At 36.2% G+C, this 72,089-nt stretch overlaps 1 protein-coding gene, 1 long non-coding RNA gene and 1 pseudogene across 2 annotated transcripts; 1 reads left to right on the top strand and 2 right to left on the bottom strand.

The window, feature by feature from the left end:
* The first annotated feature begins 5,342 nt into the window (after positions 1 to 5,342).
* Positions 5,343 to 10,838, top strand: LOC148872155 (uncharacterized). Its single transcript, XR_016108039.1, has 4 exons — positions 5,343 to 5,872; positions 7,103 to 7,239; positions 7,355 to 7,520; positions 10,654 to 10,838. It is a non-coding gene; the product is annotated as an uncharacterized LOC148872155 (long non-coding RNA).
* An 8,350-nt stretch (positions 10,839 to 19,188) lies between these two features.
* Positions 19,189 to 42,415, bottom strand: LOC148872154 (wall-associated receptor kinase-like 22; annotated as a pseudogene).
* Positions 42,416 to 55,599: 13,184 nt separating this feature from the next.
* LOC148872153 (wall-associated receptor kinase 5-like) lies at positions 55,600 to 68,346 on the bottom strand. The gene is made up of 4 exons (XM_088970087.1): positions 68,063 to 68,346; positions 63,749 to 64,749; positions 63,431 to 63,616; positions 55,600 to 56,801 (listed from the first exon to the last, which is right to left on the bottom strand). The coding sequence occupies exons 1-4, from the start codon at positions 68,344 to 68,346 to the stop codon at positions 55,600 to 55,602; spliced, it is 2,673 nt and encodes an 890-aa protein (XP_088826213.1).
* Between the last annotated feature and the right edge of the window lie 3,743 nt (positions 68,347 to 72,089).

Below are 72,089 nucleotides of genomic sequence, written 5' to 3'. Positions count from 1 at the left end.
GAAATGTAGGTAGTAATATGCTAAAGCTGCTTCTTATTCCAGAGGCTCTGAAGATGCACAGATCTGCATATACCATATTGTCCTTTTAATAGAACTTTTATATATTTTCACTATGTTTGCATAGTGCGTGCATGTAATTGAGATTTGAAAAATTAGTACATATGATGGTGGATCCTATTGGTGTTTCTTGCTTTGACATGATTTTGGATGGCATGTGTATGATGTGAATCATAAGTTTATTTTTCTGGGTCTCATAAATATGCTTTATTCATATTATTTAAGTTCTTTTGTTAATGATACACTAAACTACATAAAACCCTTGGGATTTCAGGAGGGAAGAATGAGGGGTCAAGCTTTTGTGACATTTCCATCAGTTGATCTTACTAATCGTGCACTGGTGTGTACCTTATTGAATATGATGTAATGTTCTAACAAATACCTGGAGTAATTCTAGGTTGCAATATTTGCTATTGTTTAAATATAGTTCTCTTCCTCTCTGAAAGTAGGCAAGTAATTAATGGATAGATAAAAAAAAAAAAAAAAAAAGAGTTAAAATACATTTTCTAACAACAGGAGGGATTTAAAAAAGCATCAACTTTAGACCTTCCAGGGACAGAGCAAAGGAGGCAAGGGACATTTTCCCCTAGCAATTTATGAAAAAAATGCAAGTTCTTTAATAACTCAAACTTAAAAAGAAATATTTAATATGTCACCCACAATTTAAGAGAGGTATTAAAAGGTTCCACAGTTGGGATAAAGGCATGGATGATGATATGCAGCTATTAATCCATTGTGCTAGTTAACCTTGAAGAGCAGCTGTAACCTTGAAGAGCAGAGTCACTGGGAATTTTCATTTTTCTGTTGTAAGGGGTAGCCAAGGCTACTCAATGTTGTAACACCTTTCTATTATTAATAATACTGCTCTTTTTTACTGATGAAAAAAAACATAAGACAAACAACTTGCCTTGTTTCAATAGTCATGTGTTTCTTTCTTTCTCACAAAAATCAGTTACTAATAAAAATTTTGCATTTAGGTACTTTCTTTTATGGTATAGTAGAGCTACATAAAAATGAAGAAATTTCTAGTTTAGAGGTTCCAATAAGTACAAAAACTACCAGTCTTTCCATAACCGCAGTCCCACTCTCAGTTGTTAGGGTTGTGTATGTGTGTGTGGCAGTTGATCATGTTCTTCGAACAATAGGCTGTGTAGTAGTAGCTCTTGGCAACAGTGAGGAATGTTTTCTTGATTGCAGGATCAATACCATCAGAGGGCAGGAGCACACATTGGACCAGCTCTTGCATTTCTGATTCTATCTCAAAGGTGGTGATAGTGCTCATATTTGGAATATTGCTGTCCTGTCCCTTCACCTGATCACCAAAATTATCTCTTAATTTATTTGTTGCAAAATGATATGGTTTCATTATATGCATGGTTTTGTTTTCTTTCTCTTTTTATTTTTACTTTCGTTTTTCACAGATAGCTCAAATTCCGCTGCCTAAATTAAGTATGTCATTTACTTTTTTTAATAAATTTATAAGGAAATAGACTGAAGGCATTTAAAGATTTCTTGAAAGTAAATTTTTTTCTGAACAACCTCAACCTCAACCTCCTGTGAATCCATCCTAATGAAATTAAACTTGAAATGATGAAGGTTTTTTAAACTAAAATAAAATTATTCCATTAAAGTATACACATGCGCAAATGAGTCTAACATGACCTTATCCCAACCTGAGCCCAGCCTCACCTAAGCCCAGTAACCTGGCCAAAATGACCTAGCAATAGCCAAGGTATTGACCCAAGGTGACACCCTCTCAGCCAAGGTTCTCCATAGTAGCCAAGGTACCAACTCAAGGTGACACTCTCAACCAAGGACTCAGCCAAGGTTTTGATATCTTTGCTACCACAGTTCTTGGTTGGATTTCCAGTGGACTAGGTATAGTGTAGGGGTGAATCATGCAAATTTCCAGTGGACTAGGTCCGAAAAACTGAAATGCCCTCTTTTTTATTTTTTAATATTACAGTCTCTACAAAGTAGCAAAACTGAAAAAGTAGATTTGCTATTTTCAGATATCAGATCCGTAAAAAGAGCTTTTCTGCTTTATCAAACACCACCTTAAGTACTATTCACTGAATATTGAAATCTAATTGCTTGGTATTAGCATTTTTTCCTTATATCCAGTTCCAAGTTTGAATATTTATGAATTTGTCAGCTCATGTTCTATATATGAAGTTTTTCTTTTTATCCTCAAAAGGAATACAACATCAGCTGTAACCATTGTTGCTATTGTTGTCCCAATTGCCATTGCAGTGTTACTTTTATCAACTCTCTGCTATTGTTGGCTGATTAGAAAGAAGAAAAAGGAAAGAGTAAATGGTAAGAAGTTTTGGTCTTTTACCATCAACTCTGGATCTGTTACAAACAAGACATGTACAATGAGCTATGTAACCAATCATGAGTATACATCTCAATTGCTGTTGCTGATAACAGTTCGGATTGATGCTGTTGTTTCTTTTTTTTCGGAGAATTTCCTAATCCATTTATATAATTTCCATGCTCAGGTTACATTTAGCAGAGTTAAAGCAAAGCTGAAATTAGGAAGTATTGGAAGGCATATACCACAACTTACACAGGCATGCCTGCATATATTGCTTGGAAACCTCAGAATGCATGTCTTGCATTGTAACTAATACTTTATTGTTTTAGGTTGGTCCCATGTTAGTCACTCACTGGGGGCTTAGTGGACCAGTGATTCTCAGGTTATCTGCATGGGGAGCACGTGATCTCTTCAGTTCAGGTTACAAGGGTAAGTATGTTTTTGTACGTTACTTGTCTGTTTTGTTTTATTCTATCCTTAAATAATGTTGTTTCCCATTAACAGTTTAACCCGATAATTTTGGGTCCAAATGCAGGACTCCTACTCGTTGACTTCTTACCTGATTGTCATGTAGATGAAGTGAAGTCTAATCTTATTCAACACAAGGATCAGTTTGCAGTTTAGTCATTCTCTCATGGCCTACATTAGCTGCAAATGCTTTCTGTGAAGTCTTCTAAATTTGATGGGATGGTTTCTTCTGTTGTTCTCTTTCTTATTTTTCCTCTATTTTTTAACCTTTCTCCTGTCTAACAGCAATTTATGGAAGAACAAAGCTCTTAGGTTGGAAACACGAGGTTGCTGCCACAAGAGCTCCGTGAGCAAGTTAGCCAGTACGATCAGAACAAGTGGTTGGAAACACGAGGGGTGGAAGAAGAGAGCTTGGTTCAGACCCTATTGAATTCCTGTACAAACAAGAATTTATCAATTTTTTTATCAGTAGATATGTATTTTATTAAAATTCAGATTATAAGTAAACAAGAATTTATCAAATTGAAATTAAGATGTATTTGTAATTCAAATATTTTGAATGGAGAATAGTTTTTTAAAATTTATTGTAATTGATGTTTTTTTTATTTTATATTTTATTTCAGTTTAAATGAATATAGAGAAAACAAGTAATTTGATGAAAATTAGAAAAAAAAAAAGGTTTTAAGAAAAAAAAGCATACTTTTAGCCACAGTTGCGACTGCTGCTAAAGAAGTCCACAGCTGCCGCTAAAAAACACGCACCAAACTTATAGTGGCAGCTGACTTAGTATTAGCAGCAGTGGCGATTGCCGCTAAAAGTTGTTTTAGTGGCAGCCAAATTGGTATTAGCGGCAGTTGTTTTTCTATTAGTTCTCCCTTTTACCACAATTAAGGCTAAGGGAACAACCTTCTTTAAAAGGGTCCCCCATTTATGGACATTTAAAATTTAAAATCCAAATTTTAAATTTAAAATTCAAATTTCAAAATTGAGAGGTAAATATGGAGGGAGGTAGCTAGGGTTTTAAATTTAGGGTTTTGGGGAGGGTTTGCCATCGGTTGGGTAGATCTTAGGATGGAAAAAGAGTGTGGCTCAAATCTAGGGCTAGGATTGATTATAGGTTTAAATGGAGGCTTTAGGTGATTTCTAAAGATGTGTCAGGACCTAAATGAAAATGTGCAAGGGGTTTTTGCAATGAGAGGGCAAGTCTAAGGGGTGTAATGTGTAGAATTCAAGTGATAGGACTAAACCTCAAGATGTCTGGATTTATCTCAACTAACAAGTCTATTCGAATCAAAATTTTCATAGGAGGGATAAAATGGAAAATTTTGTAATAAAAATTTCCATGGGGTTCTAGGGTGCTTGAAAAATTTCCATAGGAGGGATAAAAGGGTATTTATCTCAACTACAACAATATTGTAGTGTAGCGGCATATTTCATTCCGACGGAAATAAATCTGCCTTATACACCTCCCTTCCAATGGCATTTACCAAAAAGTGCCACTATTGGTCGGAATTTATCATCTGCCTTATACACCTCTCCTTTTTGGCTTTCCCTCGTCCCACCATTGTTGAGAGCAGCCATAAATGTCGTTCTTTGATTTTCTATTTTGGCCTTGTTTGAGAACACTTTTAATAAGTACTTTTAAGAAATATTTTTTTTAAGACATGGGATCACACGTTAAGTGGTTTTTAAGTACTAATGGGTGTTTGGTAAAAAAGTGAGAAAAAAGTACTTTTTTTAAAGAAGTACTTTGAAAAAGTGACTTCAAGTTGTCTTTTTTTTTTAAGTACTTCTTGAATAAGTATTTCTCCAAAATATTAGGACGAAACCAGTCCCTAACAAATTTGTATAATGACTAAAATACCTCTCCCTTCTCCACTCATTCGATCCTCAAACCCAAGCAATAGTGGCGCACCAGTTGTTGGTCCACCGGCAACGATCGGCGGTGAGGAATCACGGCCGGTGGACCTACCGTTTGGCCTCTTTCTTCTATGCTTTAAAGTCAGATCTCTGAAACATAGCTCGTAGCTCGATCTCAGATCTCTAAAGCAGAGCTCGTAACTCGATCTCAGATCTTTGAAATAGAGCTCGATCTAGTAACTACCGCTGCTAGTTGTCTTTTGGAGAGGAAGATGAAGAGTGTCTTGTTCGTGGTTCAATGGTTATAGAAGAACAAAAACAAAGGAGAAGAAGAAGAAAAGGAGAGAGAGAGAGAGAGAGAGAGACTAAGGAGAGGTTGTCACGCTCTTCATCGTATTATTATTATTATTGTTAACATTAGTTATTATTATTATTATTGAAAAGTATTGTATATAGTATAAGAGAAGTAAAAGCTAAAATTGTTAATTGAATAAATATAAACACTTATGAAGAAAGTAGCTTACTAAATATTTCCACCCCAATAAGTACTTATAAATATAATAAATGATTTGAAAAAATGAATTACCAAACAGGCCTTTGTGTTCTTTCTTTTCTTATTGTTCTTCTAATCTTCTCCACTCTTGAATCATTAGACATTTCATTTTCGTTTTCTTACCAACAGGTTTAACCGGAGGCCCCCAAAATTCCAATGACAGCCATTAGTGCTACGTACCCATTGTTGTCAATCTCTCTCTATCTCTAGTGGACTGGCAGGATGATGAATATACTGGAGTAAGCGCTCACTCTTTTCATCATCGAGAGCTTCTTGATTCTCTGCATCTCAATGGCGATTCACAGAATCCTAAAATGTAAACAGAAACCTAGATGTCAAATCCTCTTGCTGGTCATCTCCATGACCGTCAGCCATTGCCTTTCTTTAGCTATTTTTCTGTTTCAATTCTACGTTAGGGTTCTCTTTTCCTTTGCAATAACCCTAGTTAATGTGAGGGGACTGAAGAAAGACAGAAATTATGGGTTGGAGAAGTATTCGTATGGGGGAATAGATATGATTAATTGCCCAGGAAAACATTGTGGTTCCTGCAAGGATTTGGGTCATCAAGAGTTGAGCCTAAGGGGTACTCTTGAAGAAGGCTTGTTCCTTTAGAGGTAATTTCTTTTCAACATCTAAGGTTTTGTTTATATTTCGCTCCTACCCCTTTTTTGTGTCCTTTTCCTACTTCAAAAAATTGATATTTTTATCATCTTATTTGGGCTAGACTTAAGTCATTGATATATTTTTTGACTTAACATTTTTTGTAGGTCTTCCTTATTTTGATATCTCTAATGTATTTAATTAACACGCTTGTAGTTCTAGATACAGTGGCCATTATTTAAGAGAGTTCAAGATCTACAGTTCTACATTATGGGTTGGAACTTTACAGGTTCCTTTTTTCTTTCATTGCTTTCCCATTTTGTGGTATTTGCTGATTACTCTTTCAGTTTGACCTGAAAGACACTTGCTAATCCCCTTGGCCTTAGCTAACAATTTTGGCCGATTTGCTTATTACATGGAGCTGAGAACTAATATTTCAGTTGTTTAGGTTGGAGAAATTTCAATGGCCCCCCTCCCCCCAAATTTGAAGTCCTGATTTTGTTAGTTGAATCACTTCAAAATTATAATGCAGTTAACAATGACTTTTATAATGCCTTCAAGGATGTGTAGTAATCCAATACATAATAAGAAAGGGATCCTCCATCAGTCCAAAAATGCGAATTTAGAGGAAGAGTGAGTTTCCCTCCTTGTCATTTAAAAAGAAAGAAGCTTTTTCTTGCCATGAAATATTTCGTTTCTCCATTTCAGGCTTCGACAAAAATTTAGGAGGGCTCCTTTTTTTTTTCTCTATTTTTTTACAGTAAACAACTGCTTCCTTCATCTCCCTCCCCCTGCAATTGTAATTTTTTACAACTATATATTTCTCCTAATTTTGCAAGCAAATACGTAGAAATTTATTTTTGTCCACAATCTGAAGATGTCTGATCTCATCTCGTAGGTGGGCAGCAAGCTCTTGTTCCATGGACTCTTTGTATGATTTGCACCTCATCTCTGATACCGTGCCTGTAATCCTTGTATGATCGGCACATGTCGATCTAAATTAAAGTTCTAAATCTCTATACAATTGAAATATGAAGCCAACTTAATTATTATCCTAGCAGCCAGATGTTCAAACTTTGTTTGTTGTGTGACAATACTATTTGACTTGAGTTAGATGACTGATGTGGGGTGTATCTAACACTATACAGTATCCGGGTACTATAGGTTTTATTTCAATATTCCTTTTCTTGTTTAATGTTTTATAGTATTTGAGTTTGATTTTCTTTTTGTTTGTGGAAAATTAGTTGATGCCATTTTGAATATCAAAGAAACATATGGTGTGAAGAGAAACTGGCAAGGAGATGCATGCCTCCCAGAGTTACACTTGGGATGGTTTGCAATGCAGTTATGATAACTACAATTCCCCCAGCATCATACTACTGTAAGTGTTGTACAAACTTTAGGACTAATTAATTCCATTTTTATGATGTGTATATTACAAAATCATTATAAATTAGTTCCATTTATTAATGGATTTATTTATGTATTATAAGCAGGGACCTATCCTCAAGTGGATTGATTGGGAAAATAGCCCCTTTTTTGTAGACAATACTTGAAGGATGGAGTCTGCCTAGGCATGAATCTTAATTCGGTCATAGAAAGGACCCCACCTATGGGTTTGGGTGCTAGTACAGCCTTCCATTTCTGGTTTGGGATAATACAGTAAGCATCATATCTCTTTGAACTAGTTGCCTTGAGTGTTTTGTCTAGCTGTAACTATCATCTTCACTAGCATCCTGTGATTAATTTTGTGCTACAGAAGTAACAAGTATCCTCTTTCACATGAAAGTAGATGTGTTAGGCTAGGTAATTAGACCTTCCTATTGGGACGTTTGAATGGTGATCCTAGGCTGGACTATGTGGCAAAACCTCATGGAGATTGCAGTCTTTAAAAATTTAGCTTCCATTTAAGAGAATTCCCACACCGAGATAGGTTGTCAAATAATTTAGGATTAGAGGCCATTCAACATGTGACCATAGAGATTGAAGGTCAGTGGGTAGGTGGATAGCAAGTTGACCCTCATGATTTAAGCATCACCATCTTTTATGAAAATGCAAGTCTGATGGTGTATACCCTGGATCAGTTGTACAGGTATAGTTCTCCTAGTCTCTCTTGGACGAAATGCAAACCTCCAGGCTGAAGTAACTGCAGATCCAGTTGAAGTACTCTAGACTAAAAGAAAGAAAGAAAAATAATAAGAACACAAATGAAGTGTTAGCCCTCAGGATGTTTCCCCTGCTTGTGATGTTTGGAGATAATTTAGGTAAGTTCAAAATTCACTTGAACCTTGATAAATAACCTTTTGTTGTTTTACTCTTGTAGGTTCCCAAATCACTAACCTCTTCATGTTAGTTTTAGTTTTTCCTCTTTCTTAACTTAATTAGTTTTGGAACCTTCTTGCTGAGTTTTGCTAGTGGATGACTAGTCTTTACTCTCCTGTGTAATTAACTTTGTGACAGCTTCAGCCCTCAGTGTGTTTAGTTCACCTTGTGAATAAGCCACCTGGGTTGGGTTAGAACCTAATTGCCTCTTTTAGTGGTACATGGCTACATGCTATTAATCAAATAGTCCAAATGTCTTCTTTTAGGAACATGTGCATCACAAAGGTTGAAGCTTGCACTTGGAAATAGGTGCCTATCGTTGGCTGAATTAACAAAATTCAATATTGATGGCTAATTTAAACAAATCCCGAGACCGCTCCTTCAGACTTTAAGGACCTGATCTAGGTGTAACCCCCTAGGATTACTTTTTCGGTTTTAAGGGCCTGACCTAGTACAGCTTCTGGAACCTTTCAGGAAAGTCTCCCTTGAACTCTGGATTGGCCTTCTTGATTTATAAGCCTAAGGTAAACCATGGTAGGATTTTCTTTTAGAATCAAGGACCAGATGGTATGAAACATGAGGATCTAGGTGTGCTTGAAGTTGAACAAGGCATCTTAATTCAGTTGGTATGCCATCCCAAGCTTGCCTGGAACAGGGCCCACCCAACTCAAATTCATCAGAAGAAGGCCAGACTACTGATAAAGGTACATTAATTTCGTTCAGGCTTGAAGGGTATGAATAACAAGAAAAGCTTCACATATTTTCCATACCACAATATCCCTTGGACATATTTGTTGAACCAGACTAAATGAAGAGAAGGATCCCGCCTACTCATTTTGTACAAGCACATAAGATAACAACTGTTACCTATCTTTAGTGCTTGAAGATGAGTATGGTGTATGGCTTAGCCAAAAGATTATGTAGTTTTTCTCACCCCCATATGATATCTCGTTGATACTAAATTTATCATTCATCAAATGTAAAACTGAATATCAAATAATGAGTATGATAATGTCAATCCCTATATGGATGTAGGAATGATTTTACACGTTATGCAGATGTGTACTTTAGAGAGTTAAATGATAGATTGTCTCATTGAACCTACTTTGAATGATCCCAATGTCTTTGCCTCCGAAGGTTACGACAGTGTAGTGTTTCCACCTGGGCGTTGTTCACCTTTTTGGATTAAATGCACAATTGGAAATTAACTACAAAGCCATAAATTGTTACACATAATATCTTGCTTGCACATGCATCATCTGCCGGAGGACTTAAGGATCCTTTATTTTTTGGAGACTACCCTGCAGCTGTGAGGAAGATTGATTGCTTAAGGATCCCTTCTTTCGCCCTAAATCAATTTAAACAAATTAAGGGCTCATATGACTTCATTGAGCTCAATCACAACAAGTCAACAACACTCAGAGAGCTTCAATGTTGATCAAAGAGATTTTATAAAATACATGATTGTGATGCTTAAAGGTAAGCTGACTTAACTCAGATGAACATAGTGCAAATTAAATATATGTCAGAGTCAATGCAAACTCATAAACTTAAACTCCAATGTGCAATTCAGACGCAAAACTTGACTTTTTATTGAAACTTGATTAAGACAGATTGATAGCTTTGACTATCATCCTTCTATTGGCTATCCTTTGGTGTAGTAGTTACTTGACGATTCAAACTTTGGTATTTCTCTAGTAGGTTCTAATTGAAACCATGGAACTTACTTTAAACTTGCATATTCTGCAGCTTACTATATATGATGGAGTGCACCAACCAATTAACTCTCACCTTGTTATCTGATATTGGTAAGCTCAGTTCCCCATTGAAGCATCTAGTCTACAAGGTGTGTTGGAGTATTCCAAACAAGTTTATGACAACCGTCCTATATACATCCATGAAAATGGTACATGATATCTTCCTCCCCTATTTATTCAACTATTAGAGAAGGCTATATTGGAACTTCCATTAACTGAAAATTAAAACAATTGCAAGCTCTAAGCTTACTTCTGGAAATTACAAACCATATTAGCCTTTCCTCTTGCTTTTTTCAGAGCCATTTGTTTATACCAAGCCACTACTTACTGGTGCAGTTATAGGTCCTTTTTTGCACCCTTGAGATAAAGTATACCTCAAATCAATAAATCCCACAAAGCAAATTGAGAAATTTATAAGAAATTTTGTTTAAAATCAAAAAGATTTTCTTATGAAAAATCTAAAAATAATAGACTCATGGCCAAATTAAATCTATGAATTCGTGCACAATTCAATCCGTCACCCACTTCCATATCTAAGTGTTTTCACTTTGGATTATCGTAAAGTAGAATTCTTAGGTTCTTTTTATGTCTTTAACTAGTCTTTAAACATATGAACCTTAGATATTTGTAAAATGTTTGAATTCGGGATTACTTATTTCATTTTGATATATATAACAAACAATCTAATTTTTCTATTTGTTTTCTTTGTTTTTCAGGTTGAATCAATACAAGAATTATATAAAAAGGCATTGCTGAAGATATTGGTGATCAATATTTTACATTTTTGTTGTTTAATATTTTATTTAAAAATAATTTGGTATTTTTCTATGAATTAATGTATGAAACTAATATTTTGATGTACCTTTATCATTAAATAAAATATTCACTTTGTTATATTTTTATTTGCAATTTTTGCGAGATGTCAAAATTGAGCAGATTTCTTGTATAATTACTACTATACGGGTTGAATAAATAAAGTGGCTCAAATAATATATAGTAGTGGCGGATATATTCACTACTATATATTAAGTCATAGATCTATAGGGGCGGATATATTTGCCAATTTATATTAAAACATGAATTTATAATGGCGGATATATCTACCGTTTTGTATTAGTATGTAGATTTATAGTGGCAGATATAACTGCCGCTATATTATAAAGGTAGATGTTTGTGGCGGAAATATCCGTCGCTACATATAAAAATTACATACTTATAGCAGCAGATATAAGTATTTGTGACAATTGGACAACCATTTAGCGATGGATGTATGTGCCGCAATAATAAATTTATCTGCCATTGTTGATTATTTGTAGTGGCAGTTTTAATATCTGCCACTAGAACCTATCTTGATGTGACATACAGCGGCGAAAGACAATCCGTTGGGGATCCGCCACTATAACTCTATAGCAACAGATTTTTTTACTTATTGCAGCGGATATGTCCGCCACTAAAAGCCTTTTTTTGTTGTAGTGAGTGATGGGGTTTGATGGTTAGGCAGTGCCAATGCGAGGAATTGTGATTTAGAATGTATCGAGCAATAAGGATCGTCAAATTGGGATATTTCTTGATGGAGTGAAATGGTCATTTTGGGTATAGGAAATGAAAGATGGTCAATCAGGACCTCCAAGAAGGTGATGGCATGGTGTATGTGTATCAGAGGGCATATTGTGATGCAAATCTGTAATTTGGATAATTATGTCTGATGAGAACTCTCGATTTGGAGTCTTTTCAAATGAGGGATAAAATGGTCATTTTAGGGTTTAAAGCTTGTTGGGTTATTGACTGGGAGGTTTTGATAGGTTTTGAGGTTGGATGGTGCATGATAACGAATATCTTGAATTTGGAGAGTATTGAGCCATGAGGGTGGTTCATTTGGAATCATTTTAAACGAAGGGTAAAATGGTCATTTTAGAGTCTAAAATGCAATAGATCATCAATTGGGTGATTTTGATGGGTTGGAGGTGTCAGATGATGCATGACGATGGATAACTTGAATATGAGGCGTATCAAGCGATATGGTGATTTATTTGGAATCTTTTTAAGTGAAGGGTAAAATGGTCATTTTAAGGTTTAGAATTTGATGGATCATCAATCAAGAGGTTTTGATGGGGTTTATAGGTGTTGGATGATGCATGACAATAGATTTCTTGAATTTGGAATGTATCGAGTAATGAAGGTGGTCCATTTGGAATCCTTTTAAGTAGAGGCAAAATGGGCATTTTAGGGTCTAAAATTGGATGGGTGGTTGATCAGGAGGCTGATGAAGGTTTTGGTAAAGTTTAGATGTTGTAAACTGTGTACAAAATGAAGATCTTAAAATCGGAGAATGACGACCAATAAGGATGGTTGATTCAAAATCTTTTTAGATTAGGGGTAAAATAGGTATTTTGATGTAAAAAATTGGGTGGATGGTCGATCAGAAGGTTGATGGAGGTATTGGTAAAATTTGGAGGTCTTGGATATTGTGCTGCGATGAAGATCTTGAAATAGGTGAGTAGTAGCCAATGAGGATGATTAATTCATAATCTTTTTGGATGAAGGGAAAAATGGATATTTTGAGGTCAGAAATTTGGTGAATGGTCGATAGGAGGTCTGTTGGAGGTTTTAGGAAGGCTTGAGTGTCTTAGGGGAGGTGTCGTAATGGAGATCTTAGATTTGGAGATTGGCGGCCAATAAGGATTATTAGTTTGAAATCTTTTTGGATGAAGGGCAAAATGGGTATTTTGAGATATGAAATTGGATGGATGGTTGATCGGAAAGTTGATAGAGGTTTTAATATGGTTTGGGGCCTTGGATGGACTATCTTGATAAAGATCTTGGATTTGGAGAGTAGTAACCAATGAGGATAATTGGTTTGAAATCTTTTTAGATAAGGGGCAAGATGGTCATTTTGAGGTTTAGAATTTAGTGGGGGGTTTTAGGAAGGTTTGAGTGTCTCGGGGTAGGTGTTGTCATAGAGATCTATGATTTTGAAACTAATGTGTAGCGAGATTGGTCGATTTGGAATGTTTGCGTATATAGGGAAAAATGGGGATTTCAAGGTTTGGAATTTGGTGGATGGGTATCTTAGTGTCCTTGGAGTCTAATTAGAGTGTTTGATGATTTTAGAGGTGTTGGAATCAAGAGAATCTGAGTCGTGGGTGTTTTGGCCAATGAGGGGGCTTAAGATACGATCTTGATTTGATGGATGGGTAAATGAGGGGATTTTAGTTTGAAACTTGGTATACTAGCATGAATTTAAATTACATGGCTGGGAGGGTTTGATCATTTTAGGGATGTGTGGATCGTATGTTCTAGGCTCGAAAATTATCATAGTGTCAGATGCATTGAAATAGAATCTCTTATGGATGAATAGCGAAATTAAGGAATTTAGGGTTGAAATGTGGTGTGATTAGTTGTTCAAGGATTTTGTTTCATACGATGGACTCTAATCATATGGCGAGTGTGGTGATGTTGCATAATCATTGCTATTAAAAGGGAATTTTGTAGATTTAATGGTAGATTTGAGGGTATTTGAGTTTTAGATTTGGTTTGCTAGGGTTTTGGCATGTTCTAAAATGATTGGTAAGGTTTGATCCAACACCCAAAGTGTGAGAAGTGGATAAGAGAAGTATCAAGTATTTTTGGAATCAGAGAATTACAAATCCTACACATCAAGAGGTTTTGATGGGGTTTAGAGGTGTCAGATGATGTATGACGATGGATTTCTTGAATTTGGAGAGTATCAAGTGATGGGAGTGGTCAATTTGGAATCCTATTAAGTAGAGGGTAAAATGGCCATTTTAGGGTCTAAAATTGGATGGGTGATTGATTAGGAGGCTGGTGAAGGTGTTGGAAAAGTTTGGGTGTCGTAAAATGTGCACAAAATGATGATTTTGAAATAAGAGAGTGATGGCCAATAAGTATGGTTGATTTAGAATCTTTTCAGATTAGGGGTAAAATAGGTATTTTTTATGTTAAAATTGGGTCGATGGTCAATCAGAAGGTTGATGGAGGTATTGGTAAAATTTGGAGGTCTCAGATAGTGTGCCATGATTAAGATCTTGAAATAGGTGAGTAGCGGCCAATGAGGATAATCAATTCAGAATCTTTTTGGATAAAGGGAAAAATGGGTATTTTGATGTCTAAAATTTTGTGGATGGTAGATAGGGGTCTGATGGAGGTTTTAGGAAGGTTTAAGTGTCTCGGGGGAGGTGTTGTGATAGAGATCTTGGATTTTGAAACTAATGAGCAATGAGATTGGTCGATTTTGAATGTTTGGTATAGAGGGAAAAATGGGGATTTTAAGGTCTAGAATTTGGTGGATGGGTATCTTAATGTCCTTGGAGTCTAATTGGAGTGTCTGATGATTTTAGAGGTGTTGGAATCAAGGAAATCTGAATTGTGGGTGTTTTGGCCAATGAGGTGGCTCAAGATGGAATCTTGATTTGATGGATGGGCAAATACGAAAATTTTAGATTGAAACTTGGTATACTAGCATTGATTTAAATTACATGACTATTGGGAGGGTTTAATCGTGCTAGGGTTTTGATTCATATGGTGGAGTCTGACCGTGTTACGAGTGTGGTGATGTAGCACAACGTTACTATCAAAAGGGAATCATGTAGATTTAACAGTGGATTTGAGGGTATTTGTGTTTTGGATTTGGTTTTTTAGGATTTTGACATGCTCTAAAGACATTGGTAGGGTTTGATCTGGCACCCAAAATGTGAGAAGTGGGTTAAAGAGGGGACCGGGCAAAAATTGGATGCTTACACCTTGGTATTTACTATCAAAAATGGCAACATTATCTTTTGGGCCACCATTTCATTGTGAAAATGGACAAGAGAAGTATCATGTATTTGTGGAATCAGAAAATCACAAATCCTACACATCAAATATGGCTCTATAAGCTCATGGGCTTGATTTTCCTATTGAATATAAAAAGATGCAAAAAATACAGTAGCTAACTTATTATCATGACACAATTAAAAGAAGAATTCAATTGATACAATGGTGGGTTAACTCATGGCACTTTCAGAGCCTATTCCTAATTGGTTAGAAGCTATTAAAAGAGAGTAGGTGAACAACCCCACCATCTAAAGGCTCAAAAATTTGCAAGAGATAAGGGAGTCAATGTAACATTAAGGCTGGGACTATCGAGTTGGGTTGTTTTACTACAAGGACCAAATATATTTGGAAGAACAATCTGAACCGATCCTAGATATAATGCCACTCATGAAGGCTACTTGAAGACAATACATCGACTACATAGCACCTTCTATTGGAGGGATACAAAGTGCCATGTGAGTGAATTTATTAAAGCTTGCTACACTTTCCAGCGAGTGAATGGAGGGCAAGTACATCCAGTTGGGTTTTTACACCCCTTATCAGTTCCATCCATATCTCCATGGGTTTCGTTGAAGGACTTCCCATTTACCCTGGGAAATCTGTCATTCTTGTAGTAGTTGACAATCTTAGCAACTTTGCACACTTCATCGCTCTTACAATACATCCATACATAGCTTAAAGGGTTGCTCAGATCTTCTTTTCGATAACATCTTCAAACTATATGGCATTCCTAGCTAGATCCATATTTAGTGTTTGGGACCTGATGTTCACTAGCATCTTCTGGCAAGAAATATTTCAAATACAAGGCAGTCCCTTCAACCTCACTTCGTCTTACCATCCCCAGATGGATGGACAAATAGAAGCCACTAATTGCACCTTGGGAATGTATTTATGGTGCTTTGTGGGCTCTTGGTCTAGGACTTGGTGCAAATGGTTGTCATGAGCCTAGTTTTGCTACAACACCAACTAGCATTCATCCATTAGAAAAGACCCCCTATGTGGTGGTGTATGGATGAGCTCTACCTTCCCTCATAGCTTATGTACTAGGTACAACCAAGTCAAAAGTTGTACAAGGCACTCTCTATGGATGACCACGTCCACCTTCACCATATGCACCAAGGGACTCTCCACAACTTTTGACTTGGTTGTACCATGTGCATGGGCCATTTAAGCCCACTTGGACGTGGTCAAATAGTTCTCTCGACAAATTTCAGGATTCTTAGGACTCTTTTATTTTTTTACTTGTTTGGCCATTATTCCCTACTTTTAGGGGTGAGCAAAAAAATTGAAAAACCGAACCGATCGAAACCAAACCAAAAAATTGGTTAACCAAATTGGTCGGTTCAGTTTGATATTCTTAAAAAATCGATAGTTTTGGTTTGGTTTCGGTTAACCATTTAAAAAAAAACCGATGGTTAACTGAACCGACCGATATATATACAATAATATATATAATATTATATTATATTTTATTTTTGAAAATCGAATAAAAGAGTTCGGTAGTCTGAGACTTTCAGCCTTTCTCTTTGAAATTTGAACCTTTCAATTGAAAGTTGTTCGATAGCCTTTCTCTTAGTCTTTTCCCTTTTCTCTCTCTCAGTCTCTCAGTTTTCCCTTTTGTCTCTCTCACTCTCTCAATTCTTCAACTCTTCTCTTCTAATCTTCTTCTTCTTCTTCGACTCTTCTCTTACTCTTCTTCTTTGACTCTTTGTATTCCCCACTCCAGACGGCCGCACGGCCTGTGCCAACCACCAACATGGCAGCACCAAGTAGCAACACTGGTCGCTGCCTTGCTGGCAAGCAAGCACCAACGGTCCAACGCCATCTCTGACTGATTTCTGTATCTCTCTTCTCTCTCTTTCACCTATCCTCTCTACGTCTCCACCGGGCGCCACCTCTCAAACTCTCACTTCAGGCACCGACAACAACCACCGGCACCAACCAGTCTGGCACCGACAACAACCACCAACAGTTTTAGTTTTTTATATTTTTTTTAAATGCATAAAAAAAACCAAAAAACTGAATCACGGTTAATCGGTCCACCGATTTCATCGGTTTGGTTTCAGTTTGGATATTTAAAAAACCGTTCAGGTTGATTCAGTTTGAAAAAATACCTCACAGTTCAGTTAACCGTACCGTGAGCAACCCTACCTAGTTTACACTCCCAATAGTTCCATCTCTTAGTTGTAACATTCTATATATAGTCTTACTATTATCAATGGAGTTTATCATTGGGTTTTATTTCTTAAACAAAACTATTGTTGGAACCCAGATTTCCTACTCACTCTTTACCTGTCGTGAATTGCACACATCTCTTTAGATGTGTGGCTGCAAGTCACCGCGGGTAGAGAGTGGGTAGGAATAGTGTGTAGGAAATCCCGTTTGCTAATGTTGAGGCCTGGGTTTCCTCGAACTAACAACGTATCTTTTGTTTTTAGTCAAGATAGGGATAAAACTAACTTTTGGCCCCCCCTATCCATGTTTATTACATTTTGGCCCCCTCAAAAGAAAATCCTAATTCCGCCCCTAGGGAAGATGTTTCCCTCTTCACCACCGGCACTCAATTCCAGCCAAGCTTCTTTGCTCCGACGCCCTGTTACGAGATCCCACTCATATATATAGCCTCAAGAGTGCAACATGGCAAGTGACAAAACTTACATGCATGAAGACCAGAAACGTCCAAATGCTTATCTTCTCTATACTAATGGGTCATAGGATCCAACAACAAACCAAGAGGCACAAGTAGTATTACTAAGGACTAATATGGCTGCCTTTCAAGCACTTGCAAGTGGACAATGTACAGCCCCAAGATGTTGAACAATGGCGAGCCATTAGTGGTTTAAGAGCAATTTTACGTAGAAATTGTACTCCAACCACCGAGTGCTAGTTTTATCTATTATAACTTGCAACTGAATTAGTGTACAAACAGGAGAAGAGATTTTCAACTAGCTCGTGGTAGAAGGATAAAAGAAGTGAAGCTACGCATGGATGCAAAACGGATAGTGCAGCACGTGAATAGCTAAGAACAACAGAAATTTTAGATTTAAGTTCAATTATTATTTTGTTTAGTAAATAAACTTCCTAAACATTTTGTAGGGCATGTAAGTAGATCCTCGAACAATCAGGCCCACGTATTAGCTTTTAGGGCATGTAAATATGGGGAGGAAGTAGAATATAACTTGAAAGAAGTCAAGTATTCATGTTGTGGAAATAAATGAAGCTTAAGACTTCCTAAAAAAGAATATAACATATTAAGCTTAAGACTCTAATTGTAAGGATAGCAATGTAATTTGAAGCACTTTTGTGCTCATTGAAATCCTTTTCATTAAGTCCTTTATTTAAGGTATTAATTCCCATTAACATTTACTGAATCTTATTCTTGACAAAATACCCCTATTTTTGAATTTGGTCCCTCTCTAATTGTGAGGACACAAAATATAATTTAAGCTACTACATTTCTCATCATTCAGTTCCTGCTCATTAAGTTTTATATTTAGAGTATTAACTCCGATTCTTTTGTATAATCCTATATTGATTAATTATATTAAAGAAAAATAAATATAACAAAGAATTATTGTTTTTATTGATGATAGAAATAAAATACAAATTTAAAACCAACCCAAAAATGAAATTTGTTTTCAAAATGCATCAACCTTATATGTCATAATTAATAATAATAAAAATTTAAAAAGAGAAAAGCACACAAAAGTATAAAAATACAAAAAAGAAATTGTAGAAAACATTTGATCACATATGTAATATTGCATATTCATCACATTAAACAAAAATAAGTGTAACACATAAGAATGATTTTTATAAACATAGAAATATAAAAAAAATATAGAAAATTTTGAAACATACTATTTACTATCATCGTCATCATCAAAGATTGCGTGTGCAAAGTATGTACACACTTACTAGTAATTAGAAAAGAAAAGCTATTGTAAGTGTTTTTCCTTGTATAGGATCAAAATTAGTGTTGAGCTGGGTATGTAAACTAATAGCCAAGATATTATCTTTTTCTCTTGAATTATGCTAAAATATTGTCCTTTCAAGATACCATTTATACCCTAATTTATTAGTGTCAAATATGGATTATATAGCTAACTCGTATGCCTAAAACACAACTGTAGTGAAGCAACAAGGGCATGTATACACATAAGCATAAGAAAGTTTGAGTAAACATAAGCATGGGAGAGTCTACATGATGCATATCTAAAACATTATGTCCATACAATATAAATACACAACATGTTACATTTTAACAACTACACAAGTTCAATATTTCTAGTATATATCTTTATCCTAGTTAAGAAAGATGACTAAAAGGTTGGATCATGCAGTAGTTGTTGTACATCAAGTTGTGATATGGCATTATTCTCCAAACTTTTACATCCTGTTGAAGTTGAACCTGTATCCTATAGACCTAGTGGCTTATCCATGATGCACTCGACCTCTTGAATTTTATGTTGAACTTGAGAATATCCTTCAATCCTCTTCAATCCCTCAAGCTCCAATACAACTTCTTTCATTGTCGGCCTTTCATTTCCATTTAAATTCAAACATTTTTTGCTATGTTGGCAACCACTTGGATTTCATGTTCTCTACCACCTTTTAGGACTTGAGCATCAACAATATCAAAAAGATGGCTCTCCATTATTGAAGAAATGAAATATGTCACTAAGTTTTTCCCTTCTGCTGGCCTAGTAGAAGAAATTGGCTTCTCCCCTGTTAAGAGCTCTACAAGAACAACTCCAAAGCTATAAACATCACTCTTCTTTGTGAATTGATTTGACTGAAAATATTCAGGGTCTATGTATCCAAAGGTCCCTTTTACCATAGTTGTTAAATGAGTTTTATCAATTGCAATTGACCTTGAAATCCCAAAGTCAGACACCTTAGCCCTACCTTTGTCATCTAAGAGGATATTTGAAGACTTTATGTCTCTGTGGTAAATTGGTGTAGAAGTTGCTGAATGTAAGTAGGCAATTGCTCCTGCAACTTCTGTTGCAATTCTTAGGCGGTTGTCCCATGAGAATGGGATATCCTTACTTGTAGAAAAGTGTTCCAGCAGAGATGAACTCATAAACTAGTAATGAAATTTCTGTCTCTAAACAACAACCTAACAATTTAACCACATTCCTATGGTTGATTTGATAAAGTATGACAACCTCATTTATGAATTGCCCAAGTTGACTTTCATCAACTATCTTGGATTTCTTAATTGCCACAATTCTACCATCTGACAACATGCCTTTATAAGCCCTGCCTTTGTCCCCCTTGACCAAGAACTCGATTTTCATTATATTGACCAGTTGCCTTTGCTAATTCTTCTACTGTAAATACTTTTATTTTCTCAACATTGCCTTCTCTTCACAAAACTTGTTGTTCTAACAACAAGCCACCATTTCTTTTATAAAATTTTTCTTTACGTTTCTTTATTTGTCTTTTCTTCAAAACCTGGTATAGAAAATAATTAGAGAGAAGTAACATTATACCTAGTCCAGCGCCTGCAAAATCCAAGGAAATTGAGGAGTCAAGAATAACTAGAAACAGAAAATTGTAGAAGTTATATGTATATATGTATATATGATAAAATTCCAATTAGATAGAAATGTATTACAAATTGAAAATAGTGTATTTTATGTTATATATATTATACACGTACAAACATGTAGAATCTATTATGTATAAATTTAAATATTTTTATATTATAAAAACCTATAATATATTTAATACTATAAAATGAATTTCAAACAAAGCTTCCTATATTTTAACATTATAATTTAATTATTTTCTAAATCTTCCTATCATTAGTTCAGTCCAAAAGTGGAATTACATTTTATAAGATGGCATTCTTTTGTAGATTTAAAGTTGAGTGTTTTGACGTGGAGTTAGAGGAAAATTAACGTAAAGAGTATTTTCTCTTCTTTTCCCTAGGCAAGACTTGTGAAGTATTTACTTTTCTACCGCTTGCTACTCCTTTGCATTTGAAGTATATTTATTTGGGTTCAACTATGATATGGAAAAGATATCATATCTAAAAAACTTCTGACCAGTTAACTGGAATCATAAACCTAGTAGCCAATCAGGTGTTATTTATCAAAATTCATGGGTGAGTTTTGATTGATCAGAACTCTTCCCATACCATATCTTTTCCACATCATAGATTTTCCCTATTTGGGTATTAAAAGGAAAGCAAATATTAGAGTGAAAAAATAAAAAAGAAATCGCATACATATATTGTAGAGCTTTGTATTTGTCGCCCCCATGTTTTGATAATTAATTCTTACTTTATTTTCTTAGAAAAAACACCTAATCTAATATATGTGTACATATTAAAGTCTTCAAACTATAGTATCTAAGAAGTGGATACTTTCTTCTCTCGAATAGAAGTTTTCTTCCTCACACATGTTTGTTTACTCTCAGAAAATGTGAGATATGGGTCCAAATTAGATATATGGCTGTCTAAAAAATTCCACTCTAAAGTATATGGGGCTATATTAATCTTTGTAATTCAATTTCCTAATTCAAATGAAAGTTATTATGAAAACGTTAAAATTACAAATTAAATTTGACTTAATTTTTTAAATTAGATATGATTATAGAGTAAAATAATAAATATTGAATCTCAAATAAAAATAATATTATCTATATGTATGTATATATAATATTGGATAGTCCATGTTAGCATGTCTCTCATTTGAAAGAAACTATTTATCTGTTTTCTCTATCTTTTGTATTTTGAGTATTTTGTTTTGTTTTAAAAATATAAAAAGTAATCATTGTCTGTTTTGATTAAATCAATAAATCTGTACACTATTAGAGAGAGAGAGAGACCTTTGGGGTTTCCATTGCCTCTTATTTTAATGCATGCTATTATTATATTTAGAAAAAGACATTTAAGTGAGAGAGAGAGAGAGAGAGAGAGAGAGAGGAAGTGTGTGAATAATAATGCAACATAAATAGGTTGAGGTTAAACAATCAAACATAAGACAAAAAAAATCCACTAAATTTCCACTTAAAACTAATAAATATTAAAAATATTTCAATTCCACCTAAAAATCAAACTTAATAAACACTAATAAAACTAAAAAATTTAAATACAAAAAATATTGATTGATAGTTTTAATAATATTATGATTTAAGCATGGATTCAATATATTGCAAATAGAACCTGTGTTTTAAGGTTGTACTTTGTACTTTGTATTAATGTATTTTTAATTAATTAATTTTTATGAGTTGAGACTTTACTGTGTATAGTGCCCATACTACACAAGAGACTTATATAAAATAGAGGATCCATTAAAAATGATAAACAAATTAATGAAAATTTAAAATATAGATCGAACTTGTTTTATCACTCATCTAGAAACCCATAACATGTGATACACAATACAAGATATTTTTAATACATACAATTATAACAATAATAATAATAATAAAAATAAATATATAAATAATACTAATATATAATTATAACAGTAATGATAATAGTAATCTATATATAATTTGAAACCTAATAATTAATTACTATAATTAATAAAAATTAATTAGTAGTTCAAAAATTAAAAAACTAAAATAGAATTTAATCTTATTTAAATATAATTAATATTTATAAGATAATTAAAATTAATAATAAAAAGTAAGCAATAATGAAAAATAAAAAAATAAACTATTTACATTCCATATTTTCTTAGGGATGACCATTTATATCTTAGCCCAACCTTGGACTCAAGCAAATATTTTCTTTTGATCTAGGTCTAGCTTAGATCTACACCAAGCCCACAAATAATGCAAGTAGTAAGGCTGTAGAATTAATAAAACAAATTTCTAAAGTTAATAAATAATATTAAATTTTAGCAGATTTTATTTAGCAACTATTAAAAATTAAAAAATTAATACAAATTAGTATTTATAAGATAATTAAAATTAATAATAAAAAGTAACAAATTATTTATAGCTTAACATAACCCGATTAGATCTATAAGTTTTCTGGCTCAAGCAACTATTTTCTTTTGAGTTAAGTCTAGCTCAGATATGCACCAAGGTCGCACATAATGTGGGTAGTAGGGCTGTAAACGGATTGGATTCAAATCAAATCCAGCTGCATCCACATCAACATCCGATTATGAAATCTAGACCTACATCCACACTTGATTATTATTAGGTTGGATTTTGAATTTTAAAGTATAAGTGTGCATATATATAATTACACATAATATCTATGTCTATACATAATTATACTACATATCTACAAAATAATAAATTTTTATTAGATGTGAATTTTAATCAAATTGGATGGGATCAAATCCACATCCTGTCGAATTATTAACCAGATGCAAGTTCTAAGTTCTAGCATCCAAATCTAGGATAATCGAATTCGAAGCCTAATTGGATATTGAACTTTTGAAATCCAATGACGACCCTAGCGGATAGGGCTCAAGCTAAGCAATCCCTAATAAACTCAACTTGTAAGATATATGTATATATGCTAAACATTATTATATATTATTTAGATAAGAAATTTTATATTAATATATATAGAAATGTTATATGTTTTTTATAATAGAATAGAATTAAATAAAAAATATAATTTGTAAGAAAATCATGGTTTTATAATTAACATGGGCAAGTCTGTAGGCCCAAACAAATATTGTTACACTTAAGGTGTGGACTGGGCTAGGCCAGTTAACCTTAAAAACTGGTAATACATTATCAAAATTACACTAAATGGGGGTAGCCCATCCCTCATACCTCCTTTCGCTTCAATACTATTTAAAAAAGTTAAAAGAAAACCCAAAGTAATGCATGCATGGGTTGCACTCGGTTTGGTCTAGTCCAATTATGAATATTACGATGCGTGCAACTTGGGTAGGTTGGGTCAAGATGAGGATTGATCGAAGCCTAATCCAAAGTCTTAAACCTTGAGTTTCAGCTTAGATTAATTTAATTATGACAACATGCGAGAAGGTCTCCTCATAATCGACTCTTTCTTTCTGAGTGTACCCTTTTGCTACAAGTTGAGCTTTATAGGTCTCAACCTTTCCATCAGGGCCCTTCTTCTTGTGGGTTATAGAAAAGATACCCTATGGAGTCCTTGGGGTAGCCTACAAATAAGCAGCGACTAGTTTTGGATTCCAATTTGTCTACACTTGTCTTTTGACTTATGTTGGACAACCCCATATTTTCAAGTGTCTTACACTTGGTTTCTTTCCAGTCCATGGCTCATAAGGAGTCTCTCGAACTGACTTAATTGGAACACGATTCAGCACATAAATTGCAGTCTCCAATGCATGCCCCCAAAAGGATATGGGCAACTCTGAATGGACAAGGAGTGATCGGACCATATCTAGTAGAGTCCGATTTTTTTTCTCTCTTATGCCATTTAATTGTGATGTAGCAAAAGGAGATAATTGTGATATAATCCCATTGTCCTTTAAGTAGTCCCTGAATTCTTTAGAGAGATATTCACTTCCTTGATTTGATTGAAGGGTTTTGATTTGTCTCCCCAACTATTTCTCAACTTATTGTCTAAATTTCTTGAACTTTTCAAAAGATTCAGATTTATGTCTCATTAGGTACATGTAACCATATCGAGAATAATCATCGGTGAAAGTTATGAAATAACAGTGTTGGTTTCGTGTCTAAACATTCATGGGACTACATATAGTATGTATTAGGTCAAATGTTCCCGTACTTCTTTGAGGCTTACATGTAAATAGCCTTTTTGCCATTTTTTCTTGGAGGCAAGGTTCACAAGTTGGTAGATCTTCCACAGTGAGAAAATCTAGAGGACCATCCTTCACCAATCTTGTGGTACATTCTATACTAATATTGCCAAGTCGGTAATGCCATAGGCACATAGGATTAACTATATACCGTGCTCTTTTCTTGGGGATGTGTTCCGATACAGTTTCGGTCACATTTGTTTTTAGAGAATGATCCATTCTCAAGCATTTTGTGACTAACGAATTTGTCATTCAATTTAATTGTAATCTTATTACTAAACAAAATAGAATAACCATCCTTACACAACTTAGAAACTAATCAGATTTTTTCTAAGTAAAGGTACATAAAGACAATCTTTTAATGTAACAATTCCATCTCTAAAAATTAAATCTATTGCTCCTATAGCAATAGCTGCAATAGTTGCAGTCATCCCCAAGTTAAGCACAACCTCATCATCATTCAGCCTTCTGCTTTCCTTAAACGTCTGCAATGTGTTACATACATGAATAAAAGCCCCAGAGTCAATACACTAGGATGAAGAAGTGACCAATTTATTGATCTCTATGGCAAGAGATTCAGAATTACATTCTTTGTTCTTGGGGATTCCAAATACTAAGGATAATTCCTCTTCCAGTGCCCAATCTGCTTATAGAAGTGATATTTATTAGATAACTTATTGCTCTTCTGCATTTCTAATTTGCCTCTCTTTTTTTGAGGCCTCTTTTTACCCTTTTCTTCCTACCAGATTTGCCACCTTCAACAAGCATGGCTATCGGCTTATCCTTGTTAATTAGTTCTTTGCCTCTTTGCAACATATTGCTAAGCTCCCACAAGTTAACTTTTAGTTTATTCATGTTGTAGTTAATGACAAACTGATTGAAGGATAAGGGTAGTGTGTTCAGGACGGTATCAATCTTGGTGTCATTGTCAAGTTGGGAGTGAAGATCCTCCAATTCATTTATATAACCTTTCATTTGTATGACATGGTTATGAGCTGGTTAGCTATCACATTGGGAGCCTTAAGGTTTATTTTAGGTTAAACCTTTCTATTTTAGGTTAAACCTTTCTATTTGGTAAGTGCAAACCTATCACATTGGGAGCCTTAAGGTACAATGGAAGAGTGTTTTATTTTAGGATAGGCCTCTCCTACTAGTTTATGACGCCCCTTTCATCTCATGAAGCAATTCCACTAATTATCTCAATGAAATAGATAGCCCAATTTCATGGTGCATCTCCACCCACCAATTCAACATGTTTTCATATTAATGATGAAAGGCCTTTAGAGAAATTGTCTTATGATATTCCCTATCTCATTGCACTTATATTAATCATGAGGGAACGTGTATACCAGTCCATAGGTCGAATTTAGGTCATACCATAGTGGCTCCCACTGACTTTCGTAAAGTCTGATTCAAATGGGCCCTTAATGGGATAGGGTTTCCCGTGAGGTTTCTCTTGGGGAGGAAACTATTGAAGGGGCCCATTATAAAAATAGATCATATAATGATCCATGGGCATCATGGAAATAATGTGCATTTAGCCATGATGACTGTGGAGAGCCACACAAGTCAATACATGGGCCAAGCACTTATGGCCCATGAACGAATCACATCCATTCAACACATTACACACACTTACATAATTAATCTATATCGATTTAAAACTTGTAAAACTCATATCCATTTAGATTAACACATGATTATCACATCAGTGGACCAAGTTATCTAATAATTTATCTTGGTATATGGGCTAAATTGCAAAAAACAGTTTGGCCAATGTAGCAGTCCATGCTGAAATGGGATAGTCTTGATTTATTCTAACATAAAGGGGGTTTTTAAGTATGGGCCGAATTGGTCTATGCAATAGGCCATCAAACCCACCATGATCCAAGGGGATGTGATCAGATCTCAAGGAACCATGGGTTCGATCCAACAAGATTGAACCAAAACTATGTCAGATCGGCCTAGGGTTTGGTGTCTAAAACATGCATCAATTCACATAGGTAATGATATGAAATTCTTGGTTATGATTCACAATAATATCAGCGAATAAATAGCAAATAATCAGAAATAAAAGGCTAGGGATGATAGTGTGATCGTCCAAATCCAATATGGACAAAAACTGCATTTCTACGAAACTATAATTTGTATATTGATCTCCATTTGCAATCTCTATCTTCTCTGCAAGCTCCGGCGATTTCTCTGATGTAAAAAAATAGAAAAAACCCTAATTTTTATTGCTTACATAAAAAAAACCTAATACATTCTTTCTAAAAAAGAAAAATAATTAATTACAGACCACATAATCAAATTAATAAATTCGTTGTAAACAAATCTTGTGACCATCAAGATTTTGATCTCCATCACACTTTTAACCCAAGATTTCAAGAATCCATAATAGAACAATTATATAATATATCAGAATATGTATATAAAAATTTTAGATTATTTTCCCACTCTAAGAACCGAATTCTCAAAGATTTATGCTAACTGCTCAAATCAGCTAGACTAGTTCTTGTCGATTTGAATTTTGGTTAAAATGCAGTTTGGTTCAGTCCAAGGGCTAAACCTAGTACTCTGATACCATTGTTGGAAGGATTAGGATCCATCATATGGATGGCCAAACCATGGTAGATGATTAGGTGAAATTTCAAAAAATTCCTAATTCTTCTAGGAATCGAATTCTCGATGTTTTGAAAAACTGCATTTTTTACAATCGGTCTTGCAATGAATCGGCCCAGATTTGAAGCCAATCAAAGAAAGAGATGTGTACCTGATATGGATACCACAAACACAGATCACAAGGTGGAAGTTCATGCCTAAATCAGTCATAAAACCAATCTCCACTGAAGATGACTCATTGTATTCCTGAAGTCAGTTCAGTAACATAGTTTTCAACAAAATTGCAACCCAACTGCTTGGATTGAGTTAGGGAAATTGAGCCTGATATATCCTAAATTTTTCTTGGAAAAATCAGAGGAAAAGCTGATATATATCATCCCAAATAGCTGAGGTCAAACTAGAAAAGAACTGGGAGACAAAAGGGTGTAGAGAGAACCAGAAACTACAAAATTATGAAGTTGTCTTGGACTGGTCCGCCCCCTCCTCTTTTATAATCTCTTATGTAGCTATCTCCTAATCTAATTAGGAGATAATCTAGATCTAAATCAGATCTGGACTGTAATTAGAGATATACCTTATCTTCTTTTAAGATTAGGTTCTCCATACCCAGATCCAAACCCAAATTCGCCCCACCAGCTATAAGGCCCTTGACCCAGGGGTGTTGCATAGACAACTTTGGCCTGATTTGTATGGCGTGGGACCCCACAATGACCATACATAATTCCACATGGGTTTGGCCTAGCCTCTGTTAAAAGGCTTGGCCGTATTCACTACTAAACGCAGTGAACCCCTGAGCACATCACTATGGGCCCAACATTTACACTTAAATGATCATTGAATTCAGTCATCCTATGAAGACTCAAGGATAATGGACTTAAGTAAGATAAAGCCCAACAAGTAATCATCCCTTAATGGTCTCTTACACTTAACTAGACCTGTTCATGGGCCGGGTCGGCCCGACCCCGGATGGGCCTGAACAGGTATATGGGCCCGTGGGCTTAACCTCGGGCCAAAAAGCCCAGCCCGTAATAAATTCGAGTCGGGCTCGGGATTTGCCAAAATAGCCCAGCCCGAGCCCAACCCGACCCGACCTATAATTAAACTTAGAAGCCCTAATCGAATACCCCTCTTTTATTCACCTCTTTGCCTCTTTCCCTTCTTTTTCCAGCCGAACCCTTCTTCTCCACATCCTCTTTCCCTTCTTTATTTTCTTTTTTTAATGTAAATAAATTCTGATTTATATTGATTATTGAATTCAGAATTTATATTAAATTTATATTCTTTTTTAATGTAAATAAATTCTGGTTTATATTGATTATTGAATTCAGAATTTATATTCTTTTTTTAATGTAAATAAATTTTGATTTATATTGCAGAATTTATATTGAATATTATTCTTTTTTAATGTAAATAAATTCTGATTTATATTGATTATTGAATTCAGAATTTATATTCTCTTTTTAATGTAAATAAATTTTGATTTATATTGATTATTGAATTCAGAATTTATATTGAATTTATATTATTTTTTAATGTAAATAAATTCTGATTTATATTGATTATTGAATTCAGAATTTATATTGAATTTATATTCTTTTTTTAATGTAAATAAATTCTGATTTATTGATTATTGAATAGGGAAAATTTCTAATTTTTTTTATTAGGTCGGGCTTCGGGCTCGGGCTCGAGCTTCGAGCTTTTTGTTAGGGCCGGGCTCGGGCCCAAGTTGTAGACCCGTTGGTCAGGCCGGGCTTGGGCTTGGGCCTAACATATTTCCATTAATGAAGAATAAAAGCCCGGCCCGACCCGGTCCATGAACAGGTCTACACTTAACCTCTCAGCCCATAATGATCAAACACTACCCGATAGGGAAGAACCTCTCCCCTATCTGCAAGGTACAATGTCACACTCTTTGCTCGGATAGATTATATGAATTAAAACCTTTTGCAAACATTTTTTATAATATATATATATATATGTTTGAGATTTGCAAAACCAAATCTCAAACATAGTCGAAATCCACTGTCGATAGTTTAAGTATCTATCAGAGAGAGTGTAAGCCTTAATTCACTTTGTCTGACAAAGGGGTCAATCCTATCACTATGATCACCCACTTAAATAAATTCTCAGACTGCCCCAACATACCTAGGTTTTGATCCTCAATGGACCTCACTGATTGGCATATCAAAGATAGCCCAATCCTACACCTAATACAATACTATAATCAAGATTAGGTGTTATGTGTAATTTTTCAATTTTTCCTATCAATCTCTAAGGTCTAAGACATAATTAGAAAATGGTTTGGGTTTAGTGTTTCATCCAAACACACATTGCATGCGCTTTGGGTCTAACCCTAGCAGTTGAGACAAAGTACCCCAGCTTCTTTGGCACAACATCAGTGTCAGCCTTACCAGGATAAACTCTCCAAGTCTATCTAACGGCTAAGAACATTTTAAACTAACACAAGTCTCATAAGTGTCCAATTTAAAGAGTAATTTCATAGAAAAATAACAATATCAACATGAAACAATAATGTACTTTTATTCGTTTACAATAAATGTATCTGTACATCAATATGATTGGTACTAAGGACATACACTGCCTAACACATACTATCCAATATCTTGCATAGCTCATTAATGTTTTGCCTTAGACAATGCAACAAGGTGGCTCACATTCTTGCTTGACATGCTGTTACTCTAGTTCATACATGTACTTGGTCATGTCCGCCTCCTTTTCTTTCTCAATCCCTTCATCTTTACTGTAATCACTAAAAAAGAAAAAGAAAACTATAATTGGGTCTAATTGGGTTAGACCCGATTGTCCCAATTAATAACTAGGATGCTTGCGGTTATATGTATGAGTTCGGATTTCCTACTAACTAATATATACCCTCCTCTCTAATAACCTAATGAAAACAAGCCACTTGTCCCACCCACATGTAAGTATTTTATCATTTTTAACAAATTATGAATGAACTCTCCATTACTTGTTTATTTTTAAAGAAATACCTATTTTTATACATAACCTTTTTTTTTTAAAACACGAATATCTACTCTTCCCCCTTTAATTCCGTCCTCTTTGATTCTTAACTATTAGATTATTAGGGGTAACTTATTCATACATTGATTGCATAACACCTTCTGCATCTAATTTCCATATTTAATTCTATATTGAAGAATAGAATCACCTTATATGTATATATATATATATATATATATATATATATATATATATATATATATATATATATTAAAACAAGGCAGTGAAGAAATGTTTTCCTTTTTTTCCTTTTTTATTTTTTTAATTCCATGTCATTTTTGAAACAACCAATGAGATGCACTTTCTCAATAACCTAAATAATCTCTTCTCCTAAAATTTATCCTATACTACCTCCATCACTTTCTCCAGAATTATCTCTAATTCCTTTTTATCTCCAAAATTATCTCCAATTTAGTAGAGAGTTTCTCTCTTAAATTATTTCTATTTCTTATTTATCCTCTTCCCTACTTTTTATATATATTTATCTAAAGAAAGTTTGGATTAAAAAATTTAAGAATTATTTAAATATTCTAACAAATTATATAATAACTTTCAAATATTTATTAAAAAGACAAAAAATAATTTTAGATTTTTACAAAATATATCATGAAATTATGTACTAACAATTTAAATTATGTTTTTCTAGATTATCAATTTAAATGTTTTTCAAATATTTCATAAGATGTAATAGCTTTAAATAAATAAAATTCAAATAAAAAGTTAAAATAATGAAATTATCTAATAAATAATTTTTTATTTTTACAAAATATATCATGAAATTATGTGCTAACAATTTAAAATATGTTTTTCCGTATCATCAATTTAAATGTTTTTCAAATATTTAATAATATGTAATAGATTTAAATAAATAAAATTCAAATAATAAAAAATATTAAATATTTTATAGGTTATTTAAATATTTAAGTAACTAGATATTTGACATAACTAGTTTTTAAATAGTTAAAAATAAAGAAATTATGTAATAAATCTAAAAAAATTGTGAAAAGTAGAAAAATAATTACAATATAATATTGAAATTAATAATAATTTAATATTTTTACATAATATTGTAAATAACTAATTTCACTTATATCAAGTAATTACTTTCAAAAGAAATAATATTTATTAAAAATAATTTTAAACTCTTAATCTGTATTTATTATATAATTATATATACTAAAAATAATATTTATTGTATTTTAGTAATTATTTATTGTTTTTTATGATAAATGTATTTCAATGATTATGTATAAATTTATTTTGTTTTGTTATTTAAGAGAAAACTTTCAATAACTATTGGAGATAAAATTACTATTATTGAAAATTTTCAATTTAATTTATTGTACTTATTGTATTTATTGTATTTTTGTTTTAACTTATTGATTAATATTTATCAGAGATTAAAATATTATTTGAGGTTATACTATTTATTGACTAGGTTAATATGTTTTTAGTACTTATTGTATTTTTGTAATTATTGTATATTTCATTGTCAACATATTTTCAATAATTGTTTATTTTTGCTATAAATTTTCAATAATTATTGGAGATTAAACTATTGTTATTTATCAGAGATGAGACTATTAATTTAGCTGAAATTATAAGTGTTCATGAGTTGGTTCGGTTTGATTGCAGGCTAGTTGGCCAACCAAACTGAACTAGTCAGGTTGGGAAGTTGGTCAGCTGAAACCGATTGACATTTTGTGAAAACCGACCCACTCATGTTGTATTGGTTTAGGACGATTTTTTGGTTTGGTCAGTTGGTTCAAAAACAATAATGTTTATCGGTAATAATTTGAAAAGCTTAATCTATATTTATTATATATTTATGTATACTAAAATTAATATTTGTTGTATTTTAATAATTATTTATTATTTTTTGTGATAAATATATTTTAAATAATTATTAAATCAATTAATAATATATTTTAAATAGTTACTGAATAACTGTCAATTATAATACATAGATTAACATCTTAAATATTTAGTTAAATAACTAAATATTTTAAATAATGAAATATTAAACACAACTAGATTTTAAATAGTTAAATAACAAAATTGTGTATTAATATTATTATAATTTTATGGATTATTAAATTCAACAAGTAATAAATATTTTAAAATTTAAATAATTATATTATTTTAATAAATAAATAATATTGTAAATAACTAATTTCATTGATACCAATTAATAATTCTAGAAAATAACTTTCAAAAAAATTTAATGTTTATTAATAATAATTTTAAAACTTAATCTATATTTATTATTTATTTATATATACTAAAATTAATATTTATTTTATTTCATTAATTATTTATTTTTTATGTGTTAAATATATTTTCAATAATTATGTATAAATCAATTTTTGTTTTTTTATTTAATAGAAAATTTTCAATAATTATTGGAGTTTAAACTATTGTTATTTGGCTTTTTAAATTTAATTTATTGTGTATTTCCTCTATACATTTTTAATAGTTATTAGAGATTGAAGTATTGTTCATCAGTTGGTTTGGTTTAGTTGTATGTTGTTTGGCCAACCAAATCGACCTGGTTAGGTTTGGGAGTTGGTCACTCAAGTTATATCGGTTTGGTTCAATTTTTGGTTTGGTTGGTCAGTTCAAATGATTTACAATTAAAAATTAAATTTAAATTTTGAAAAAAATTACAATGGCATTGTTAAAAAAATTTTAAAAATTAAATTTATGATATAAAATGTTTTAGCTTAGGAAATATTGGAATTTTCCTACTTTCTTGTATTGAAAAAATATATTTAAAATATAAAATATTAATATATATTTATGGTCAGGTCATTCCATTTTAGTCAATTTACAAATGGCCAAAGTGAAACTATAGGAAATTGTTGAACCAAAGCCAATATGAAGTAATAGAAATCAAGTTGGTCAGTTTCACTAGTTTGATTAGGAATGGAAACGGGGTGGGGTGGGGACGAGGAGCCTCTCCCCATCCCCGTCTCCATGGGGATCTCCACTCCCCATGATTCTTTATAATGTCAACCATTATGTTTTTTGTTTTTTTTATTTCATTTAAAAAATAAAAATATAATAATTAAAATTTATAATCCTATTAGAAAAGACTCAAACATATTCAACCATATTTTTAAAAATATTAACATATAGACGTACATATATACATATATACTATATAAATGTATGCGTATATATACATATATTAGTGGGAATCCCATGTGACGGGGATCGAGGTCCCACAGGCAGGGAGTGCTCTCCCAATCCCCATGCCATCCCCGTTGAAAATTTCCCCCACTTCGTCCCCGCGAGGGGCAAAATCATCCCCATCCCCATCCCATTCGGGGATAATCCCCATGGTAATTGGGGAAATGGGAAAATTGCCATCCCTAAGTTTGATAAACAACCCTATCTAAAATTAATTATTGTAATTTTTTGTTATAAAAATTATTAAAAGTAGTATATAAAATATAAATGACTATTAATTATTATATAAAAAATTGTATACTATTACATGTTTCTATTATTTATCTTTAACTTAACAAATCCCGTGCATCACATGGGTCCCCTCTAGTATATTTTAAAACAAGAAAGTCTAGAAATTTTCTCCTTTTTTTATTTATTTTTATTTTTTTTAATTCCATGTCATTTTTGAAACAACCAATGAGATGTACTTTCCCAAAAACCTAAATAATATGTTCTCCTAAGCTACCTCCCCATTATCCCCCACTTTCTCCTAAATTATCTCTAATTCGTATTTATCTCCATAAACATTTCTAGTTTAGTACAAAGTTTCTCTTCCAAATTATCTCTAATTCCTTTTTATCCTCTCCCCCAATTTTTATCTATATTTATCTACAGAAAGTTTGAATTAAAAAATTTAATAATTATTTAAATAATCTAACAAAATTATATAATAACTTTATACTATTTATTAAAAACATAAAAAGTAATTTTATATTTTTACAAAATATATCACGAAATTATGTACTAACAATTTAAATTATGTTTTTCTAGATTATCAATTTAAGTGTTATTCAAATAATAAAACTTTATCATTAAAAAATAAAATCTTATTTAAATATTTCAATAAATAAATATCTTAAATAACAAAATATTATAAATATCTATGTAATTATATAAAAAATTTTTAATAACATATAATAGCTTTAAATAAAAAAATTTAAATAACAAAAAATTTTAAAAATTTTACATCTTATTTAAATATTTAAATTTCTAAATATTTAACATAACTAGATTGTAAATAGTTAACAAAATGAAAATATGTAATAAATTTAAAAAAATTATTAAAAGTAGAAAAATAATTATAACATAATATTGAAAATAATAATAATGTAATTTCTTACAAAATTAATAATTAAATTATGTATTAATAGTATAAATTATAATTTCATGTATTATTAAATTCAATAAGTAGCAAAATATTTTAAATATTTTACATATTATTTAAATAACTAAATATTTTAAATAACAAAATATTTAACATAACTAGATTTTAAATTAGTTAAAATAAAGAAATTATGTAATAAATTTAAAAAATCTGAAAAGTAGATAAATAACAATAACATAGTATTTGAATTAATAATAATTTAATATTTTACAAAATTAATAATGAAATAACTTTAATAATAATTTAATACTTTTACACAATATCGTAAATAACTAATTTTTCTTATATCAGTTAATAATTTGAGAAAATAACTTTTATAAAAATTAATATTTATTAATAATAATTTTAAACTCTTAATATATATTTATTGTATAATTAGATATACTAATATAAATATTTATTGTATTTTAGTAATTATTTATTATTTTTTTGTGATAGATGTATTTTCAATAATTAAGGATAAATTTAACAGAAAACTTTCAATAATTATTGGAGATTAAACTATTATTATTGAAACTTTTAATTTTTTTTGTTGTACGTATTGTATTTATTTTATTTTTGTTATAACTTATTAATTAATATTTATTAGTGATTAAACTATTTTTTGAGATTATACTATTTAGGCTGTTTGGCCAACCAAATTGACCTGGTCAGGTTGGGGAGTTGGTTAGGTAAAACCGACTGACCCTTTGTGAAAACTGACGTAGTCAGGTTGTACTAGTTTGGGTCAATTTTTTGGTTTGGTTAGTTGGTTCAAAAGTTAAATTTTAAAAATAACAATGCAATTATTAAAAAATAAATTTAAAAATTAAATTTATGATATAAAACATTTTAGACTAAGTAATATGGTAAATTTCCCATTTTTCCATATTAAAAATTATATTTAAAATATAAAATATTAATTTATATCAATGGTCAGGTCATTCAATTTTGTCCAGTTTACAAATGGTCAAAGCGAAACTGACCCAACTTGGTCGATTTGGAAATTTTTGAACTAAAACCAACCTTAAATACTAGAAAACCGACCAACTAAAGTCGAGTTGATGAATATACCTAACTAGAATTAATTATTGTTGTTTTTATATTATAAAAAATTTATTAAAAGTAGTATATAAAATATGAATAATTATTAATTATTTAAAAAGTTGAAAATATTAAATAATTGCATACTCTTATGTGTTTCTATTAGGATCATTTACTAGAACACACCTTATAGTTTTACATATTTACTTAATCAATCTTTCATCAAGGCATGTTTGTTTTGCCATTAGGCCCATGATTTTTTATTTCAAAAATACCCGTAAAACTTTTTTGTACAGAAAAAAAGACCAAATATAGCCAATAGAGTGGTTGTTCATGTCTTATTAGGGGGAAAAAATGGTATTTTTATTTTTATTTTCTTTTGATTAAATTTATTTAAATGAACATTATGTCAACATTGTCATTTTCCACTGTCATCTAATGGAAGATTGATTAAATCCATTGCAAATTATAAGTGGTGTTTTAGTAAAATACAAACTATAGGATAGATTTTAGTAAATCCATCAAACTATATGGGTGTTTTAGTAAATGACCCTTTTTATTATTTAGCTTTGGCTTAACAAATCCTGTGCATCACACGGGTTCTCACTACACCCTAACACTAAATGTTCAGGTTAAGACACTTCGGGTCAAGACACTTCAGATTGATTTTGGGTTGAGCTGAATTTTGGGTTGGGTTATCAAATGCTAGACCCTAACCCTAAATGTTTGGGTTAGGGTTGACCCATGGGTCAATTCAAGTCATCCTAAAAAATAACTAAAATTTAAAAAATAAAGAAAAACTACATGAAAAATTCCAAAATTAAAGGAATTAACCTTAAAATTCGAAATACAAAATAAAAAAAAACTTAAAATTTAACAATTTAAAGAGTAAACAATAAATAGTAAAGACTAAATAGAAAAAATTAAAGAGTGGAAACTTCTAACAATGCATAAATAGTCCCTATTAGACTTGATAATCGGGTCAGCAGGTTGATCCATGACCCGACCCAACCCAGTTTTTCCGGGTTGGGCTGGGTCGAGCCATTCTCACATTCAAGTAGCTAAATATGAGACCCTAACCCTGTTTTTTCAGGTTGGTTTAGGTTGGGGTCGCGGGTTGGATCAACTTTTTGCTAGGTCTAAATTATTATATATATAGATAGATAATACAGATCTGGCTTGGATTTTTTGAGAAATTTGCTACCTACTTCCATTTCTCAACCCAGAAATTGATAAATTTGATAACATATATAACATGATAAACGATAAGAATGGCTCATCTTTGTGGATGATGCGAAGTGCAATGTTCAAAATAAGCCCTGTGAGGTTCCAGTTTGAGGCTCTTCAAACCTACAAAAGTGACGAAGTTCAATGTTCTTAACTGAAACATAGATGAACAGGTTGCTTCTAGTTCTAATATACACCTTTCAGTTCAATTGAAAGACTTTCAGGAAAACCAATAATAAATTTTCCCTTTAACCAAGCCACCATTCCTTAATTGGAAAATGACAACTTTATTCTATCAAGCCACAATGCTAGGAAAGAAGAAGGATCACAAAATTACCAAGTAAAAAAAAAAACAACAATTATTGATAATAAGATGTGAATTTAGAAGCTACCAAGTGTTCATTATTTGGTGAGTCTATATAACTTGGGTTTGAAATTTGCATTTTTGAAAATTCATCCTTGGTGTGCAAGAGAGAAAGGGGAAATGAATGTTTTGTGGGTAACTAAATAATAGGGATTTATTTTAAAGGAGGTTAAGGTTTGGTGAATTTGTTGGAAGGTTAAATCCTGAGTTGGGTTTGGTTATTTGTGTTTTCAAACAAATACACTGATCACATAGCCCATTTTACATGCTTGCGTTCGCAGCAGATCTCGATTATTTGACAGAATCAGTTGAAAGACTCTTTTATCCTTTAATATTCTTTAAATTTTCAAATAACACCACAGAAAACTGAAAGAAAAAAGAGCATGTTGGGGGTTACGTGATTAACCAAACCAAACTGATTAAACAATAGGAAAAAAAAAACTGTAATAGTTTTATTAGTTGAAAGGCCATTTCCAAGGAATCAAGCAAACAGCAACGCTAAATAAAATATAAAATGGACCATCTTTTTAGTGTTAAAGTTATATGCATCAACCTTGAAATTGGAAAATTCAAGAGGATGAGAGAATAGTTCAAATATTACTGCGCCTAGCCTAGGGAGAGAAATTTTTATCTTTACTAATAAGGAAAGTAATGCATTAAAAAGAAAGAAAGTAATGCATTAAAGAGAAACTTTTTCTTCTTTGCATTTTCAGCTGTAATCTCCTTTACAACAAAACTTCATTTTTCAACAAAACCTCATTAAATTTCGAACCCCAATGTATACAGTATAGTATAGTAGGTAAACAAAAACAAGAAACAAACAATTTGTCAAAGTATGTGGTTTACAAAAGAAATTTCAATAGGAAGCCTATTCGTTAAGCCATGAAGAAAGGATTGAAGGGATATAAGGATCCTAGTGGGTAGGACTTTGGCAATCCTTGTAAGATTCAAAAACAAAACTTGGGAGGGAAGGTTGTAGTTTTGCCATGATTGCATAAAACAGAGAAAAAAGAGGAAGCAAAGGTTGAAGAAGGGAAAATAGGAATTCTTGGATATTAAACAAATCATTTGATGTTAAATATAAATTATCAAAATTTGAATAAACCCAACCGGAAGGCCAGAGCCCAAAGCAATATAAAATGTTAAGGATCCGTTTGGTTTCCTGAAATAAGTGCCTAGAATTAGAATCAGAATGGCCCATTCTTATTTTAACTGTTTATAACTTATGAAAAAAAATCCCAAACCCTAATATTAATAAAATAACAAAATATTATTAAATTAATAATAAGATAATAATAATAATAATAATAATAATAATAATAATAATAATGTATAAATATATATTTGTATAATATTTATGTATGCAAATATGAAATTAAGTTAGATACTAATTGGGTTGGGTTGATCAAGGCCTCAACCCTAATCCAACCCAAAATTAAGTTGGATTCATACTTTTTAATCCTAATCTTAACATGAACTTCAACTGAACCCTACTTTTTCAGCTAACTTGGAAGCAGTGAGTAGTAGTCTAGTAGATTAACTATAGACTAGCGGAGGGGCCCTGCTTCATAGGGCCTGGAATGGAACCATTGACCCATTGACCCGTTGACCCGGTCCCTAGCCAAAAATTGTTGAATCGGTCAATGACTCATTGACATGAGTGATCAGACCAACAACCTGTTGACCCATTCAATGGTTTTTGGCTTTTTTTTTATTTTTTATTTAATTGGGAACCATCTAGGAAATCGGTTCCATTTTATCCTAACCTCGGTCCCTGGCCAAAAATCGTTGAATCGGTCAATGACCCATTGACCCAGGCAGTCGAACCGTTGACCCGTTTAATAGTTTTTGGTCATTTTTTTATTTTTTAATTTTTATTGTTAGAATGGGCCATCTATTTGAACCGAACAGTCGAACCGTCGACCTAAAAATTAGTTACCATAATGGTTTCTGTTTTCAGGTCGTATGAGTCACATGCTCGAATGACATAACACGTATGGTATTGCTTAATGGACCTCACACACTCAATTTTTTGCCTGTATTTTTTTTGTTAGAACGGGTCATCCATTTTTTTTTTTTTTTAATTGGGAACCATCTAGGCAACCAGTTCCGTTTTACCCCAATTCCAATCCTTGGCCAAAAACCATTGAATCGGTCAACGACCCATTGACCCGAGTGGTCGAATCGTTAACCTGTTGACCTGTTCAATGGTTTTTGGCCGTTTTTTTATTTTTTCAATTTTTGTTGTTAGAACGGGTCGTCTGTTCAAACCGGACGGTCGAACTGTCAACCTGAAAACTGGTGGCTAGAACGGTTCCATTTTCGAGTCGTATGAGTCACACGCTCGAATGACATAACACATATAATACTGCTTAATGGACCTCATACACTCAATTTTTTGCCTATAATTTTTGTTGTCCGAATGGGTCATCCATTCGAACTGAACGATCAAACCATCGACTCAAAAACTAGTGGTCAGAGCGGTTTCGTAATTTTTTGCTTGTAATTTTTTATTGTCAGAATGGGTCATCCATTTGAACCAAATGGTCGAATCGTCGATCCAAAATCCAGTGGCCAAAACGGTTCCATTTTGGGTCGTATGAATCACACGCTTGAATGACATATATAACACCTATGATACTACTTAATGGACCTCACAAACTCAATTTTTTGCCTATAATTTTTATTGTCAAAACGGACCGTCCATTTGAACCAGATGATCAAACTATTGACCCAAAAACCGGTGGCCAGAACAGTTCCATAATTTTTTTCTTATAATTTTTGTTGTCAGAACGGGCCATCCGTTTGAACCGGATGATCGAACCATCGGTTGTCAGAACGTTATTAACAACATTTGTCAATAATAGTAAGCAACTATACTATTTAATTAAATAATCATTAATGATAGTTTTAATAATATTATTTAGTTATTTTTAATATAACAGTAAATATTAAATTTATGAATAGGATTTATTAATAATATTGATGAAATTAATAATTACCAAAATTAAATTAAGTTAACAATATTTATCTATAATAGTCAGTAATTATAATATTTTCTTAAATAATCAATAACAATACTTTTAATAACATTTTTAATATAACAATAATTACTAAATTTATTAATAACAATATTTGTAATTTTAATTTAAAGTAAAATTAAAGTAAATATCTATTTATTAACAATATTTATAATAACAGTAATTATTAATTATAATAACTAATTATATATTTATTAAATTACTGTAATAATCAGTAATTTATTAACTGTAATTTTTTAATGACAGTATTTATAATTTGAAAGTTAATATCTAGTTATTAACAATATTTACAATGGCAGTAATTATTAACTATAATCACTAATTATATATTTATTAAATTACTGTAATAAATAATAATTATTAAATTATAGTAATTAATTACTGTAATAATCAGTAGATTCCATTAATTCCTGTAATTACTAGGTTATTCTCACGTAGGAATCTACTTGCAGGAGTAGATTTCATTTCCTGCACAGAGCACCCCTATCCTATTAATATATATATATTAATATATCTTCCAAGTTCTAAGTGGCTGTCTAAGCATACCATTCCCCATTGAAATGAACCAATTATTCAGTTTTGCTGGGCTTCTTCCGTTGACTTCACTCAACGACTTAGACTTCAATTTGGCTCCTCGTCCATCCTAGAATTAATGTTAAACCTAATGTCTTATGGTGCTTAGGGTCTGAATTACTTTTGACTTATAATGCTTTAAAATTGGATTATGTAGTTCGGGTCTACCTTGACCCGGCTTAGACGTAACGGAAGCTTCGGTAGCTACCATATGCCTCTAGTCAAGAAAAAACAGGAAGACAATTATCAAACAGCTAGCAAAGCTTGTCTTTATTCTTTCACCGACATGAATATCAGGTGGGGAAAAACTTGTGAGTGAAGTTGGTTCATTTGAATGGGGAAAAACAGGGAGACAATTATTCATTTCATTTTTTCACTTCAAACTTGTGAGTGAAGTTGAGGAGGTCAAGGCAGTATACAATTCTAGGTCAATTCATGGAAACTGCATCCACAAACTTTGCCAACCGTAACATCCGCGTTCCTTGAGGTACAATGATTCATATCTTTTCTTTTCCAATCCTTTAGCAACATCAGTCATGACGTCTGAGTACCATGTTTCCACTATGATATGATATAGAAAATATATAATATCGAAAAATCAACTGACAAATAAACTCAAATCACTAGCAAATGACTTGTTATTTATCAAAACTCTTTTTATATCAAATCTGACAATGTTTTCTTTGGGGCCCAGTAAACTTGAGGCCTAGGTTTCTCTATCCATCTTTTTTTTACTATTATACTCGTAGGGACCTGTGTGATCTAAGAAAAAATCTAAAATATTTAATAATTTTATTTTTTATTTAATGTTGATTTGTAAAAAATAATTATTGCTAATTGAATATGAACAATTTTTTAATAAATTTAGTTTTATTAATAATTTATACTAATTTTAATGATTTTTATTATTTTTATTATTTTTAAATAAAATTTCGATTAATTTTAAATAAATAAAAATAATTATAAATGCTAACATTTTTATTAATTTCACCAATAATTAACAATTATATAGGAATGACAACGGGATCTGTTCAGGGCAGGGCACTCCATCCCTTTCCCTGCCCCATAGTCAAAACATTCTACCCCATCCCCACCCCGTCCCCAAGTAACCACTCCTCAATGTAGGGCGAGTTCAGGGGCAAGGCACCCCACTCCTCATTAAGGATGGAGAATCCTCAAACTTCCTTGCCCCATCCCTAGTATTGGGCAGGTTCAAGTAGATGTGTAAATTGGGTGGTGCTTGGTCGGCACGACATGACCCGTATGTGGCCTGCACAAAGTGCGAGTCATATTGTGCTGACCCACGAGGCGTCCTGGGCCATGCCTCCCTCCTTTAGGATAATTTTGGGGTCGGTTCAGCACAGCCCGTGACTCAAGCCAGTATGGGTCATGCCATGCCAAGGGTCCGACCTTGGGCCAAGCCATACCGCACACCAAGCCAAGCTCAAGGCAAGGCACCCACTCCCTATCCAAGGTTTTTAAAATTGGACCAGATAGGGAACCGTTCCTCTATTGCCCAGTCGAGTATGGTTGGAACCATTCCTCTATTTCACATATATTTAATTTTTTTTTTAATTTTTACCACTCATTTTCTTACCTTCCTCTCCTCTCTTCATCGTCCTCCATTTACTCCCAACAAATTGAACGTGGCAACTCCCCTTCTCTTTCTCTCTCTCCTTCATCTCCTTCTTCATGCTCTTCTCTCTCTCTCTCTCACTTCACATTCGAACAATAAAATTGGACTATGGGTGCAAATTAACTTTGACTAATTTTTACAATGGGCACACCTAACCTAAGAGAGGAAATCTTTTTTTGGATTTTATAAAAATGAAAGTAACATACCATTTCAACCCTAAATTTTGAAAGGGTGACTCCGTTCAATGACCTTAGTATTTATTAATTATTTTTAATATAAAAATAATTACTAAATTTATTAATAGTATTTATGAATAGCAATATTTGTAATTTTAATTTAAAGTAAAATTAAAGTAAATATCTATTTATTAACAATATTTATAATAACAGTAATTATTAATTATAATAACTAATTATATATTTATTAAATTACTGTAATAATCAGTAATTTATTAACAGTATTTTTTAATGACAGTATTTATAATTTGAAAGTTAATATCTAGTTATTAACAATATTTATAATGACAGTAATTATTAACTATAATCACTAATTATATATTTATTAAATTACTGTAATAAACAGTAATTATTAAATTATAGTAATTAATTACTGTAATAATCAGTAGATTCCATTAATTACTGTAATTACTACGTTGTCCTCACGTGGGAATCTACTTGTAGGAGTAGATTTCATTTCCTGCACGGAGCACCCCTATCCTATTAATATATATATATATATATATATATATATATATATATATATATATATATATATATATATATATATATATATATATATATATATATATATATATATATATTAATATATCTCCGAAGTTCTAAGTGGCTGTCTAAGCATACCATACCCATCAATTTGATGGTACTGTTAGACAATGTACGCCCTTAGCTCCAATCAGAATGATGTACATTATGACATTTATTGTAAATCAATAAAGTACATATTTGATTCATGTTATTATGGTGTGTTTCTGTGTAATAGCATAAACTAGACACACATGAGACTCGTGTTAGTTTAGAATCTTCACAGCCGTTGGATAGATCTAGGGAGATTTATCCTGCCAAGGCTGACACTGATGTGCCGCCAAGATCGTTGGGGTATCTTGTCTCAACTGCTAGGGTGAGACCTGAGGTACTTGTAGTGTGGGTTTTCTTGAGACCCTGAACCGGACTAGAATTCCAGTATTGCCTTAGACCTTGGAGATAGATGGGCAAAATTGGAATGTTACACCTGACTCCTAGACTCGATTATGATACTGCACTACGTGTCGGATTGGGTTGTCTTTGATATGCCAATCAGTGAGATCCTTAGATAGGGTCAAAACCTGAGTATGTTGGGACAGTCCGAGAATTCATCTTAGTGGGTGATCATAATGATAGGATCAGCCCCTTTGTCGGACAAAGTAAATGATCGGGGTTGCACTCTCTCTAATAGAAACCAAAACTACTGGTAGTCGATTTCAACCGTTGAAATTTGTTTTGCAAAATATATTTATATAGAGATATACATATATATATATTATGGTTTCAAAATGTTTGTAAAAGGTTTTATTTCCCAGGATTCATGTGTGTAGAGAATGCAACACTGTACCTTGCAGCCGAGGGAGAGGTCATCTCTTGTCGGGTAATGTTTCATCATTATGGGCTGAGAGGTTGAGTGTAAAACCATTGAGGGTAATACTTGATGGGCTAATCTTGCATCTACCCATAGTCCTTGGGTTGTTATAAGGTGGTTTGACCTAAGAACCATTTAGTGTAAATGTTGGGCCCATTAAGAGCCCATGGTGATTGACTCAGGGGTTCACTGTCTCCTACATTGAATTCAGCCAGGCCTTGTAACAGAGCCTGGGCTGAACCCATGTGGCTGATGTGTAGATCAATGTTTGGGTCTCATGCATTACAAGGATATCCAATTGGAGGATAAGTGAGCATATAGACTTAATGGGCCTAAAGCCCAAATCGAACTAGTTTAATGTGATTAATTAAAAGAGGGTGATTTTGTGATTCAGATCAGCAAATAGGATAAGGGATTATCCCTATCCACTCAGAGAGTCCAGATCCAAATAAAGATTTGGATCAGGAAACACCTAATAAGATTAAGAGGGCTGATATTTATCTGCAGATAAGATAAGGTATTATCCTTATCTCTTAAAGAGAGTTCACATCCAAATACAAGATTTGGATTAAGAAACTCCTAATGGGATTAGGAGAACGTCTCTTTAAAGGTTATAAATAAAGCAGCAAGGGGCGAACGAAAATTACACAAGACACAGAAAAGAAGAGAGATCTTCTAGTTCGCAGATCACAAGAAAAGAAATCTTGTAGTTTGACTACTTCAGATTTCTACCCTTCCTACTCTTGCCACCTCTACTAGTTCGATCTCCACCTGTAGGAGCGATCAATAAGAGTTCTTGATCTTATCTTTTGGGAGAAAATATAATCAGAAGTCGTGCTCATCTGCCCTCCATCGAGTTCTTGTTGAAGAACCATCCTACTAATTCTACTCCACCCTACGCTGTGTCATCTTCAGTGGGAGTAGTCCTTGGTATTATCCTTCGGCATGAACACCTTAATTGGGGGTTACTACTACTCCGTATCAGGTATATCCCTCTCCTACCTTTTGGTTTCAGATCTTGTCTGGTTTAAGATCAAGTTTGATCCTTGAAAATGCAATTTTCTAAAATAGGGAATATGATTACCACACGGGAGAGAGAAATTTTTGAAATTTTGCCCAACCTGCTTGCAGGGTTCGGCCATCCATATGATGGATCTCTCATCCCTTCAGTGGTATTAGAGTCATGTTCAAATCTTGAACCAAATTTAACCAGATCTGGAACTGCGCAAATGGGCAGAAGGCGTTCTACCCGATTTGCACGGATTGTTGATTTTCTGGGAAATCGGTTCCTAGATTAAGGGCAATTGATCTGCAATTAAATCTTTTTAAATCTGATTTATATTTAGAATTGTTCTTTATATTTATCTTGATTTATGGGTTGTTCGTACGGTGGAGATCAAAATCTTGATTGGCGCAAGAAGTCTACGCTTCTACTGTTCTATTCATTCTTGTCTATAATTAATTTTTTTAATTTTAGACTAAATGTATAGGAATTCGATTTGATGTAATATTAATAGAAAATTAGGGTTCTCTTTTTTATTTCATTCAAATTCGAAGCAGATCGCACAGAAGGAAGGAGTTTCGCAGATTAGGGTTCGGCCATCTGTGATTTGCAGTTTGAGAAACTACAAACTGCGAACTAACCTCTGTTTTGTAGGGTAGCAGATCTACGAACAACCCTTCTACTGATTCTTGAATGTCTTTTATTAGTAATTTAATTTCAGATCATAATCTTCAATTAAATTTTGAATTAAACAGTTATTAATTGATTGGATCAATTTTATTTTCATGCATGTGATGTATGGATGTGTGATGTGCAACGTTCATGGGCGATAAGTACTTGGCCCATGCAGATACGATAGTGGCTCTTGCGCACACCATGGCTGAATGCACATCATTTCCATGGTGTCCTTAAGATCATTGGGTTATCTCCCTTTGTGGTGGGCCCTACTCCAGCTTCCTCCCCAAGAGGAACCATACGAAACCCTAGCTGTTTAGGGCTCATCTAAATCTGACTTTATGAAAGCCAGTGGGAGCCACTTTGGTTTGACCTAAATCAAACTAGGGCGTAATATTCTGTTCCCTCCACTAAAATATGAGTGCATGTGATAGGGAGATTCATATGATGAAATCTCTAAAGGCCTTCCGTCATTAGCATGAAGATGGGTCCTTCAGTAATGAGGAAACACACCATAAAATTGGGCTATCCATTTGCTGTTGGATCTGTTGGAATGTTGCATAAGACGATAGGGGCGTCATAGACCGATGTGGGAGGCGCCTATCCTAAAATGGAAGACTCTCTCATGGTACCTTGGCGTTCACGAATATGATGGGTGAGCACTCATTGGACAGAAAGGTTTAACCTAAAATGGCAATGAACCTTGTTTGACAGAGGCCAAAGGGAAAGCTCATAAGATGAGTGTATATGATCCTTCATAGAAAGGTGGTGGGGTTATGCAGCTGAAACAGTTGGCTCCATGCATCCTATGTGATTTTCCACATTTCTAGGGACATAATTTGCAGTCTCCGTCACTGAGATAGGAGGGAAATCTCAGAGATGAATAAATGGGAATGGAACATAGATTAAAAGCCATATCTATGTAGATAACATGAATCAAATAAGGTTGTGGACTAATATTTGTTTTTTATCAGAAATGGCAAACGGACAATTCGCTAAATTGTTGGATGACAACAAACTTAAGGGCCCAAACTACGCTGACTGGTACCATAATCTTATGCTAGTCCTGACATCTGAAAAATTGGACAAAATAGCTAAAACCCCTACCCCGAAACGTCTGAGAGATGGGGTTTCTGAGGCCCATAGGAGGGACTACCAAGAATGGGAAGAAAAAACTTCCCTGGCCCACTGCTATATCATAGCATCCTTAAACAATCCAATACAGCGACAGTTCGATTAGATCGAATTGTCCAAGGTTATCTTGGACAGTCTAAGGACGATGTATGAAGAGCAGAATCATTCTACTCGTCAAAAGGTCTTGAAACAGTTCATGACCACGCAGATGTCCAAGAACCAGCAAGTTCACCAAGGTGGATGCCATCCTAAATTCTTTGCCTCCTTCAATCAATCAGTTCATCATGAACTATAACATGAATAAGCTAAATGTTAGCATCCAGGAACTCAACAATATGTTGTAGAGGGCCGAGGAACTGATTAGGAAGGATGAGCCCATTGCCATGCTTGTTGAAGCTGGTAAATCGGGCAAGAAGAAGAGGAAAGCAAAGAGAAAGCCTCTGAAGAAAGCTACTAAGTCCAAGAGGCAGAAGAAGGACAAAGCATCAGATGCTTGTCACTTCTGCAAGCAGGCCAACCAATGGAAGAGGAATTGTCCTGATACCTGGACTCCAAGAAACAAGGTAGTTTTGAATCCATTGTCATAAAACCAATTTGTTGGTTACTTCTGCTTCCTGGTGTATTGACTCTGGGGCTTCGACTCATGCGTGTAACTCACTGCAGGGGTTCAGGACAAGCAGAAGACTGAGTGACGGAGATGTGACTCTTTACTTGGGGACTTCTGCAAGTGTTGCAGCTACAGCCATAGGATCTGTAGAGTTAATTTTCAGAGAAGGAATTATTGTACTGAAAGATTGTCTTTATGTACCTAATTTGAGAAGAAATTTGATTTTTGTTTCAAAACTGTGTGCAGATTGATATTCTGTTCTCTTTAGTAATATGATTACTATCAAAAGAAATAACAAATTCCTCGCATACGGAGAACTTGAGAATGGTCTCTATGTTCTCCATCATTCTCTGGAAACTATCATAACCGAAACTACGTCGGATGATATCCCCAAGAAAAGAACCCATGATACAGTTAATCCCATGTGCCTATGGCATTACCGACTTGGCCACATTAACATAGATCGTATCACAAGGTTGATAAAGGATGGTCCTTTGGATTTTCTAATTGTAGAAGATCTTTCAACCTGTGAACCTTGCCTTCAGGGTAAGATGACGAAACGGCCATTTAACGGTAAGCCTGAAAGATGTACATGCACATTTGACCTTATACATACTGATGTATGTGGTCCCATGAATGTTAGGACACATAACCAGCACCTTTATTTCATAACATTTACCGATGATTACTCACGGAATGGTTACGTGTACCTAATGAGACACAAGTCTAAATCCTTTGAAAAGTTCAGAGAATTCAGATAAGAGGTCGAGAAGCAGTTAGGGAGAGAAATTAAGACCCTTTGATCGGATCGAGGTGGCGAGTATCTCTCTGATGAATTTAGAGACTACTTAAAGGACAATGGGATAGTATTACAACTAGCTCATCCTGCTACGCCACAATTAAATGGTGTTTCAGAGAGGAGGAACCAGACTTTATTAGATATGGTCTGATCACTTCTCGTGCACTCAGAGTTACCCACATCCTTTTGCGGTTACGCATTAGAGACTGTGATATACGTGCTGAACCGGGTTCCAACAAAATCAGTTCCGAAGACTCCCTATGAGCTTTGGATCGGTAAGAAACCAAGTGTGAGACACTTGAAGATTTGGGGTTGTTTGGCACAAGTTAAAAGAATGTGTGCGGACAAATTGGAATCCAAGACCAGTCGTTGCCTATTCGTAGGCTACCCCAGAGGCTCTGTGGGTTATCTATTCTATGACCCAGGAGAATAGAAGGTGTTCTGTAGTCAAAACGTCCATTTCTTGGAAGATGATTACATCCTGAGCACCATCATCAAGAAGTTGTTCTTGATGAGGAGAGCTCAGGGGTAGTGGGAGATGTCCCACAAGCTCCAGGTAATGACCAACCTAGAAGATCTACCCGGGTTTCCAGGCCTCTAGTTCATTTCGGGTATGACCAGGACAGTTACTTGGTGGAAGCCACGACCAGTGAGGAGGATCCTGTAACTTATACAGAAGCTATGTTGAACATAGATTCCTTGAAATGGGTAGATGCCATGAGAGGTGAGATGGACTCAATGGAGACCAATGGAGTTTGGACTCTAGTAGATCCGCCCCTGGGGTGAAAGCAATCGGTTGCAAATGGATCTATAAGAGGAAGAAGGGCCCCGATGGTAAGGTTGAGACCTACAAGGCTCGTCTTGTGGCGAAAGAGTATACTCAGAAAGAAGGAATCGATTATGAGGAAACCTTTTCGCCGGTGGCCATGCTTAAATCCATTAGGATCCTGCTAGTTGTAGCAGCATACCATGATTACGAGATTTGGCAAATGGATGTCAAAATTGCGTTCCTAAATGGAGATCTTACTGAAGATATCTACATGCAGCAACCACAAGGTTTTATAGCTGCAGATCAGGAACACATGGTATGTAAACTAAACCAATCCATATATGAACTTAAACAAGCTTCTATGAGTTGGAACATCCGGTTTGATTCTACTATCAAACAATTTGACGTTGAGCAAAACCCAGATGAGCCCTGTGTTTACAGGAAATCTAGTGGAGATAAGGTTACATTTCTGGTTCTGTATGTAGACGACATTCTACTCATTGGGAATGATGTAGGAATGTTGACTACGGTGAAAGTATGGCTTTCATAGCAATTCTCCATGAAAGATCTTGGAGAAGCCTCCTACATATTGGGTCTTCGACTCTATATCAGATAGATCGAAGAGGATAATAGGATTATCCCAATCTGCTTATATTGACAAAATAGTCAAGAGATACAGCATGGAGAACTCCAAAAAAGGAAATGTTCCTTCCAGGCATAGAGTCACTCTCTTCAAGGGTATGCCTCCCAAGACTCCCGAGGAGATTGAGGGAATTGAAGCGATGTTCCCTATGCCTTAGCCGTAGGGAGCATCATGTATGCCATGCTGTGCACTCGTCCTGACATTTGCTCAGGTAGTGAGTGTGGTAAGCAGATTCCAGTCAAACCCAGGGTAGGAGCATTGGATTGCTGTGAAAAACATACTAAAGTACCTTCGAAGGACAAAAGAGTTTTGTCTGGTATTCAATGGTAGTTCACTATAGATCCAGGGGTATACTTAGGCCGATTCAGTTGGATGCAGATGATAGAAAGTCTACATCTGGATGCGTTTTCATGATAGGATCGTGTGTTGTTTGCTGGAAAAGTAGCAACGGGGTCACGACGGATTCACAACCGAAACCGAATACATTACCACAAGTGAAGCTGCCAAAGAAGCCGTTTGGATGAAGAAGTTCATTCACGAATTAGGAGTAGTTCCATCCAGCACATCACCCATTCCATTGTTATCTGACAACACTGGAGCTATCGCTCAGGCTAAGGAGCCACGAGCCCACTCGAAGTCAAAGCACATCGAGAGGAAGTACCACGTACTGTGGGAGATAGTTGGAAGAGGAGACGTCCTGATTCAAAAGGTAGCATCAGCGGAAAATGTAGCATACCCATTGACTAAGCCACTAACACAGAAAGTGTTTGAGAAACACGTGGAAAGCATGGGACTCCGGCTTATACCAGAATGGACCTGAGTGTAAGTGGGAGCTGTTAGACAGTGTATGCCCTTAACTCCAATAAGAATGATGTACATTATGACATTTATTGTAAATGAATAAAGTACATATTTGATTCATATTATTGTGGTGTGTTTCTGTGTAATACCCATAAACTGGACACATATGACACTCATGCTAGTTTAGAATCTCCACAGCCGTTGGATAGATCTAAGGGAGATTTATCCTACCAAGGCTGACACTGATGTGCCGCCAAGATCGTTGGGGTGGCTTGTCTCACCTGCCAGGGTGAGACCTAAGGTACATGCAGTGTGGGTTTTCTTGAGACCCTGAACCGGACCAGATTCCAGTATTGCCCTGGACCTTAGAGATAAATGAGCAACACTGAAATGTTACACCTGACCCCTACACTCGATTATGATACTGCACTAGGTGTCGGATTGCGTTGTCTTTGATATGCCAATTAGTGAGATCCTTAGAGAGGGTCGAAAACCTGGGTATGTTAGGAGAGCTGAGAATTCATCTGAGTGGGTGATCATAGTGACAGGATTAGCCCCTTTGTCGGACAAAGTGAATGATCGGGGTTGCACTCTCTCTAATAGAAACCAAAACTGCCGGTAGTCGATTTCAATCGTTGAAATTTGTTTTACAAAATATATTTATATAGAGATATACATATATATATTATGGTTTCAAAATGTTTGCAAAATGTTTTAATTACCGGGATCCATGTGTGCAGAGAGTGCAGCACTGTACCTTGCAGCCGAGGGAGAGGTCATCTCTTGTCGGGTAGTGTTTCATCATTATGGGTTGAGAGGTTGAGTGTAAAACCATTGAGGGTAATACCCGATGGGCTAATCTTGCATCTACCCATAGTCCTTGGGTTTTTATAAGGTGGCTTGACCTAAGGACCATTTAGTGTAAATGTTGGGCCTATTAAGAGCCCATGGTGATGGACTCAGGGGTTCACTGTCTCCTATAGTGAATTCAGCCAGGCCTTGTAACAGAGCCTGGGCTGAAACCCATGTGGCTGATGTGTCGATCAATGTTTGGGTCCCACGCATTACAAGGATATCCAATTGGAGGATAAGTGAGCATAAAGAGTTAATGGGCCTAAAGCCCAAATCGAACTAGCTTAATGTGATTAATTAAAAGAGGGCGATTTTGTGATTCAGATGAGCAAATAGGATAAGGGATTATCCCTATCCACTCAGAGAGTCCAGATCCAAATAAAGATTTGGATGAGGAAACTCCTAATAAGATTAGGAGGGCTAATATTTATCTGCAGATAAGATAAGGGATTATCCTTATCTCTTAAAGAGAGTTCACATCCAAATACAAGATTTGGATTAAGAAACTCCTAATGGGATTAGGAGAACCTCTCTTTAAAGGTTATAAATAAAGCAGCAAGGAGCGAACGAAAATTACACAAGACAAAGAAAAGAAGAGAGATCTTCTGGTTCGTAGATCACAAGAAAAGAAATCTTGTAGTTCGACTACTTTAGATTTCTACCCTTCCTACTCTTGCCACCTCTACTAGTTCGATCTCCACCTGTAGGAGCGATCAATAAGAGTTCTTGATCTATCTATTGGGAGAAAATATAATCAGAAGTTGTGCTCACCTGCCCTCCATCGAGTTCTTGCTGAAGAATTTGGTTCTTGCTGAAGAACCATGCAACTGATTATGCTCCACCCTATGTTGTGTCATCTTCATTGGGAGCAGTCTTTGGTATTTTCCTTGGGCGTGAACATCTTCTTTGGGGGTTACTACTACTCCGTATCAGGTATATCGTTCTCCTACTTTTTGGTTTTAGATCTGGTCTGGTTTAGGTTCAAGATTGATCATTGAAAATGCAGTTTTCTAAAATAGGGAATGTGATTACCACATGGAAGAGAGAGAAATTTTTGAAATTTCGCCCAACCTGCCTACTAGGTTTGGCCATCTATATGATGGATCTCTCATCATTTCAGGTACATAAAGGGCCACATCAATATATATCACCCATTCCCCATTGAAATGAACCAATTATTCAGTTTTGATGGGCTTCTTCCGTTGACTTCACTTAACGACTTAGACTTGAATTTGGCTCCTCGTCCATCTTTAATTTTAAACTTAATGTCTTATGGTTCTTAGGGTCTGAATTACTTTTGACATATGATGCTTTAAAATTGGATTATGTAGTTCGGGTCTACCTTGACCCGGCTTAACGGAAGCTTCGCTAGCAAAGCTTGTCTTTATTCTTTCACTGACATGAATATCAGGTGGGGAAAAACTTGTGAGTGAAGTTGGTTCATTTGAATGGGGAAAAAGAGGGAGATAATTATTCACTTCATTTTTTCACATCAAACTTGTGAGTGAACTTGAGGAGGTCAAGGCAGTATACAAATCTAGGTCAATGCATGGAAACTGCATCCACAGACTTTGCCAACTGGCACTGACTTTCAAAATTATAATCTTGATTAACTTTTTGGATGCCATAACCATAACACCAACGCATCTTGATCGTGATAGATAGAAGAAAAGGGGAACAAATGATAGACAAAATGAAACTCAAAAATCAAACCAAACAAAAACGTTAAATCAGTAAGATTAGAAGATGCGTGCATAGAAAGATCTTGAAAAGATTAAAAACGTTAAATTTTGGAAAGCTTTAAATGAAGTTTTTGGACGTGGGTTGATTTCTGGATAGGGTTACAATTTGGGTGGGATCAGGTTAAACTCATGTTATAATTACAATGGGCAGGGCCCAAGCCAGATGTAAGTAGGACAAAATGCATTATATAGGTGGGAGACACAACTCCAAAAGCTCCTTAGTAGATACTAAGGAGGTGCATCCATATTTGATCAAATGATAAATTGATCGGATTCAGATCACTTTTTAATAGGATTAAATTACAATTCAAATTAAGACAATCAGATACTAAAAGGCCAAAACACTAGAAAATCTGACAATGTTTTCTTCGGGACCCAATAAACTTGAGGCCTAGGTTTTTCTATCCTTCTTCGTTTTTACTATTATATTAGCAGGGACCCGTGTGATGCACGGGAAAATCTGAAAGATTTAATAATTTTATTTTTCAATTAATGTTGATTTTATAAAAAGTAATTATTGTTAGTTGAATATGAATAAATTTGTTTAATAAATTTAATTTTATTAATAATTTGTAGTAATTTGAATAATTTTTATTTTTTTTATTATTTTTAAATGAAATTTGGATTAATTTTAAATAAATAAAAATAATTATAAAATCTAACATTATTAATTCCACTAATAATTAACAATTATATAGGAATGACAATGGGGTGGGTTCAGGGTAGGGCACTCCATCCCTTTCCCTGCCCCATAGTCAAGACATTCTACCCCATCCCCACCACGTCCACAAGTAACCACTCCTCAATGTCAGTCGAGTTCAGGGGCAAGGCACTCCATCCCTTTCCTTGCACCATAGTCAAGACATTCTACCCCATCCCCACCACGTCCACAAGTAACCACTCCTCAATGTCGGGCGAGTTCAGGGGCAAGGCACCCCACTCCTCATTAAGGATGGAGAATCCTCGAACTTCCCTGCCCTGTCCCTAGTATTGGGCGGGTTCAAGTAGAGGTGTAAATTGGGTCGTGCTGGGCCGGCACGACACAACCCACATGTGGCCCGCATAAAGTGCAAGTCATATCGTGCTGGCCCACGAGGTGTCTTGGGCCATGCCTCCCTCCTCTAGGATAATTCGGGGGGTCGGTTCAACGCAACCCATGTCTCAAGCCCACACGGGCCCATGTCGTGCCATGGGTCGAGCTGGTCCATGGGCTGGACCATGGGCTAGGCCATGCCGCACACCAAGCCAAGCTCAAGGTAAGTCACCCACTCCCCTTCCAAGGTTTTTAAAATTGGACCGGATAGGGAACCGTTATGAGATCGAACAGCCTGTCTGTTCGATTCGAACATATGACCCGCTCTAACATAAAAAATAAAAAATTAGAAAAACAAAAAAAGGCCAAAAATTGTTGTCGGATTAACGGTTCGACCGCGCAGGTCAGCGGTTCGCTAACCAAATAAACAGTTTTTGGACAAAAAGCTATTTTGACGTGAAACGGTGTCCAATTCCCAATTTTTCAGATCTAACCATCTGGTTTGATCCAGTTTTGAAAACATTGTCCCCGTCAACCCAATATTCAATTTGATGATAGAAATGATCAAAAAGATATATTGAGTATTAACCACATGGTAAATTTCTAAAAGTACACTAAATTGTCTTTAATATTCAAAAATGTAATTTTATGAAAATTTTGGAAAATTTATTGTACTTGTGTAATTTTGAAATTTTTTTAAATTTTTATTAAATATTGTATTTTCTTTTTATATGGTTTACTTATAGAATTATACTAATTTATCTTATAATTTCTAATATAAACTAACCAATAATTTCCTTTTTCCAATATTATACTAATTTATCTTAATAATTTGTGTAATTATTTGTTTAAATTATAGTTTTCCATGTCACATAGTCATTTATCTTTAATAATTTTCAATAATTTGTAATGAAAATTATATAATTTTTTAATGGTTTTCCAAAATTATCAAATGTAATAAATTTTCCTAAAATTTCCAAAATATTCTAATAATTTTCAATAATTATTTAATGCATTTTAATTAAACATTCAAATACTTTATATCTTTTAATTTCAAATATGTTATTTTACAAAAATATAGTTTTATGAAAATTTTTGAAAAATTTATTACATTTCAAATACTTCCTCCTTTTTCTTTTCACATATAACCCCCTAATTCATCTTATTCCTTCTATGACCCCCCCTAAAGATTATTTGTCAAATTACACATACCAAGTGAATAATATATTAGAAAAAGAATGCTAATAGTCAACTTTAACCAGCTAGAAACCCATTAGCTTGGATGTGCGAATTAATAGCTCAACGATTATTCTTTTAAGAAACTATTCATATTTCAAATATATCAAGAGTAAAATATGGATCATACAACTAAATGGTATAAAACACACCTATGGTAGAGAGAGGACATACAACACAAATGCAACTCTTTAGAATACAACATCTGAAGTTGAATATCTTTAATATCTATATCTTAGTAAAGATGACTACAGGGATGGATTATGCAGTAGTGGTTGCTCATCAACTTGTGTTTTGAAACTATTCTCCATACTTTTGCATCCTGTTGAAGTTGAACCTGTATCACAAAGGCCCATTGGTTTATCTGTGATGCATTCCACCTCTTGAATGTTTCGTTCAACATGCGAATATCCTTCAGACCTCCTCAATCCCTCGAGCTCCATTGCAACTTCTTTCATTATTGGCCTTTCCTTTCCATTTAAACTCAAGCATCTCTTTGCAATGTTGGCAACCTTTTGGAGTTCATACTCTCTACCATCTTTTAAGACTTGAGCATCAAGAATTTCAAAAAGATGGTTCTCCATTATTGCAGAAATAAAATAAGTCACAATATTTCTCCGTTCTAATGGTCTAGTAAAAGAAATTGGCTTCTCCCCTGTTAGGAGCTCCACAAGAACAACCCCAAAGCTATAAACATCACTTTTGTCCGTGAGTTGACTTGACTGAAAATATTCAGGATCCAAATATCCAAAGGTCCCTTGTACCATAGTGGTTAAGTGAGTCTTATCAATTGCAATTGATCTTGAAGTCCCAAAATCAGACACCTTAGCCCTACCTTTGTCATCTAAGAGGATGTTTGAAGATTTTATGTCTCTGTGGTAAATTGGTATTGAAGCTGCTGAATGTAAGTAAGCAATTGCTCCTGCAACTTCTGTGGCAATTCTTAAGCGATTGTCCCATGTTAATAAGAAATCCTCATTTTGATAATGAATATTGTAGAAAAGAGTTCCACCAGAGATGAATTCATAAACTAATAGAGGAATTTCTGTCTCTAAACAACAACCAGACAATTTAACCACATTCCTATGGTTGATTTGAGAAAGTATGACAACCTCATTGATGAATTGTTCAAGTTGACTTTCATCCTCTATCTTGGATTTCTTGATTGCCACAATTCTTCCATCTGATAGCATACCTTTATAAACTGTACCTTGTCCCCCTTGACCAAGAATTCGATTTTCATTATATTGATCAGTTGCCTTTGCTAATTCATCTGCTGTAAAAACTTTTAGTTTCTCGACATTGCCTTCTTTTGATGAAGTTTGTTGTTCCAATAGCAAACCACCATTTCTTTTATAGAAATTTTCTTTTCGTTTCTTTATTTGTCTTTTCTTCAAAACATGGTATAACCAATAACTGGATAGAAGTAACACCATACCTAAACATACACCTGCATGATCCATGGAAGATAATTGGTTAAGAATAACATAATAAATAAGAGGAAACCAACAAATAGAAGATTTTAATGCAACAAATCCCATGTGTTAACTTTGTTTAAAAGTCTTTGATCACGCACGCGTCATGTATGCATGTAGATATAGAGTGGTAAGCTAAGAATCTTGTTTATTAATGCTTAAGTGGTTCTATAATGTATAAAGGTAATATCAATAGGCAACTTTTTCTTGAAGACCCTTGCTACAGAAATCCTAAAAAAGCAAATTTCATTCATAAATGCTCATATTTCATTCATAAATGCTCTATTTGTAGTTCATGCCCTCTTGGCAAGAGTCATAACTTTCCATTCTCTTTTACTTGTTCACTTGGGTTATTGCACTTCACTGTTTAGGGACCCCTCTTCTTTATGTCACCATTGAAGGTTAGAGATATTACATTCCTTTTGTGGATTTTTTACTAAGGCTCAGTTTGCAAGGAGTACAAATGCAAATGTGTAGGTGAAAAACCGTATATTTTATATTATTTTATATGTATTTGCATGGTACATATTTGCATTTGTACTCTTTCCAAATCAAGCCTAAGTTCATTTGGATTTTTCCCAATGAAAAGAAAATCTTAAATGCCTAATCTTTTATCCAATTTAAAAAATCAAGTTGAAATTTTGTTAAACTAGTAGTGGTACAAAGCATCAACCTTTGCTTAGGCTTTTTCATTCAACTAGTGATGCTGCTCAATCCGAGGTGATGCACGAACTGAGAAGAGCAACCAGATAGTTCTTGCCAACAGGGCGGTACTGAGCTACAAGGACGAGGCCGCGCTTCAAGACCTGTGACCAAGAAAGGAGAACTCAGAGGCCCGAGGAGCTATCCCTGGGTAGATACTCCGATGCCCAAGTCAGTAGAAGGTGGTAGATGGTCGGGCCGAGCAATAAGGGTGCTGGTCTGAGCTAAGTAGTAGTATGGGTGTCAGAAGTTTGGCCTCTTACCATGAGCACGGACTACCTTCTTATAGCTGTGGACCCATGTCCTAGTCAGATTGGGCTCTTGGGGTTATCAAGATGAGGTAAGCTGCCAAGGTATTTAGGATAGAGTCCTAATCCTTGGTGAGTTGTCTTCCTTACTCCTCTTTATTCGTAGTTATGCTTATTCGCGCCACGGGTAAATGACGTGGCTGAGGGGATAAGATGGGGGACCACAGTAATAGCGTAGCCCGGCCTAGGCCACGGAATGAGTGTGTGCTGCAGAGCTGGCCGAGCTGTGCTAATGGGGCTGGGCTGACTGGGTGATGACTAGGCGGCCACATGTCTCTCTGGACCAGCTCAGCTATGACCCAAACACCACTCCCCCATTTCTGAAGTCGAGGCATGAGGTGTTTTGTCGAGGTGTATCGTGGCAGGACTCCTTGTTTCTCAGCTGAGGAACTCCAAGTCGAAGTCTAGTTGAAGTCTGGTCCACTTGATGTTCCTTGGTGTTGGCCAGAATGTGAGGTCTGCGCAATGTGGGTTGTGGCCGAGGAGTCCTTCAAACGTCGGTTGCAGAACTCCAAGAATTCTAACTTCAGAATCCGAACACCACTCCCCCAGTTCTAGAGCCAAGGAGGGGGAGTGCTCAGCCGAAGTGTTGTGCGGTCGGGTAGCTCGGCATGGCACCGAGGTGTCGAGATGAGCTTCGAGGTCCGTCTTCTTGGTGGAGCTAAGGAAGGGCTCTTCGTTCCTCGGCTAAAATGCTGTGTGGTCGCTTAGCTCGACCGGGTGTCGAGGAAGGGCTTTCTGATTCCTGGTGGAGGCCGAGCTTCGGTGTGGAGGCCACTATGATGCTCGGCCATGGTGTGCTGAACTCCGATGTCGGGGGCTTAGCTCGGTCGGGTGTCGAGGAAGGGCTTTCTGATGCCGGTGGATGCCGAGCTTCAGTGTTGAGGCCACTGTGATGCTCGGCCATGGTGTGTCGAGCTTCGAAATTAGGGGCTTAGCTCGGCAGGGTGCCGAGGAAGGGATTTTTGATGCTGGTGGGAGGCCGAGCTTTGGTGTTAAGGCCATTGTGATGCTCGGCCATGGTGTGTCGAGCTCCGAAGTTGGGGGCTTAGCTTGGCTGGGTTCCAAGGAAGGGCTTTCTAATGCCGGTAGGAGGCCGAGCTTCGGTGTTGAGGCCACTGTGATGCTCGGCCATGGTGTGCCGAGCTCCGAAGACAGGGGCATAGCTCGGTCAGGTGCCGAGGAAGGGCTTTCTAATGCCAGTGGAAGGCCGAGCTTTGGTGCTGAGGCTAATGTGATGCTCGACCATGGTGTGCCAAACTCCGAAGTCGGTGGCTTAGCTCAGCCACATGCTTTCTATTGCTGGTGGGAGGCCTAGCTTCGGTGTTGAGGCCACTATGATGCTCGACCATGGTGTGCCGAGGTCCGAAGTCTGAGGCTTAGCTCGGCCGGGTGCTTTCTAATGTCGGTGGATGCCAAGCTTTGGTGTTGAGGCCACTGTGATGCTCGACCATGGTGTGCCGAGCTCCAAAGTCAGGGGCTTAGCTCAACCTGGTGCTTTCTGATGCCGGTGGAAAGCTGAGATTCGGTGTTGAGGCCGCCGACCCCCCCCCCCGCCGAGGATTGAATAGCTGCGGGTTGCTCTTAGAATTGTCTTATCTTCTTTTTTTTTAACCTGTTGTATTAATGGCTTAAATTAATGAAATTGTTTTGTTCTGAACTTGTGTGCATACATACAAGTTGGTTCCTCGGCCTTACCTTAGTCGAGGTCTGGGGTTGTCGAGATCTTCGGTCTCCGGATAGTGTGGCCGGAGTGTATTCCGAGCTCTCAACTTTGGGATGCTCAGTTTCTAGTCTCGGGAGCCTTTGGGGCCCTTCGTGGCCCAGACGCTGTTAAGGTGGCTCTGTGACATTTTGTCGCCAAAGTACAGAGTACAATGATCGCCCTCTATCCTCAGAGGCGGGAACGATCTTCTCCGATTTGGGCTCTGGTCATTGATCAGCCGAGTCAGATGTTCGGCTATACGCTGTCGAGCTAGCTACGAGCTACGCGTTAAGGGCTCGAGCCATTATAGGTCGGCTGAGTCAGTTTTATTAGTCAGTGATTCACTGCCGAGCTTCATGCCATGCCCATTGGTAGGTCAGCTGATTCAATGTTGCGTTGCCTATGTTGCGTGACATTTTTTGTGCGACCTAGATGATGTGTGTGCAATGTGTCGTGCATGCGTCAGTCAGTCGGATGTGTAGCACGGTTGTGTAGCACAGCAATGTAGCGTGGTTGTGTAGTGTAGCGTGACTATGTAGTACAACTGTGTAGTGCAGCTATGTAGCGCGGCGGTGTAGTGCAGCTGTGTAGCGCAGCGGTATAGCGTGGCTGTGTAGTGCGACTATGCAGTGCAGTTTTGTAGTGCGGCAATGTAGCGTGACGGTGTAGCGTGGCTATGTAGCATGGCGGTGTAGCACGGCTGTGTGTGTGGTTGTCGGGCTCACGGGAGCGAGCCGTGGAGGCGGAACCTTACTGTGCCTTGCTTCTCACGCTCGGACCGCATTCCCCTCCTTTCCGGTTGATGCGTTTTGGGGTCCTTGGGATGAGGATCATCGTTCGTACATGTCGTGGCATGAGGGGGGACGGCTCGGATGGGCGGTGCCACACATCCTAGTGTTTGCATCATCTCAAAGATCTTATCGACTCTCTTGCATTGCTTGAAACTGTATAGGATCAACCGCGGCTGGAGGCTGTGGAATTTCTTGATGCGGAAGGCTTGTGATGCCGAGATTCCCAAGATGGGGATGGACCTATTGATCATTCGGACTAGTTCTTGGGCATCTTGATTGCTTTCTTGATTGCGTGGCGAGGAATGAATGATTTTTAGGAAAGGCTTTTTGTGTGTTTCCCACAGACGGCGCCAATCTGAGGTTGGTGTTTGGATTCCGAAGATAGAATTCATGAAGTTCTGCAGCCGACGATTGAAGGACTCCCCGGCCATAGCCTACATTGCACGGACCTCACATCCTAGCAAACACCGAGAAAGATCAAGTGGACCAGACGCTCAACCAGATTTCAACTAGACTTCAACTTGGAGTTCCTCAGCTGAGGAACAAGGCGTCTTGCCATGCTACACCTCGGCGGAACACCTTATGCCTCGACTTTAGAATTGGGGGAGTGGTGTTTGTATCATGGCTAAGCTGGTCCAGAGAGACACGTGGCTGCCCAGTCATCGCCCAGTCAGCCTAGCCACATCAGCATAGCTTGGCCAGCTCCACAGCACGCACTCATTTCGTAGCCTACGCCGGACTACGCTATTACTGTGGCCCCCATCATATCCCCTCAGCCACGTCATCTACTCTGCTGAGGATTAGGACTTTATCCTGAATACCTCGGTGGCTTACCTCATCCCGACAACCTCGGGAGCCCAATCCGACCAGGACACATGTCCACGGCTATAAGAAGGTAGTGCATGCTCAAGGTAAGGGACCCAACTTCTAAAACCCATACTACTACTTAGCTCGGACCAGCACCCTTATTGCTCGGCCTGACCATTTACCACCTCCTACTGACTTGAGCATCGGAGTATCTACCCGGGGATAGCTCCTCGGGCCTCTGACTTCTCCTTTCTTGATCACAAGTCTTGAAGCGTGGACTCGTCCTTGTAGCTCGGTATTGCCCTATTGGCAAGGACTATCTGGTTGCTCTCCTCAATTCGTGCATCACCTCGAATTGAGCAACATCAAATTACCGCCCTGTTGGCAAGGACTATTTGGTTGCTCCCCTCAGTTCGTGCATCACCTCGGATTGAGCAGCATCAACTAGTATTACTCATTTCATATCCTATCTTCATTGTTGAGATAGGTTTCGCCATGATGGCTAGAGCATCTATTCTGCGAAACTGCTTGTATGATGCCTTTGAGTATGTTGTTTTTACCATCAATTGCTTGCCTAACTAAACATATTCTCAACATGAAACCTTCATGGCAATGACTTTTGGGTCACCACTAGACTATTCTTTTCTTTGTGCATTTGGTTATGCATGTTATATGCACTTATGACCCTTAATCACTCTCAACTTCAGTATTGTTTGTTGGGTAAAATATAAAACCCTCCCCTAAAGCTTCTAACAATCATAAAAACCTCCCCTATAGTTTCATTTTAACCAATACCTCCCCTAAATTTTTGAAAAATTTGACAAAAGCCTCCCTTCCATCACCTTCCCAGATGGAAAATGTTGGACAAATGCACCAATTTTTTTTCAAATACCCATTCTACCCTTTTATAAACTATTTTACATACAAAATTACTAAAATAACCGTATTTTCACTCAATAAAAACTTTAGAAGATAATCATTAGAGGAGGTTTTGTCAAGTTAAAATAGGGTTATTTCAGTAACTTTGTATATAAAATAATTTATAAAGGGTATAATGGGTATTTGGAAAAACTGGTGCATCAGTCTAATGTTTTGTGTCTGGGAAGGTGATGGAAGGGAGGTTATTATCGAATTACTCAAAAGTCCAAGGGAGGTATTTATTAGAATGAAACTATAGGGGAGGTTTTTATGATTGTTAGAAACTTTAGGGGAGGTTTTTGTATTTTACCCTTGTTTGTTATACAAATTGTGTTCATATGAGCTATATGTAGCATATAATGTTATTTTTTATGAGAATTAATGATTTTCCCTCTGCAACAATGTTTTAAGACCAAGACTAGATCAGACACTAGGACTGTTAAACCCAAGAGTTAGACATCACTCCAACTTTTTAGAACCCCCAGGTCAAATTTTTTAAAACACCTTTATAAAGGCACCTTTACAAAATCACTTTTATAAAATTCAACTAGGGATAATTCTATAGGTGCTATTTTAAAATTCAACTAGGAACAATTTTGGAAGAAAAAAATTGAATAAATGGTTATTGTATAAACACCTAGAAAAACTGGAAATTTGGGCTTAAAACATAAACACTTATTTTTAAATTAAGCACTTATTTCGAACTTATTTCCCAAACATCAATAAATACTTGATGGAAAGATCCCGACCCAAATAAACACTTAAGTACTCCCAAACATGTCTTAAATTCATTAAAAAAATGTGACGCTTTTGAATTCCAAAAATGCAGCCGACAATCGTGACCAGGTGCTTTGTATTCTAAAAATACCCCTCACAAATTCTTGTATCACTTGTGGTCTATGCTTTTCTAAAACAAGTTATAATGAGATCATTCCTCCATGAAAATATAAAAAGGTTCGGGAGGAAAAGGTCAATTACAAATTGTTTATAAATGATAAAAGTTATTTTAATAAAATGTAAAATTGAGTGTAGATTTTAATAAATATGTAAAGCTATAGGGTGTGTTAAGTAATTTTATTATTTATTTGCTACTAATTCATCAGAGCTCATCCCGGTCATAGATCATCGGGTCCGGCCGTTTGTATCTCCGGCTACCTCATCAGAGATCTTCCAAATCTCCATGGCTGCCACAGTTGAGCAGCTTCTGCTGTTGTTACTTCACAATCTGCCTAGATCTTAATTTTCTCTTGTCAAGCCATATCGCTTGGGTTTTGACAAATAATGGAACTGACTACTGAGTTTGGGGAGAAATCCTGATGCTGATGAATGAATAAATAGCAATTATATGTTGTCGTGGATTTAAATTATATTACCTATGGAGAGTTGAATCACCCAATGTTTTGTCTTTGAAGGTGGAAGAGGGATGCAACCACGCCTATTTCTTCTTCCGTCACCCTCTGTGCCAAGTGGGCAAGAGCAGTTATAACCTCCAGGCATGTTTGTGCAAATTGCAGATGATGAACAGTCATTCATGGTTGAATTCGAGCATTCATTTATATCTGCGAACCATTTATTAGAAATTATTGGACTAGAATCAAAATTTTGTGAAGACTCGGTTTTTTAGGTAGAATTTGGAAAGAGGCAAATTTGGTGAAGAAGAATGAAATTAAATTATCGATATTATTATGTACCTTGACATCCGTCTTGAAGATAAGGGTTGCCTTGGTAGCCTTCCAAACATTTGCAGAGATACCCGAGACCGTTGGGGGACTTGTAACAGTCGGTGTTGTTGCCACATGCATAAGTAGTGGAGTTTCTCAACGTAATGTTTTCGCAGGAGTCGTTCTCTATTGCCCAGTCGAGTATGGTTGGAACCATTCCTCTGTTTCTTCTATAGAAATCAAAGCCCGAGAGATCAGCTACGGAGAAGTTGTACCGTTCCTTGTCAGCGATGAAAGAGTATGCGCATGGACTGAAATCCGATGATGAGTTGTCTAGAATCTCCATCTTCCTTTCAAATATCTTTACTCCCTTGGGGATGGTGGTTTGGCAGAAACCCATGCCACTATAATTCCCACTCAGCGTTTCCTCTTTCTCAGAGCATGACACTTGACAGCCGTATTGGAGGGTTCCATACCATCCGGAAGTTTCATTGTTGGTATACCTATTGTAGGCTTGAGAGTCGCAACCGATAACCGTGAACATGTTGCGAGTGTCGGAATAAGTGAAGGAGGTCCGACCCAACCACATTAAGATTGAGGACGTATTAGGGCTAACAAATAAGGTATGGTTGTTGCAATTGTAGTCCACGAATGAATAGACGTGCAATTGGCCTTGTAATAATGATATTTCTTTAACTTCCAGCACTCTATCAGCAGCCTCCTTATAGACCCCGTCTTGGTCTGTCTCTTCGAAAATGATCGTATCAGCAGAGGCAATTAATAATTTGGGAGGGGTGAAAGTGTGGTTGCAGGATAGTTTGAAGCCATCTCTGTAACAATTAGGGTCGTGTCCAAAGCCAAAGGGGTAGGGAACGGTGATGTTCCCACATTTATCTGGGCAGTTAGGCTTTACCTGCACCGACTTGACTGATGATGAAGATGATGATGTCGCAGTTGCTGAGCAAAAAGAAGACAACAGGAGGAGGAGTAGCACAACCTGCAGAGCCATTGTTAAGTATGAGCTACCATGACTGCACTTTTGGTTTCGCAATAGAGGGTTGTCCCGCTATGCCGCTAATAGTTATTGGCTTCCTTGCTTGATAGAAGAGGACCAAATTGTCACTCATTTAGTCATTTTCTTGCCTTCCTCTTCCTTTTCATTGTCTTCCATCTCCCAATTGACCGAACCAAAGTGGTAACTACCATATTCTTTTCTTTCTCTCTCTTCATCTTCTCTTTATTCTTCTTGAGCTAGCCCCTCTCTCTCTCTCTCTCCCAACCTCTTCATATTCAAACAATGCTTATTACGAAACAAATGGGATTATGGGTGCAAATCAACTTTGACTAAGTTTTACAAGGGGCACACACTTAAACTAAGGTGGCGTTTGATAAATTTGAAAATTCAGTTCTTAAAAGTTAAAAAGATATTAAATGTGTCTGAAATCTAAAAAGAGGCATAGTTGCTTTTCTGCTTTTTAGTGGATCTGAATCCATAAGTTTGTTTGTGTTGGATCAACCCTTTACCATCTGAAATTTACTGATTTTACTATTTCACCCCTAAAACATACAATTTGGAAATGTTGAATTCAATTTACATTATCTCATAAAAAATAATTTTTAACCTCAAAATGATATTGAAACAATACAAATAAAAAATAATAAATTAATAATTACTAATTAATAAATGTAATAATTAAAATTAAAAAAATAAATAACGATTATAAAAATATTAAAATAATTACTACTTAATAATTAATAATTTACACAAATAAAAAATTAAAATAATTTTTAAAAATTAATAGTTGATAAAAATAATTAATAATTAATAAATAACATAAGTAAATTTAATAAAAATATTAAAATGATTTATAATTAATAATTAATAAAAGCATTATTATTATTCAATGAACCACCACTGTTGCTTGTTGTAGCGGTGATGGCGTTGGTGGGAAGACAGGGGAGGGAGAGAGAGAGAGAGAGAGGGAGAGAGAGAACACAGGGGGAGAGAGCGAAAACGAGAGCAAGAGAGAGAAGACAAGGGGAGAGAGAGAAGACATCGGCAGTGGCGGTGGTGGGAAGACAGGGGAGAGAGAGAGAGAGAGAAGGAGAGAGCAAGAGAGAAAGAGAGGTCGAATGTTTAGGTTTTTTGGGTTTGGGGGTATTAGGGGTAACTCGGGTCATTTACGAAAAATTGTAAGGATATTTTGGACATTGGACCGGCTCTGAAACTCATCTGAGAGCGTTAAGAGCTGGGCCAAGGTCTATGATTTTCAGATGTAAAAATCAGATTTAGAAACATTTTAAGAGGTACAACCAAACAAGGGGTGAGGTATGAGAAGTAGCATTTTCAGATTCAGACCTCTAAAAAGTGCAATCAAATGGCACCTAAGAGGGGACATCCTTTTTTTTTTGTAGAAGGGGGTTTATAAAAGTGAAAGTAGAACACCATTTCAAACACAAATTTTGAAAGGGCGACTCTGCTCAATGACCTTAGAAGTGATTGGGACAAAGGGGAGAATAAAATAGAGAAGAAGAAGAGGAGGAAGAGGAAGGGAAAGCCCCTGCTCTAGTTTGGTGGTGCTTGTGGCAATGGAGAAGAGAAAAAGGGAGAAATAGGGCTACTCTCATTAAGTGGAGTATGGAGCAGTAGAGAAGATAGGATAGGAGAAAGAAAAAGAAAGAGGGAAGAAGAAGAAGAAGAAGAAGAAGAAGAGACGATAGAATTCAACATCTTGAATAGGGCATATTTTGAAAATTTAATGAACAGTTAAGGGTAGTTATATCATTTACTTTTTATCTATTAAACATTTGAAAGATCAAGAAGTTATCTATCTATCTATCTATCTATCTATCTATCTATCTATCTATCTATCTATCTATATATATATATATATATATATATATATATATATATATATAATTGGTTTCTGAAACTATAGATTATATTTAAGTACTTTTCTAATTTTATTTTATTTTTATGATAATATTAAATTTCAGATTACTACCTTGTACTTTGGGGGTAGTGACAGTTACCCCCATGAACTTTTAGTTTCCAACAAAACCCTCCTCTCCATTAAGTTGAATCAAAGTTAACTTACCAAAATACCCACTTAAGAAACTTCTATTAAAATGGAAATTGCAGCAAAAAAAAAAAAAACAAGAAACTCCTATTGAAATCTAGAATTGCAACAAATGCAACAAATGCAACAAAATTAAATCAATTTAACCCGTAAGAAGTAGAAATTGAAAAGAATGTTAAAAGAATAATTGGAAAAGGGTAATTTGGTGATTTGGAAAAGTCTAAAGTCACATGAGATTCTTTTCTTCAACCTTAACTGATAGAATTCTAATTACAGAGGGGGTCTTTGTTGGTAATTGCTCCATTGTGACTTAGATAACGAGGGTTCGAATCTTGAAACAACCTATATGGTCAGGCTGCATGCATTTGCCCCCTCCCCAGACCCTGCATTGTTAGGAGCCTCTTGCACTAGGCTGTCATTATAATATAGGAAGAATGACAGTTCAGCCCAGAGTCAGAATTTTTAGGTTCAAAGTACAGTTGGGGTAGGTGACAGCTCGGAATTGATGCCAATTCACAGGCTGCATTAATATATAGAATGGGAATTTTTGACATTTTGAATGTTTATAGCTCTGCATTAAGCATGTTCATACCTTTTCGTAATATTATTTGTATAATTATTATGAAATGAAATGAATGACATTTTGAATTTCGTTAGGGGTTCCGCTTCCACCCACTTCGTAAAATAGTCCACTACTATGACAAGAAATTTCCTCTGTCCTGTCGCAGGCGGGAATGGGTCAAGTATGTCGATTCCCCACTATGCGAAGGGCCATGGGCTGGTGAGGTATTTGAGATCAGCAGCAGGTTGGTGGTGGATGTTGGCGTGCCTCTCACACTTGTCACACTTCTTGACTAGCTCGAGTGCGTCAGCCTTCATTGTGGGCCAATAGTAACCTTGTCGCAATGCCTTCTGGACAAGAGCCCTACCCCCCAAGTGTCTGCCGCACAAGCCTTCTTGGGTATCGCGGAGAACGAGCTCGGCTTCTGAGGGTTGCAAGCAACGCAAGTAGGGCAGTGTGAAAGATCTCCTGTACAGCCGTCCATCTATAATGACGTACTTAACCGACTGGAGCTCTACCCATCGGGCCACATTGCGATCTACAGGGAGGATCCCGTGAAGCAGATAATTCACGAGCGGGTCAATCCAGCTCGGCTCTGCTTGTGCTACAGGAATGACCTCTCCTGCCCCCCCGAGAATGCTAGGCCGAGGTAGGTCCTCTATGTACACGATCTACATGGTGTTGCTGCTTGTGCTGGCTAACCGGGATAAGGCGTCGGCTTCAGTATTCTCGGATCTCGGGACCTGCCTAGTGAAATAAGATATGAAGCCGTGCAGAACCTCTCTGACCTTGGCCAAATAAGTAGCCATGGTGGGGTCGCGGGCTTCATACTTGCTGCTGACTTGGTTGACCGCGAGCTGGGAGTCGTTGCATATGATGAGGTGCTTAGCCTTCACTTCTTTTGTGAGAGCGAGCCCAGCTACTAATGCATCATACTCTGCTTCATTGTTGGATGCTGCAAACCCAAACTGAAGCGCGTATTCCATCTTCACCCCGCTTGGACCGTACAGAATTTTGCCCGCACCGCTTCCTTGTTGGTTGGATGAGCTGTCAACATGGAGGATCCAGGGCTCCTCGTCCTAGGTCGGTCTTGCTCTAACCGGGATTGGTGCCGCGCTGGTTGAAGTGTCATCCATGTGCTCGAGCTCGGCCAGCTCGGGGGTTGCAGTGCCGAACGTACATTATGCCATGAAATCGGCTAAGGTTTGGGCCTTAATTGTCATCTGAGGTTCGTACCGGATGTCATACTCACTGAGTTCGGTAGCCCATTTCGTTAATCTGCCAGACACCTCAGGCTTGAGCAGAATCTACCTCAGAGGCTTGTCGGTGAGGACGACGATGGTGTGGGCTTGGAAGTATGGAGGAAGCTTCTGAGCTGCTATGACTAGCGCATACGCCAGTTTCTCGATCTCCGGATACCTAGTTTCAGCATCCTACAAAACCTTGCTAACATAGTAGATGGGTCATTGGACCCGATCTACTTCTTTTATCAGTACCGAGCTGACCACCTCATCACTCGCGGAGAGGTACAACATTAAAATATCCCCTTCCTCGGGTCAGGTTAGAACCGGGATACTAGCTAGGTATCTTTTCAGCTCGTGAAAGGCGAGCTGACACTTCGTAGTCCACTTGAAGTCTTTACTCTTCTTTATGGCCTTAAAAAAAGGCAGGCAACGATCTGCCAACTTTGACATAAAAGGGCTCAAAGCGGCTATACGGCCATTCAGCCTCTAAAGCTCTTTTACTTTGCGAGGTGGTCTCATATCTAAGATGACCTTTATCTTTTCTGGGTTGGCTTTGATGCCCTGTTGGTTGACTATGTAACCCAAGAATTTACTCAAGGTGACCCGGAGACACACTTGTTAGGATTTTGGATAGGCTCTATTCAGGTTGGTATAATCAATGCACATGCACCATTTACCGTTGGCATTTTTTACCAGAACTGGGTTAGCTACCCAGCTCGGGTAATGGACCTCCCTGATGAAGTCTACTGCTAAGAGCTTCCTGACCTCTTCGTCGACTATCCTCCAATACTCCGGGGCGATGTTGCGTTTTTTCTGTCTAATGGGCCTAACTAAGGGATCAGTATTTAGCCTATGAGTTAATATTTTAGAGTCTATTCCGGGCATTTCTGCCGTGAACCAAGCAAATACATCTAAATTTTTAAGTAAAAAACTTACCAGCTAAGAGCGAAGTGGTTCCTCGATTGAAGCGCCGATCTGGAGGGTCTCAGTTGGTTCATCTGTTGAGACTGGCATGTGAACCGTCTCCTTTATCGGTGTAGCTCGCTCCTCAGCATACTCCGTAGGTCGCTCGAGCTCGATGTCAGCCACTAGCTTGGCTTTCCCCTTGAGGGCGGCGATGTAGCATTTGCGAGATTCAAGCTGGTCACCTTGCACAACCCCTACTCCATAGTCCGTAGGGAACTTCATTGCCAAATAGTAGGTGGATACTACCGCACGTAGTGCATGCGTAATGGGCCGACCTACTATGGCATTGTACGGGGAAAGAGTTGCGACCACTAAGAATGTGTGCTCAAACCTTACAATATTTGTCCACATGCCGACCTCTACGGGTACTGAGACTCGCCTTAGAGGTCTGACTTCCTCGCCGTTGAAGTCTACTAGGGGGGTATCCGTTGGCTTAAGGTCGCTTTCCTAGAGCTGGAGCTTGTCGAAGACATCCTTGAACTGAATGTCGGCCGAGCTACTCAAATCCACTAGGACGCACTTGACATCGAAAACATTTATCCTCAGATTTATCACTAGGGCGTCATCGTGAAGATATTGGATCCCGCGCACATAATCCTCCGTGAAGTAGATAGGGTCTTCAAGTCTGGGTTGCTTCGGCGGGTTCTGCTCCTCATTTTCTAGTTCGCAAACTGAAGTTTGACCTACTGCCGAAGTGCAACCCATGATGATGGACCCGCCAGTAATCATGTTGATTACTCTGTAGATTTTGCTTTCTTTAGGCAACTGCCGTGGCAGTTGCTCACTTTGTCTGCTGTTAGACTCAGGTTTATTTCTTCTTTGGTCCCCCTGCCGGTTTGTTTGCCGATCTGCTTGGTTTCTTTCTTCTCTTTGTATAAAATTTTTTAGATACCCGCGATGGATGAGCTCCTCGATCTCGTCGCGGAGGTTCGTACAATTCTGGGTACTATGTCCGTGGTCTTTGTGAAAGTGATAGTAAACATTCCTGTTCCTGGTGGTGGGGTCTCCCCTTAACCGAGGTGGCCCCTTGACATAGGAAGAGTCTTTGATTGCCATTAGGATTTCTCCTCGCTTCGCGTTGAGGGGTGTATAGCTCATCCTTTCAACAGGCGAAGTTCTGGAACGCTGACCTGACTTGCGAGATCGCGAAGGAGATCGGCTCCCAGACTTGTTTCCTCCCCTGGTCAGGGACTTACTCTTTCTTCTCTTATTCCCGTCATTACCTGTGTTGTCACTTTCTCTTTTTCTCTTTTCTGCTAGATTATCGGTCCTCTGATTCATCTCTTCCTCGGTCCCGATGAACTGATCGGCGAGCTTGAGGAATTCTGTAATGTCTTTCGGCTTGTTGGCTAGCACATGCCATTTGAACTCCCTGTGAGTTATACCCTTCTTTGCTGCCGTAAGCCTCACCGCTAGGTCTAGGTCGGGGATCTGTAGGCAGGTGTCATTGAAGCGCTTGATGTAGCTTCTAATGGACTACCCTCCTCTTTGAACTACATTCAGAAGGCTTTCTTGGGACCTCAAACACTTCTTGCTGATGATGAAGTGTGAGGTGAACAACTCCATGAACTGTGCCCAACTCTTGATTGTTCCTGTCGTGAGGTTCAGGTACCATGTGCGAGCTACTCCTTTAAATGTGATGGAGAAAGCCACGCACATGCAGGACTCGTCAGCCCCAGCTAGGTGCATTTGGGACTAAAAGGAGTCTACATGGTCGTTAGGATCAAAAGATCCATCATACTTGTCGAGGGGAGGCATTTTGAAGTCCTTGGGCATCGGGGTCGCTAATAGCTCGGAGGATAGAGGGGACGACTAGGAGAGGAGAGGAGCGGTCTTTGTGCCTACTGAGCTCACCTCCTCTTTACCTTTTACTTGTTCCTGCTAGTTTGGCCTTGCGAGCTGGCGGTTTTGAGTTGGTTTGGCCTAACCTCTGTGTCGTCTGGTACTATTCTGCCGTAAGGTAGCTCTTAGTTCCCTGGATGTTGAGGCTGACTACCATGGATGGAAAGGGCTTGCCTTGAGTTCGCAGCCAGAACCCCAAACCGGTTACCTGCGAGCGAACCACCTTCTTGATGCGAACGTCGAGGAAGAATGGCTCTAGCGGGCTGAGTGTCTCCAGGCCTGTTTTCGAGGGTGTCTTGCGAAGCAGGCGGAGTGATGTGTTCGTCTCTCCTTCCACGAGGTGAGACTTGGCTCCTGGGAGGGATTGGGACCTGTGAAGTCTCCTCGCCTCGGTGGGGAGATTGATTGATGTCTTGCATGTGAGGTCGGTTCTATTGAGTTGTTAGGTGCCGAGGTGAAGCCGACTGTTGGTTTTGCGGTAGTGGAGGGAACTACTGCTGGTAGAATTGGTAAAACATATGTCGCTGGTATTGTTGGAATTGTTGGACCTATTGCATTTGGACCTAAATGGCCCGCACTCAATGTACCAGGTCATCGAACTGGGATTGCCTGACTCCAGAGGGAACCACAGATGGTTCAGCGAAGGTCGCGCCAACTACAGGAGGGAGTGGTGTGTT

This window comes from Nelumbo lutea, chromosome 2, assembly GCF_056320005.1.
Source record: "Nelumbo lutea isolate HS-2025 chromosome 2, American lotus-T2T, whole genome shotgun sequence".
In the NCBI taxonomy this organism is placed as follows: Eukaryota; Viridiplantae; Streptophyta; class Magnoliopsida; order Proteales; family Nelumbonaceae; genus Nelumbo; species Nelumbo lutea.
The sequence above is the reverse complement of the archived record's forward strand: the minus strand, read 5'-3'. Positions and strand labels throughout refer to the sequence as shown.

Excerpts from the sequence above, each read along its gene's own strand:
- LOC148872153 (XM_088970087.1), bottom strand. The coding sequence starts at position 68,346 with ATGGAATACGCGCTTCAGTTTGGGTTTGCAGCATCCAACAATGAAGCA. Across the intron at positions 64,750-68,062 it reads GAAGCCGACGCCTTATCCCG|TCATGGTAGCTCATACTTAA; the intron begins GTTAGCCAGCAC and ends CCAAAAGTGCAG. Across the intron at positions 56,802-63,430 it reads GGTGATTCAACTCTCCATAG|GTGTATGTTTAGGTATGGTG; the intron begins GTAATATAATTT and ends TGGATCATGCAG.